This window comes from Pseudopodoces humilis, chromosome 9 (assembly GCF_049639895.1).
Source record: "Pseudopodoces humilis isolate 2021_Gansu_Grassland_sample_001 chromosome 9, ASM4963989v1, whole genome shotgun sequence".
Taxonomy (NCBI): domain Eukaryota; kingdom Metazoa; phylum Chordata; class Aves; order Passeriformes; family Paridae; genus Pseudopodoces; species Pseudopodoces humilis.
In genome coordinates this window covers 30,572,584-30,644,242 of record NC_142208.1, presented here as the reverse complement: position 1 = coordinate 30,644,242, position 71,659 = coordinate 30,572,584, and the positions used below count along the sequence as shown (strand labels likewise).

The 71,659-nt window shown below is 40.9% G+C and overlaps 1 protein-coding gene across 2 annotated transcripts; it reads left to right on the top strand.

Annotated features, from left to right (window-relative positions):
* The first annotated feature begins 16,530 nt into the window (after positions 1 to 16,530).
* CACUL1 (CDK2 associated cullin domain 1) lies at positions 16,531 to 59,177 on the top strand. 2 transcript variants are annotated; one of them, XM_005520785.3, is made up of 9 exons: positions 16,533 to 16,889; positions 22,989 to 23,115; positions 27,340 to 27,442; positions 36,221 to 36,316; positions 40,713 to 40,815; positions 51,433 to 51,522; positions 53,340 to 53,478; positions 55,570 to 55,613; positions 56,118 to 59,177. In XM_005520785.3, the coding sequence occupies exons 1-9, from the start codon at positions 16,631 to 16,633 to the stop codon at positions 56,156 to 56,158; spliced, it is 1,002 nt and encodes a 333-aa protein (XP_005520842.1). In that variant the 5' UTR covers positions 16,533 to 16,630; the 3' UTR covers positions 56,159 to 59,177. The 2 variants fall into 2 exon arrangements, with proteins under 2 accessions (XP_087916016.1, XP_005520842.1); XM_088059890.1 differs by lacking the exon at positions 36,221 to 36,316 and having other exon boundaries at positions 16,531 to 16,889.
* The last annotated feature ends 12,482 nt before the right edge of the window (positions 59,178 to 71,659 follow it).

Sequence of the window (71,659 nt, the reverse complement as noted above, 5' to 3'; positions counted from 1 at the left end):
CCATGGCATCACACGCTCAGGCAGAGACTTCAGGTTGGCCTAATTTAATCAAATATTCATGTTGTGGTTTTCCCAGCTTCGACTGGGAGAGCAGCTGACATCGATCACCAAAAGCCTTTGACAGAGATAATTGCCCTTGTTGAGCTTTGCTTCTATTTCAACATCCCCCTTGGCAGCATCTTTTCACACCTTCAGAGATGTGCACATTTGCTCCCTTTATTTGGTTCCAGGAGCTGCTGAAGTTCAGGTGTCTCTCAAGAGGCCTGTGCAGGCACATGTTGATTTGGACACAGAGCACATCCTCACAGAGCCAGAGTGCAGCATCCTTTGACAATTTTGATATGACGTGCATTAATATGTCATGGCATCTTTTGCACAGCTGACAAGTGTGGCAGTTTTTAAAAGCTAAAAAAGGCATTCATGAAATCCTGCATCATATTGCTGGCTCTCTGCTATCTCGTCAGTATTGTCTTCCCTTGTTATGCAGAATCAAATTGTGTGCCTGCAGAATTTGATAAACTCGAGCACTTCCCACATCTGCAACAGGCTAACTTGATTACAACACTTTAATTCTTCTTGGTATCAATGAACTCCATGCACAGTAAGATTAATTATTGCTGTCACTTTGTCAGCTCTGTAATAAGAAAATATAGATTCTGAATGACAGATGCAAATTTGTTGGGAAGAGTCAGTTTGCCTCACCTGCTCCCCAGGGAGGGAGAAAACCTGCAAAAGGTGAGCTGACCTGGGAAGGGATGTGCAGGCTGGAGCTGGGATTATCACCTGCTCTTAGATGTGCCTGTTAGTATCTAAACCAATCCCTGTCAGCCTACCAGAGCATCTCACAACTACATCTGCCCAGACAGCCTGATTTTATTTTCAAGTATGTGATGGTGAAGACGGAAACGAGGTGCTGCCAAATGTTTGTCTTCAGGAGACTGTGCTATGTATTTGCCTCTCTTTATAGTGATCTTCTCTGGTCAGAGTGGGTGTAAAATGCCACCAGATCAGAGCAGCAATGGTTTCCACCTGCTCTGTGCTGCTATAAATGAGTACCCAGGAAAGCTGGACTGAAAAGCTGCCTGCTGCTGCAGAGGTGACAGACATTGCTGTTATTTTTGCTTTGTTATTGTGTACTGCCACTCTCCTGAAGAAGCTATGTTGAGTTATAAATTGGTATTTAATACTCCATGTTCACACTGCTAGGAGGGACTCCAGTTCTCTTACTGAAAGGGTAATGCTGGAGCATCCAAAAGCTGCTCCAAGTAGTCCAGGGTGTGGAAGGCTCTGAATTAGGGAGTGGTGGCCACCTCTTTACCCTCCCAGCTTCATCCTTGGAAAAGGGAATGGAGCAGAGCTTGGAGTAGGGGAGAAATTGTACTCATTCTATGGGGTGAGTTTGGTGAAGTGAATCTTCTGGGAGTACAGCTGGGAAAGCACAGCCTGGTATTTCATGAGCTGAAGTGTGGTTTTTCTGAATGGATCTGGGCTTTCTGGCTTAGTGTCTCCTCATTTGCTGGGTCTGCTGCACCTGCACAGATTTGGACCAGATGATCATTGTAGGTCCCTTCCACCTGAAATGTTCTGTTCTGTTCCATATCAACGTAGCACTCAGGATCCTGTTTTATCTTGAAGCAACAGGGTGCTGCAGTCTTCCCTGCCCAATGACAGCAGCAGGAGAAATGATGCATTGTGCATAATTCCTGTTTCATTTCCTTAATACACAGTGCATCTATCACTGTGGTGGCAGCTGGGCCATTAAGGACTACCCAAGAGCTGCCTCCAATATATCACATACATGAAAGGATGATATTATGAGGACTTTAATGTCATATGATGATCCCTGAAATTGTTTGTCAGATTCCTGTTTTGGATTGGTCTGAGGCTAAAGCCCTGCTGCTGATGGCTGTGCCTGCCTTACAATGTAATTCACATTGTCCTTCTCTTCAGAGTTTACTACCTGAAGTCATGCGTTTAGGGAAAGTGAATGATGATAAACTACAGGAATATATTTAACCTTAACTGTTATTAAATGATAGCTCTTCTCACTGCTTCAGCTGTCAGTGATCAAATAGATACTTGCTAATGACTTCTGCTTTTAAATTATGTGTTGAAACTTCTGAAATTCGTCAGAGGCAGTCATGCTAACATTTTTATAGCAGTAAAAAAGGACAGCTAGGGTTGGAGGAGGGGAATAGGCACTTGCAAGTCGCTTAGCAGAACAACTCACTAAAACCCCACGTTCCTGCCCAAGAACTGTGCCTTGGGCCATGAACCCCAGAGCTCAAGGAGGGGTTTTAGTGAGCTGTGTCATTAGAATGAGCAGGAAGGACTGTCCTGTCACAAGATCAGTGCCAGCCAGGGTAACCTGAGGTCAGCACAAGCAGTTCCTTCGGTTTACAAGGGCTTTTTTCTCTTCCTGTACCTATGCAGCCTTTGAGCAGGGCACAGGGACTGGGTCAGCAGTGTCTCTCTGCTGCCTCCACTTTGAAGACAAATTGTCTTGTGAGGGGGACAGGCAAGACCTGAACTGGCAGCATTGCCCTGCTCGAGATACCAGGGCATTAGGTATGCTGAAGGACAGGGGTTAAAGCTTTCCTGGCATTCTTCAAATGCTTCATTGTATTTTGGCATTGATGACTCTCTTACAATCCAGTTTGTCTGCAAGCCCCAAAGCAAGTTGTCCATCCCTGGAGGTGGTATAGGAGAGCAGGAGATGGCACTTCTGCTGGGAGCTGACAATCCTGTGCAGTTGAGACCCTTACACAGGGTTTTTTGAAAGCTCACAGCCCTTATACATTACCTGAACTTTGGCCTCACTCTTACTCATTCATAAACCAGGAGCTAACAAACACCACTTGCACATTTTTTTTTCCTGTGCTTTTAAGGTTAGGTGGAAAGAAATGTCCTTCTGATGGTGGTGTTTATTCAAAAAATAGCATAATATTTTTGTTTCAAATAATTTGAATTATGCAAATCTACAAGCTGCCCTGTCCTTTGCTAAAATTGACAGCAGCAGATTTTGCAATGGGACTATCAGATGTAAACCCAGTAGAGAAAACCCTCATCTCATTTCTCCAAAGCTACAGAAGATTCATTTTCACTTTTGATTCAGGCTGGATTTGAATAGGTGACCTGTCTGAATGGGAAGGACTTTTCCAGTTGCTTCAATTGCTTACTTTACAGTAATTTTGATCTTGCTTCCTTTGATGTGTTTCTACTGCTAACCTTTTTTTTAATGGCACATAATTCAGTGTTTTTCTCAAATGCCTTGCCTTTGCTGAGAAGCACCTTGATACAAATCAGCCATTGTTGTATTAGGGAGAGGTTCAAAGCTATGCTTGATACTGCAGGGCAAGCTAATGGCTCAAAACCAGAATCACTACAAAGTGTAGGTGTCTTTTCTTTTTCATCCTTTTTTTTCCCCTCTCTGCTCAAAAAAATGGCACAAAATGTATTCTCAGTAGTCAAGCGTGCAGGAGGGGGAGGAGGTATTTATCACAGCAGCTTGAGTGCTGGAAAGGGACCATTTCAAAAGGACAGAGGATAAAAAGCCATGAATCAATATTGCTATGCGCCTTCTGCTGCTGTTTATTTGAATCCATTTGTTTTGCTGACATATTTCCCATGTGGCTGGAAATGCTATTTCCTTTGATAGCATCAGCAATTGATGTGTTGCGTTTGCTGTACAGCGAGGTGCATCACAGGCAAAGGGATGTCACTCTGCCTCTGCATTCAGAATAAAGGGCATGTTTCACCTTTATCTCCCAGCCCTGCCGCCCTGCCTGACGGGCTCTGGCTTCTTGCAGGGAATGAGCTGACAGATGGAGAACAAATTGCTGTTGACCAAGGGCACACCATTATTTTTGTTGCATGAGAGCTCTGGGATTCCGTGTGATACAAGTTCTCTTGCAATGAGGTCTGGCAGGTCTGCTGCTGACACTGGGCACCAGGCAGTGGAGGGGAGATGATCACTGGAGAGAACTTCTATGGTTTTAAAGCTGGAATGGACAACTGCATCAGAAGCCAGGGTGCTCTGCTGGGTGGTGATGCTTGTAAGAGCTTCCTTCATGACCACATTTCCTCCTGTTCCTTCCTCCCTTCCTATTGAAACACATCCCTTAAACCTAATATAGCTTTCCATTTACTGGTTGCAGTGGTGTAACAAATGGTGTATGTTTATTCAAAAGTTGTCTAAATCTATAAACTTAGAATGCAAAGAACTATAGAAGATGAAATATTTCACTAGGAACTGACTTGGTCACACTTTAAATAACAGAGAATTAATTTATCAGTATCAGCTTTGGACTGGTGTTTTAACAAACCCACAGCCCCTATGAGAACATGCAGACAGGTTTTGTTAAGCTGCAAACTAGCTTGATGTGTTGTGCAAAAGTAAGAGGAGAAAACTCCTATTTATCTGATTTCCTTTCAATGCATGTTCTGAGAAGATGACACTTCTGCTGAAAACTTCCCACTCAGGCAGTAGTAATTTTAATGAATGACATACCGTTTTATGTCAAAAAGGCATCTTGGTCCCTGTCATCGTTACTGGTGTATGGAAAAAACAATTATATTCTCTTTCAAATTCAGCGAGGGAAGAGCAGCTTTGCAATGAATCACAGAACTATTTATGTTTGCAGGGTGCACAGGGGAGAGTCGAGTGGCAGTAGAAAACACTTTCTGTTTTGCCTGATTTCAGTGACCTAGAAAAAGTGGTTTTTTTAGCCTCTCCATACTTACCAGAATATCCTTTTTTTTTTTTTGTTTTGTTTTGTTCTCAAAGCCTGGCACCTGCAGGAGGTGATTTCTGAGCTCTTTGAGCATTGGCTCAGTAAATGGGGAAGAGCACATCCTCTCTTTGTAAAAATGTGCAGTCTCCTATAGTTTTTCCTATTCAGGAGCTGCTCAAAGGGACATACCTTTCAAACATAATTCCTGCTATTCAGGAGGTGGTGCTGAACAAAGCTGAGGTTGGATACTGACCTCTTAAAGGGAATTCTTCCCTGTCCAACACAAAGCTGGTTGCAATCCAGCTCAGACTGGCTGCTGCTTCTGCTTTGTGAAAGATGAAGAAGCAGACACCAGCATAAAGGGACTTGAACTGCCATGAGCCATTTGCCATTTACCTGAGTCTTACTGTGCACATTCATGCAGGAATTGTGAATCTCTGTTTCCAGAGCAGTGAGGGTGTAGAAACACACAAATAACCTGGCACAGTGAGGTTCAGCTTCAGGAGATTTCTCCTTGTTGTTCAGATTGTTCCTTTTTTATCCTGTCCAACATCTGCTCAGTAAATTGTGCAGAGCAGAGATTTGCTGCCAGATTACTCCCTTCTCTGGTGCTTGGTACAGCAGAACCCTGGGACTGGGCATGTGTTTCCAAAAGTCTCCTACAACAGATGATAAATGGCCTGAGTGTTGTGGTCCCTTCTACCAGTGTTGTTCCTGCTGGGTCAGGCTAAATTCCACTAGGGCAGTGTGGAAAGTCAGAGAGACTTTCTGGCAAGTTGCAGAGAAGGAAGAGCTTGTGCACAGCAGCCTGGGTACACTGGGATCTTGTAATCAGCTTTCCTGAAAGGAAGGATGGGCTGAATGGCAAACAAAAGCTCTGGTACGTCGTTCTCCTGGATGCCCAGCACTGCCACCTGCCCAAAGTGCCTTTGCTTTGGATCTGTGCAGCCAAGTCTTACTTCTGGTAAAAGCAGAATATCGAGGGCAAGGTGGAGAGGGAAAAAGGGCTTGTCATGCCTGAGCTTTATCTCCACAGAGCCAGCACGTGTAGGGGTTTCACACCCTGACCTGTGAACCAAGAAAAGTTCCAGGAGCTCCTTACTTATCTGAGCTAAATGTCCCAGTCTGCTTGCAATGCAGGGTGTTTGGGAAAAGAACACGGAAGATTTCAGCATTTATTTAGGTGGAAATTTTGAATGTTTGAGTCTGAGGCAGCTTCTAATTTTATAAATTTAAAAATCACCAGCCGACTTGGCATCCAACCCATAGGTTAGCAGCTTTAGTTCATTGCAGTGAGTTGAAGTTTTGCAAGCTTTTCAAGAGAGTTCACAAACACACTGAATTCTAAGCTCTGAGTCTTGTGGATGTAGCATTTCTTAGCAGTATCTGAAGCGTGTTCTCCTAAACCATATTTGACAGGTGAATGCAAGAGAGAAAATGTGGTTCCAGTGTGAATATTGAAAGCAGATGCAGCAAACTGAGTTCAGTGGCTCAGAAGGGGGTAGCTGCTGCAAAGCTTGACATAGAAGATAAATTATGAGGTGCTATTTCTGGCCTCCGGCAAAAAGGAAGGTGGGTGATGGAAGATTGACTTGAAAACAATCACTTGAAATGATTTTGGAATTGTATGAGCTGGAGATGTGCGCGTTTCACTGATGAATGAGTTCAGAAGCTGACCTAATTCCCTTTATTATTGTCATATGGACTTTTCTTTCCCTGTTTCACTTACAGAACAAACATTTAAAGAGAGCTTAAAGTAATTTCTGTCTGTGAAAGTACCGCATATGACAGGCTGTTTGTAACCTTTTTTATTTAAGTTAGTTATTTAAGATTTCTAACTATTTAATTTGTTTTGTCTAATCCTGTTAGTTCCTCTACAGTGATTTATTTATTTTGGTTTTTGTGGGTTTCCTTTTGTTTGTTTTGTTTGGTTTTTTCCACATAGCTGTTTACTTCTTCCATTAAGCAGCAGATAAATGCTCACCTATAATATGGTAATTCTCATTGTACCTCATCAGAGAATGCATGAAGGAAAAGTCTATGAATGGTGGTTAGGTTCAGCTGAGACTTTTCTGTAACAGTAGAGTAGCCCCTTCTCTGCTTTTATTAATTATGCACTGCAGCAGTGAGTTTTGCAGCAAAATTTCCACATGCCTTAAGCCACACTCATGAATACACACAAAGAGAAGTAATATTATTGTTCCCCATCCCTTTTATTTACTGTAAATAAAGCTTATTTTGTTTCTATTTCCTCCTGCACCTTTTTTCCATTCACTGTGTTGTTCTGTAGCACCTCCACAATGATTTTGATCCTGCATGACATTTTCAGCTGATATATATCAAATAAATTGCAGCAATGAATTAAGCTATTTAAAATCTTAGTCCCTCTGTTCTAGACTTAAGCATATGTCAGATGGTGGTGTTTGGAATTAGGAATGCTATAGTGGCTCTGCTGCCACTGTAATTCAGCCAGCAAAAGTTGTCCTGGTAAAGATTTATGGCTTAGGAATTGTCTAACAGCAAAACAGAATGGTTTTGACCACATGAATATAAAAGAGTATTTTCCTTGAATTCTACCTGCTTTCACTTCAAGAGAGACATCTATGAAGCTAAGTGGATAGGTCTCTGATTTAGGAATAAAAACAGTGCTGGTGAATCAGTCTTGGAGCAGGGAAGGAGCAGCTTGCAAGAGGGTGTGGCAAGAGCAGAGAAACTGATTGACCTGAAGCATGATCTGCTAATGCTACTTATTACCGTGGAAAAACCAAAAAAACAGGACAAGATTAAATATTTTTGTGACATCAGAAGATGGCATTTAAAAGGTGCTTTAGTCCCAGACTCCTTAAAAAAAACTTCCTCCTGTATTCTTGTTTCCTGATAAGTTCTACCCGTTCTACAAATGGTTGACAGAGGCAAAAGTGTGAATTTAAAACATGGCACGTATAAAAAACCTCCTAGGAATGCTTTTACCTTTTTTTATCACTTTTCTGCTGATATGCTGACACGAACTCCACTTTTATTTTTTCTTTCATTCTGGCATGAAGTCAGAATTAGTCTTCAGTAATGCTCATCTATGCTCTTGCTAGTTCATTGGTTCCTTCTATTATGCAGTGTTATATGTGTCATTTGCATCTAAATTCCAGCAGTCTGTGGTGTACCTGGGACAAATCTGCTATTAGAAATAGAAAAATTGAAGCATAATTTTGAGGCTAAAAGGTTGTGGATTGGTTTACTCCCCTACTGTTGTACTACAGCAGCTGGTCAGGGATCAAGAGCTCACTGTGGTGGGGGCTGTGGAAGAGAAAGGCGATGTCTGTCCTTCCCAGAGCTCACTATCAGACAATTAATGAATGGATATAGACAGGGAGGGAGGCAGAAGGACACATGAGCCACTCTGAGTCAGAGGGCTGCAGCAAACCCACAGTCTAACACTTAAGGATGTTATTGACGTAATGTCACAGGAGAATTATAAGGATAATGAGGATAGTTTCACAGATACTTATAGCTGCCTGGGAAAAAGCACAAAGGTGCCTAAGTGAGTGTTTTAACAAGTGGGAGATAAGGGCTTTTATCCTGAATGGATTAGAGGACAGAGTTGGTTTCCTGACACTTAATGAAAGACAAGAACTGGATCATAAAGAACCTTGAAAATGAAGCTTCTCTTTGATGCAATGGAGAAGAGGGTCCAGAAACCCAAGAGGGGTCTGAGATGGTTTAGTAACATGGGGGGTTTGATGGATAAGGGGGGAACATAACCACCTCTGTTGAGGAGAAGTGAAAAAAAAAATAGGCCACTGTAACAGAGGGAAGAACCTGCTCGGGAGACCTGCACCTTTGGGGGATTAAGAGAGGGTGGGTGCTAAAATGCCACCTGCAGCAGTTTTCAAGAAAGCCCAGACCAGGGCAGCACCCAGGTGGGGTGATGGGACTGTGCCCAGGGAAAAGGAGGGAAGGAGATAAGGCTGTGAGTCTGGAGGGAGAGTTAAAGATGCCTTTGAGGTTTTTGATATGCTAAGGTTGTATTGCTGCCAGAAAGGAAGGGAGGAGAGAAAGTTAAGCCAGGGACACAAACACAGCATGGGCGGGGGAGGAGAGGCTGAAGGGAAGAAATAACTGAAGAAGTAGGAAGAAAATTAGAGAGTACTGAGCAAAGAAGCCAGACAAGACGAGATTGTGGGTGGTGAATGATGCCAGAGCTCTGGGCAGACTGAAGAGGATGAGGCTGAAGCCCTGATAGAAGAGTTTGATTAAGATAAGGTCGCTTGCTGTGCTAGGAAGAGCAGTAATCACCAGGGCTAGAGGCTGGCATTTGTGTGCCTTTGATCCTTGAATAGCAACACATAAAAATCCCTTGTATTTGTTATTTCTGTGTTTAACTTTGTCTCCAAAACCTCTTGCATGTGTGTAATTCCTTTCACCCTAAAGTATTTTACAGAGGGGACATTAGTTTGGCCAGCAGAGATTTTGGAGTGATCCAGAGAAGGTGTCAGTTCTGGACAATGCAGAATGGAAACTGGGAAGCTGCAGCAGGTCCCACAGAATACATGGGTGGACCTTCCTTTGAGAGTATTAAATTGAAAGCAGATGAAAAAACCTCTTTAAAAAAATTAAAAATGAAAAATAATTATCTTTAAAACCTTCCCCACTGTGACAGCTTGGGGAAAAAGTTTTAATGGACCAGTATAGCCCTGGAAATAAAACTGTCTGATTTTAAACTGAAGGCATGATGAATTCATGCATTATCTTCCAGCAGGAGGAACTATGGGTGCTATTTTTCCATTTCCTGAGAAAATACAAATGACAAAGAAGTGGATATCCAGTATCTGATAAAAACCAAAGACTGGGCACCCACTCTTTTGTTGCTGCTCTTTTGATGGCAGCTTACGCCAGCCCAGATAAGTGCTGTGCAAATTATTTTCCAGAATGCCTTAGATGTGAAAGCCAGTGAAAGATGTGATGAAGAAAGCTTTCCTGCTATCTGATTAAACTGTCCTAGAAAGGCCTGTTTTGGAACTAGCAAGAGAACTGTTGCTTGATACCTAAAAACTGTGCAAAGCAGTAACCAGTAGCAGGGCTTTGCATGGTAGGGCAGCAAAACATTGCTCTGTGAGGAAGGTGCTACTTGATCTCTCCTCCTTTATGTATGGTTTTCATTTGTGCAGAGATTCCTTCTCCCCACCCCAGGCTCCCTTCCCACATTTTCCCCTGAGAAATTCCATTGTCTATCAAAACTTCATTGGCTATCAAAACTATATTCTAAACCTTCCAGTAATCTGCTGCTCACTACTGCTGAGGATGTATCACACCCACAGAGCCATTATTCAAGCAAATCCCTGACTTACATTCTTACTATTTCTCAGTTTTCCTGCATTATTGCTCAGAAAACGTCTGCTCCTCTGTGTTCAGCCCTGAAGATGACTGGCTCCACCTCTAGGCCAATTACAGCTGGCTCTACAGGGTGAGAGCTGTTTATGCTCAGGTTTTTATTTTCATTTAGGAGAAATCAGACCAGAATGTTTTGTTACATAGATGGCTCTCAGTTACAGGCACATTTCTGTTGTTAAATTTACCTGCTTAAAGTCTAGGAGGATGTAAAGTTTTCACTCTATTCACTCTTATAATGAAAAACTCCCAAATATTTCCTAAACTTCATACATAAATATGTTAATAATGTCCCTTTAAAAAAAAGGTTTCTTACTACTGAGAGAATCCTATTGATATCAGGTAATATCAAAATATTTTTCAGTTTGTTTTTTTCTTTTTAAATGACAAAAGTTCTCATGCTTTTATACCCAACATATCTTTATATTTGCATTCTCAGCTAAAAAATTGGAAAGGGAAACATGGGTTTAAGACTAAAGCTCAAAAGTTATGGGAGATTCTCTGAAAATGTCACTTAATGCATATGCTAGTGTACCTTATTTTACTGGAATCAAAGTTTTTGTGGTCTCTCACATACTCTCTGAATACATTCTGAGAAAGAAATTAATGACAAAATAAACAAAATCTGCTCTGGGAAGTCTAGAGTTTGCTTTTTGCTTTTAGTCAAGAAGCACTTATTTGATAAATGGGTCGCTTTTAGAGATCTTACAAGAGATTGCACACACGAGTGGAGGCAGAGGCTCAGAAGATGATTACTGGGAGATAATGGAGCAAGTAAGATGAGAAAACATGATGAAACAGCAGAAAATTTACATGCTGTTTTGCTTCTTACTTTTGCATTAATAAAACCGAAGCTTTGGTGTTTATTTCCAAATACTGCCTGTTGCTGGATGTATCCACATGCTGGATGACCTTCCCATTCCTGTGGTCCCAGCTGTGGCAGCTAATGCCAGGCTGAGAATCAGCACTGGTGAAACAGCCTGGGCAGCTCCAGGTGCCTGGTTCTGTAAGAGACTGAGCACATTTTCAGAGTCCTTTCTGTTGCTTGCACTGGCCCAGTGTCATCCAGAGAAATGAGGCCCAAAAAACAGCCAAGATGAGGTTGCTACTGAATAGCAGGCAATATATTTTATTATTTAACATGAATGCCCTTTGATATTGGCTTATGGGGCAGAATAGTCTGGTCATGCCTGTAGTTAGAAGGAATAACCAGTATCACATGCCACAAATGAGCTTGCAGTGCAATTGCGCTTAAAGAATTGTGCTTTGTCTTGGTACAAGAGCAAAATATATGTCCTGTTTTATAGGGTGAAAACACCTCTCACCCTGCAGCTCTCAGGGCTGGGCTCAGGACACTGCTCTATGTGCCTGACTGATGTGACAGAGCATCCAGAGTGTGCTCAGGGTGACTCTGGCCCAGGGAACACGGCTGGGCAGGGCTGTCTTGTCTCCTGTTCCCATGGGCCAAATACTGAGCTGTTCTCATATGCAGGAACTCGGTGACTGAGACCTTGAGATAATCCTGTTAAATAATTTATGAGGGAGGAACATGTCAGGATTCGGCAGAGAAAGCTGACAGGACATACACAGCATAGGGCAGGTATGGAGTGAACCTTGAACTCTGAGCTTAAACAGAGCTTGTGGACAAAAGCGGCACTGCTTTTATGGGAATCTAGGTGAGGTTGGTCTTGTTAATTATGGCAAATTAGTGCACTCAGGGCCCTCACACCAGGCACAGATGATGCAGGGAATAGGACCACTAGAGGGGAAACTGGAACAATTTCAGTACATGTACTCCTGTAGTCATTGTGCTCTTAATACCTTGTTGGTGAGAGCATTCAGACAGAGGGAGAGGGGCTGGTTTGAAAATACATTTCCATTTTAAACATTTTCACACTCAGTTCTGGGTCCTGTCCTCTTTGTAAGGCTGAGAAGTAGCAATACAGCCTTGCTGAAGGACAAAAGCAGAGACACACTTGAGCCTTATGTAAAACTATTCCATGCAGCCAAAGGGGAAATTATCAAGCTGAGGTTTTGCGTATGCACCCAAGGGTGCCCGGAACAGACCATGGTGTGACTCTTTAGTTTGTTTCAGGAGAATATGATCTGATTTGATTCTGTATTTTTGTTCTGCCCTGCAAAGCAGCCATGTGGGACAGTACAGGGAAAGGGCAGACATCCCTGGACTACCCATGTTCAGCTTTGATCAGAGCTCACATCTACCCTGCTATTCCCTGGCTTTCCCTGGCTGTGTGCTTCTCTTCTCCACCAAAGGCACTCTGCTGGCACCTGGCAAGAGCATGTTCCTGCTGTCTTGGTGGGGATTAGCTGGAATTTCCTCTGTTCACAATAGAGCTTCTGCCTGTGGAAGATGGCAAGGATCATTTATTCCTCTTAAGGCAGGTGATTTCTGCTTGTGCTCTGATACCTTCTATTGAACTCAGAAATTGATAGTGATGGTAAAACATGTTAATAGCCTTTATTTCCTACAGAATTATCACATAAGCTGTGTTTTTCTGTTTGTTTTCCTCCTTGGGGAGGGACCAACTGAGACAATGTGATACAATAAGACAGGCTGTATATAGTCACTGCTCACAAATTACATGTAGTCAAGAGACACTAAGGATGGTCTCTCCATCCCATAACCGGCACATTTTCAAGAGAACTTTACACGGATCAGCTTGCCCAAAGTGGGAGCTGCTATTGAAAGAGGTGTGTCACAAATTGCCAGTCTGCAACAGGACTATCAGTTCCCTGTGCCTGAGCAAATCATCAATTGTCAAAATATGTCCCAAAAATAACGAGCACCTAAACCTCCTGTTAGGTTTATCTGCTCTCTGCCAGCACTCAGCAAGGGGCTGTCTTATCAAGCATTGAAAGAACTCTGTTGCACACTCCTCCTGACACACTGCTATTTAAGGCTCTGCCTAGCATTAAGTTTTCTTTCTTGTTGGCATTATTTTCTTCTTTTATTTGGTTTTTAGAACTGGAGCTATAAATCTAAAAAGCATTTCATGTGCTGTGTTAGGGCTTGATTGAAATCCCATTGAAATCAATGAAAGCTTTCCTACTGACTGCAGTGGAATTGGTGCTTGGGAAATCAGGAAGAAGTGTCCTTAAAATAAGAATTGTATCCATGTCATATTTATTACCAATAGCAAGAAATACACCAAAATATGCATGTCTTTTCCCAACATGCCTCATATGTCTTTTAACTGCTACCTCTATACACCCAGCTGGGACACAAGGTGCAGAAGCATCTCTTCTGGGCTACCTAATAATTCTGCTCTATAAACACAAATTGATGAGAAAAACAAAATTCCCTTATCTGATTGATACAAATGTTCATATAAAATTGAAATTACACAAGAGGAAACATCCAACAGGTGTCTGCTTCTGAGAACCTGGAAGGAAAAGCTTCCTTGTAGAGTCATTTCTGCAGAGTTCTGTGTAGAAAATATTTCTTTAATGCCTCACACTTTCCATGGATGGGTACTGTTAGGAAATCTTGATCTTCCCTTTTAATTTGTAGCAAAGCTTGTGGCTGTGACCTGGTTATCAAAAGTTGTGAGCCAAAAAAAAAAAAAAGAGAAAGGAGAAAAAAAAAAATATTATGAAGATGTAACAAACGCTTGCCATACTTGTCTGGGTAATTACATACAGATCCAGGAGACTGAAATGAAAGTGTGACATCTGCATGTTACTTTGTCATCGAAATTGCTGCAGTCTACTGATGAGCTAGTTACAATAGAGACAAGCCTCGAGTCTCCAGGGATGTTACAGAGACGTGAGGATCCTCAGGTCTTGTCAGAATTGCATTTTTATGTGGTATTCTCAGCTAACAGCGAAAATAATTATAGTTGTGGTATTTCAAAATGTAACTTTGCCAAGAAAGTATTTAAAGCCTGAGTCAAAATTTCACATGCTGACAAGGAAAAAAGGAAATGTTGCAGAGAAGTCCTCATGCAAAAACAAGTGCTGCTGCAGTGATGAACCATTTGATAGTGCCTTTATCAGCGTGCAGGCGTGTTTTGAATAGCGTGAGCCACGGATGACTGTTGCAGCTTGTAATTTGCCTTATGGGAGGCATGAAAGGGCTCCTTGTTTGATTGGTAAGATGAGCTGCCTCGTTGCACAAGGCAATGGAGGAGAAATGCTTGGTGAAGTATTTCCTAGGCTTTCTTGGATTCCTGCCACAGGGAAGTGCAGGGAGTGCAGTTACAGTGAATGGAAGGTTGTGAAAAGGAATTACAAGGGAATGTACCTTTAAAGATTGAGGCAAAAACCCCCAACCACCAAAGCAAAGCAAAGCCCCAGCTGTTCAGTGAATTACAGAGATGGCAACAGAAATAGGTGTGGGCAGCAAGAGAGTATGAAAGAGAAAAGAAGACATTTTAGAACTGAAAATGACAAGCAGAAATTCTAGAACTGAAAAATGCTGGGTTCGTCTTACTTTTCCACTGCTCCTAGATGTTAACATAAGCTCTTTTGAAATTAGTAAAACAAAGATAAAACTCTGCTGATAAGAGAAAGTTTCTGATTCCTCCTCAGGTCACGTTGTTTTTAAATACTGGCAAACAATCTGAGACCCACTCCTGAGATCAGCAAGAGCAGATGAGTGGGAGGCTACGCTGAAGTAGCTCTGAGGGTTGAGAACACAAACATGCCTTCCTTGAAGCAGCGAAGATATGCAAACTCCGTTTACTTTTCTTTGTGGTTATCAGAGAATCACAACACTTGCCTAAGCTGAAAATGGTTTGCTGCTTTAGCTTTCCAGCTCTAACATCCATTATAAATGACTCTACTGATACTTGCATTACACTGCACATGCAAATCACTAAACACAGATTGTAGCAGAGTGAACAAAAAATGTCCTGTCTGTTCTCTTTCCAGATGTGGCAAAGGTGTAGACAGAAACGAATCAGCAGCCAAAGCAGGACTGTGAATTTGCTGAACCTGTAATCTGAGATCTATGCATGATGTGCCAAATCAGCTTTTGGACTCTGAGACAAAATTGTGACTTGTTGGTGTTTACTAAGATGGAAAATGGAAATATCTGTTGGTTTGAGTGGAGCGTTGATGCTCAAGGTGTGATTTTACATCTAAGGAAAACACTCTTAGTTCAAAAATATACAAAGCTCCCCCATGCAACAGGGACAAACTGTTTTCATCAGTCACCTTTCCCAAAGCAACTTGAGATGGTTCCACAGTGCTGTGAAATCAGTGGCATCTTCTGCTTCTGTAAAACTGAACAACTTTGTTTCATGGTAAGATAAAACCTGGTGTTTCTACTCAGAAAAAAATGACATGTTTTTCACTTTTTTGAGACATTTTGGAAAGAAAGCAAGGCACCTTTGATTTTATCTGCATTTTTCACTTTATTTGTTCTGTTTTCCAAGCAAGATCAAAAACCCACACAGTGGAAATCTATTTTCAGTAAAAACCCACTACTCATTTCCACTCTTCCATCACAGTACCCAAGTGAAAATGAAAATAAAACTTAAAGCAAGTGTACTTGAAGGCAACTAGCAAGTATTATCACAGAATCACGGAATGTGAAGGGCTTAGAAGGGAGCTTAAGGACCATCTAGTCCCCACCTCTCTGCCATGGACAGGGACATCTTCCACTAGACCAGGTTGCTCAAGGCTCATCCAAAGCATCCCTCAACACTGCCAGGGATGGGGAATCCATGACTTCCGTGGGCAACCCCTTCCAGCGTCTCACCACACTCACAGTAAAGTATTTCTTCCTAACACCTGACCTAAATTTCCCCTTTCAATTTGTACTTAGCCATTACTCCTCGTCCTATAACTACAGTTCTTGATGAAGAGCATATTAAAAAACACTTTTTAATTGTTACATTGTTAATTGCAAGACAGGCGGGTTTATCATTATTTGCGCAGGTAATTCCCGCTGTGAGCAGGAGAATGGAAGGGAGCAGTGTTGTGCAGGCACCTCACAGCCCCGGAGCAGGTTGGGCTGGAAGGGACCCTAAGGATGCTTTGTTTCCAAAGTTTCGCCTTGCAGTGTCCCGGGCTGGTGTGGAAGAAAGGGGACAGGTTGTGACAGGCGACATCCCGATCCACGCTGGCTCCCTGTCCCTGAGAGCGCTCCCTTCCCGGCCGCCGCGCTCCCGCCAGGGGGCGCTGTGGGCACGGGGCCCGCTCCCCGCTCGGGCCCTGCCGGAGCCTCCCCGCTCCAGAGAAAAGCTCCCTGGCATGGGAGAACCGGGAATTGCCAACCCCGGGCGCGGTCGGGCACGGACCTCGCTCCGGCCGCGCCTCTTTCCGCGCCCCGCCAGTCGCTCCGCCCCGCAGGACTACATTCCCCAGCATGCCCCGCGGCGGTGCCGCGCGGCGTGGCTGTCGCGTTCCGCCCGGCGCGAAGTGTCGCGCGGCGCGGCCGGAGCTGGGCTGGGGCCCGGGCCGAGCCCGCCGAGCCCCGCCGGGCCTGAGGCGGCGGCGATGGGCGGCGGGCGCTGATCCCGCCCCGCTCCCGCAGCCAGGTGCCCGCCATGGAGGAGGAGAGCATGGAGGAGGAGGGCGGCGGCGAGGCCATGATGGACGACCAGAACCACAACAACTGGGGCGCGGGCGGCTACGGGCGGCACCTGCTCGGGGAGCGGCTGCTGCCGCCAGCCGGGCCGCCGCGCCCGGGGCCCGAGCACAACGGCGCGGGGCTGCGGGGCTGCGAGCCGGGGGCTGCCGCCGGCAGGGCGGGGGCGGCCGGGGCCATCGCCGCCATCAACATCAGCGCCTCGACCTCCAAGTTCCGTGAGTGACCCGGGCCCGGGCGCGGGGGGCCTCGCCTGCTGCAGTGAACTCGCTGCCCCCTTCCCTTCTGGGGCCGGGCTCGGCTCTCTCCTGCCCCGACGTGGCTCTCGCCTCGAGAGGCTTCTCGATGCGAAGTCAAACGGGTTAAGGCGCTTTGGAAAGCGAAAATAACCTTTCCTCGCACAGCGCCCCAACTTCTGCTTTGCTGTCAGGGTGGATGTGGCTGTAGACCTGGGAGAGTGAGCGTGGGCAGGGATCTCGCTGCTGCTTTTTCTGAAGCCTTTTAGCTCAGGTCGTACTTTTCTATAGACTTTGTCTCTCAGGCTGAAAAACGTAGAGATGAATTGGAGAAAATACCCTGTTTGGGATTGCTGGTGGCAGCTCTGGGCAGAGCCCTTGGACGGGACATTCTGTCCCGGAAGGGACAAGTGTCTGCAAAGGTCTGATGGGAGCGACAAAGGATTAATTTACCCAAGTTAACCCCAAAAATAGAATCACCACAGAATGGTTTGGGTTAGAAGGGACCTTAAAGACCATATTGTTCCCGGCCCCCTCCTTGAGCAGGGACACCTTCCTCCAGATCAGGTTGTTCAGAGCTCCATCCATCCTGCCATTGGGGGTTCCAAAATGGCTTTTGTGTGTAGCTTCTAACAAAAATGGCATTTTTTCCCTATTTTTTACTGAGCTAGGATCGAGGGAAGGAAAGATTTTTTGCCGTACATTTCAGCTCTGCTTTATTTTCTAAAAGTCACCCTTCTGGGCAAAATAGACCTTTTTTTCTTGTGTACCGTCAGAAAACTTGGATTTGGATAGTTAAAATCATTCCTGGGAGTGCAACTGTGTGATTGCCATGATAAAATTTTGATGGAAAATGCACTTTGTGTGTCCTCCTTGCTTTCCCCAGTGCTCTCTCACCTGTCCATGTCCAGAGGTGATCAAAAGCTCAAAGTTCAGGCTTCTGGATTTCTGTTTCTCGGGTAAGCCTGGGTTTTGTGGCACATGGCCACGGCTGGCTGCTTTGAAGTTAAGACTCCCAGGCTCTGTGAGCTCCCTGACACTTTGCCTCCCTTGCTTGTCGGGGCTCCAGGTACCTCGGGGTGGCTTCTAAACCCTCGAGACAGTTGAAATGAGATGTTGTTCGACCTTGCTAAACTAGACTCTTGAAGTCCTAGTCCAAACTTTCAGAATCTTAGTTTTTACTTCTGTTTCAGAATGAAAATGGTTTTCAAGCTGGATCTCCAGCAAGTGGGAAGGTGACTTTCCAGCTAATCCACAATTTATATCTGAGGGGAAGAAGCAACAGCAGCAGAGCATGATTTTGCTTAGGGTGGAGTTTTGGGGTTCTTGTTTTCACTTCTCCAGTGCTGATATCCCAACATAATATCTTACTGTTTTTTGTTGTTTTTTTTTTTTAATTATTTTCCTTCAAAAAAGGAAATTCATTAGAACTTTTCCACATCTTTGTGTTGGAGATAGTGGTAATGGTACATGTAAGTAGATGGAACAAGTCCAAAGAAGTATTGACTGAGAACTTAAAGGAGCTGAGTTGGGGTCCTGCTTGTTCTTATCCTGGCTCTGACAGAGGATCCCTTAATCACCTTTGTTTAATTTTCACACATAGGAAAAGGGAGAAAGGTTGCTTTGGATATAAATGTTCCTTAAGAGGGAATTAGGGTGTGCTGGATCCCTCCTGCCTGCTCTGTCCCAGTAATGGCAAGGAATGTGTGGAGATGTTTGCCAGTCCCAGGTTTAGTAGAAAAGTTGTCTGTTCTCTGCTGCATTAGGCAGTTCTGCAGTTGAATGTTGCCTTGCTTCATGATGCAGAGGCTGCCCTGGACAGTGTCCTTCCTGTCTTTCAAAGATGCTAAATCAAGTTCTCCTTCCTTGAGGTTTTGGTGAGACTGAGAGCTAAAATTAGAGTAATGCATAGTTCATTTAATAGTTCTTCTTTAATAGATTTTCTTCTACTTAAAGCAACTTAAGAAAAACTTTTATGTTGTAGTAAACTTAAAACTAAATATTTATGGCTGATCACCTTCAGTCATAGCTGTGGATTTATAAAGCAGCAGTGTTGTGAAAAGTGTTTTTCAAAGCTCATGAGAGAAAAGAAGACAAAGAACTTTTAGTACTTGAAGAAAAACTCTTCCATAATAATAATTGCAGCATAACTTGATTGTGCTGACCAATGAAGAGTTTCCATTTTGTTTCTTTCTGTTCAGGAAAGGGTGGTTATAAATGTTGTTGATGCCAGTGCCGTTGGGACAGGCAACATGTGGCTGTGTGCATCGGCATATCCATTAAATCTGCTACCTTCCCTGTTGCATAACATTGTTCAGTGCAGTGTGTGTGCATTGCTGCGTGGGCAAATGCTCTGATGAAGAGAAAGTTACTTTTACTAACCAGCCTTAATGCAGGCTGAGAAACAGGTTATAAAAATAGAATAGAATTGGAAGCAACCACGGGGCAAACTCATAAACTTGCTAATGTATGCTGGGATGTGTCAGGCAGGGGGGCAGAGCAAAATCTATTGTGAAAACAGGCACATGGGGGCTGAGAAAGAGGAAAGCACAGGACCACAGACTGTAGATGACTCTTGGACAGCTGCCTGAAGAGTTTGTACACTCTAGCAAAATATTGAGGATTGTAGGGTGCACTGCTAGTTGAGCAGTAAAGTTTTGTGTATCTCACTTGGTGAGATGAAATACAGCTTCTGAAAGATTCTTAGTTGCTTTCTTTCGTTTTTTTTTTTTGCCAGAATAAATGATAGATAACTGTCAGACTGATGTCTGCCTACTTGGCAGTAGGTTGGATCAGGCACCCTGCTCTGTCTCTTGCTTTTTAGCTACAGATTTGAAAAAGTGAGTGTAAGGTTTTATTACCAGTTCCATGAGGGATGTATACCTACTCTTGGTGGGTTGTGGGTTTTTTGGTTTGTTTTTTTTTTCCAATATCTTAGTGGGTTTTGCCATTCTTTTCATTAAAGTTGATGTCAAAGAATTTGGTTGCTTGAAGCAGACTGTGTTTCCATTTTGACTCTAATACTGATATATCTAGGTTATGATAGCTCATGCATATTCTTTTTTTCCTGAAATGGTTTCACTGCTGCATTTCACTCAAAGTTTTCCTTTTGAACTTTTTTTTGTACGGAAAAGCAGCAGTTGTTGCTCAGGCTTTACCTGTGAAGTCTTTAATAATTCTCTGGAAAATGCTGAATTCTATGGAAAATACTGACTTCTTTTGATTCCGTCAGACTGATTTCTCTCCCAGCCCCACCTCCCCAGCCTTGCTGGAGTTGGATAAAATCCTGCATTCTAGCATGCTTTCTTACAAAATATCAGTGTCACTTCCCAGAAACCAACTGAATTGCAGTTTGGGAGTGGAAGCTTTTGGGAAAATCCTTTTAAATCTTGAACACCTAATGAAGGGATAAGCATTTAAGCATGACATCCTAAAAAGAGGGAGAAATAAAAAATTAAAGGGCAATCTGTCTTTCCTTGCTAAGGATCTGTGTGATTCCTTCCTTGCTGGTCTCAACCTTGTTCTTGCAGTTTGTAGATGGAGGGTCTTTAGGCCACCCTTCACTTCTGTGTATGTAAGCACTGCCAGGAGAAAAAAGGATGTTAGTAACTTGTGATAGTTAATAAAATTTTAAAGTACTTTGTTTTCTATATTAGAAGAATAAAAACAGTGATTGTTCAGTTTGTAGTCTTGGACTTTTAGCTATGTAAATATTGTGGTTGGCTTAGTTTCAGAACCGAAGTGTGGAAATCAAATTACACAGTACTTGTGAGAGACTTGAATGAGAATTAAGCTTTTCTAGAATGTTACTGCGAATTTATCAGTAAATTTTCTATGCTGACTTTTCTATGTGAGTCTCACAGGGCTTTTTGTAAAAGTGTTTTGTCCTTTACCTGTGCAGCATGTCTAATGGGCTGACTTTCCTGTTTGCTGCTGCTTTTTTTTTTCCATATTGTAAAAAAAATAAAATAAAAAATTAACATCTCAACAGCATGTTAAAATGATTTTGCAGTGTTCGCAATTCTTACTTGACTATTTTCTTTCAAATTAATTTGGCTCATTTAATATGTTACACCAGATGTGGGTGTGATTATACATTGAAATCTTAAAGCAAGACTTGGTCTAATGTTTATGCTGACTTCAGCTTAATATTTTCTGTGGAACAGAGTGGTTCTGTGCAGGCCCATCTTTCTTGGGGTAACAAACTAAAAAACAAAAGCTCAGGTTTTGCTGTGGAGTGTAAGCAGGAATAGTAAAGGTGCTATGTGGAGCTGCTACTGAGATGTGCCTGGACTGTGGGGTCTGTGAGGGATTAGAACTCAAACAAGGCATTGCAAGGCAGGGAGTAAGGGCTGAGCTTACTGCCAGGGAGGTGCTGTGCTGTTACTGGCTGCATGGGTGCTTTTACATGGGGAAGCTGACTTCTTACCTGAAATCCTGGTGGTTGTGCAGCCAGCCCTGTGACCTTCACTCTCTTGTTAGCAAACAGTGATGTCCTTTCAGATTGCCTGCTGGGCTCTTGGGGCAGTGTCCTGCAGCACTTGGGGGGACCTGGTCACTGCTCAGACATTTTCAGGTTAACTAGATCTGATTCTGTAAAAGCTGTGAGGCAAGAGGGCACCAATGGCTGCAGCTGGATGAAGGATGCACTAGCATCTTTCTCTAAGCAAAGTTTCTGGCTGAAATACCCAAACATGACACACAAAGAAATCTGTAATACTTGCTCGTGCAGGTGGAGTTCCAGCATTTCCTTGTCTCACACCTCTCTTTATTCCATGTTCTCTTTACAATCTTCTTTTTTTTTCCTCATGATACTCATAACTGTTTTGCCAATTTCCTTAGAATTGTTCTTTATAATGCTGCCAAAAGTGACTCACCCAGCTCATTTCAACCCCTCATGAAAATACCTTTCAAAAATATTGCTTCTCAGAACCATCAGTGAATCTACATATAAATGTATATTTAAAATTCATCCCTAACCAAAATATTTATTTCCAGTGTTGTGTCTAAACTGGTCTGTGTGGGGTGAGAAGTATCTTTATTCCCTGTTCCATTTAGGCCAGACCCACATGTAGAGCTCAAATGAAGAAACTATTCTATATTTCCAAGGCTAGAAAGTTTTGACCCTTTTTTGTTTTGATTTATTTGATTTCATTGCTTGAATTCAAATAATAGATTTGATTGAGGTGCTGTTGGTTGCTGAGGGCTTTTTTGAGTGGGTGCTGTGAAGCTGTGATGGTGTTACAAGGCAACGAGGTAGTGCTGTGGCTACAGCCCTGAAGGGAGGGTGTGAACCTCTTGGAGCTGAGCCACGAGTGGTTGGTTCAGAAATCCTCCCTGAAAAGAGACAGATCCAAACCCTTCCGTGTCTGTGAAGGCACCCTGAGTCACTGGTGCAAGAGGGTGCAGTTGGGAAGCTCAGGAGGAAGATCAGGGAGCAGTGGGGAACGCTAATTTAAACACCTCCTATTCTTCCCTGTGGTGATCTTTATCTGGAAAAGGAGTGTAATTGTCCCTGCTAGAGGGGAACTGTAATACAGATTCAAAAAAGTTGCCTGGAAGCCTAACTGCAGTTGTAGGCAGAGGGAATTGCATCATCTTTTAGACCAAGGAAGCTGCTGGTCCCACCTGAGACTTATGGAATTAATCCATCTGCTGGGAAAGAATATTCAAAAACCTACTGGTCTTGGCCAGAGCTTGTTCTCCTGAATGTGAAGATGCCATGTTAATAATTGATTCTGAACTGCCACAGAGTTACATAATATATTAGTCTGAACTAATATTTTTATAAATTTTTATTATTCTAATTTCATGTTAGAACTCACAGGAGTTTGCTTTTCCATGTTACTTAGGCCCCAGAGAAATACTGAAGCACTGATTTGGCAGGTTTTCTGATTTGCTTTTTGTAAATACAAAGGTACAAGTTCAGTCTGGGCTTTAGTTTCAGATGAGGTTATTTTAGTGGAAGTGAGCTGTTCCCAGCTGGCCTGGTTATTGGTGTGATCTGAAATCACAGAGCATTCACTTGTTTCTGGTCTTTTAGGTGAAGTTACTAAATCTATTCTTGTCTTTTTCTTGCAGTAATGAATGTTATAACAATTGAAGACTATAAGAGCACATATTGGCCAAAGTTGGACAGTGCCATAGATCAGCTTTTAACTCAGAGTCCTGGTGACTACATCCCTATCTCCTATGAACAAATATACAGGTAAGGAAATACTTTAAATGCTACATAACTTACTTTCTTTTTTTCATTTCATTTATAAGGAAATGTTTATTTGATCTTGCTGTTTATGCATATGTCATATTTTGTACCTTTGAGGAGACAAATGGGAAAGTTATGTGAAATACAGTACTGTTTAAATGGCTAGAGGGAATAATAGGTACATGTGTTGACATACCATGTTAACAGGAATAAATGCTAAAGAATTAAAGTGCAGAAGTGTTGAAAACAGTAACATTAAAATAAACCCCATCACAGCTGCTTAGTGTAATGTACTAGGAAATGTATTAAAAACTCAACATCCTTTTCTCCAAAGAGATTGGCATGGTAGGCAGGTGATTTAATGTGTCAAAAGGCTTCTTTATGATATCTAATAGGAACCAATTTGGTGTGGTTAATGTGCAGAAGGAAATAGAAGCACCTGGTGCCAAGGTCCTTTGATGTAAATTGTCATTTGTGTTTTGCCTCAGGTGTTTTGGTGTGTTCTCCCCTTGGCCAGTTCCAGACAGTTTGAAGGACACTCCTTTGTATCTCCATTCCTGTCTGGAGAAAGCTTGGGCCTTAGAGCTGCAGTTTGGTTTAAAAGGGATCCAGTCACGAAACAGAACTGCCCTTCAGGCTAAACTAGTGCTCAGTACCGGGGATGGTGCAGAGTTTGCTTCCCCATCACACTACTACTCCAAACCAAGAGACCTGGCAGTTTCTTAAGAGATGAACTAAAATGGAGATTCTTGGTCTGTAGATGGGGCAGGTATTCAGGGTGTTGGTGAATAGGATGGAAAGTGGGTGACTCCTGCTGGATTTACTGGCCAAGATTCCATTAAAACGCCTGTCCCTTGCCAGCAGCACAACTGTAGCACTGCTGTCTTGGTTGTTTTCACAAGTGTTGCCCTCTGTGGAATAATGCTGCCAGCTTCAGTCACTGATGGCTGTTTTTAGAGACTTTCAGCTCTGTTGTCTCATGCCCACTTACTCTTAGCCACTTTGTTTCTGCAGTTTAAAACTTTGGATTAGGAAAGCAGAAAAAAGAAAGGCAGGTGTTTAGTTTTGTCCCTTAGTTTCTGTTGAAAACTTACTCTTTCCTCTCCAAACTTTTGGAACTGCTTTTATCAGGACTCAGATATCAGTGATCATGTGAATAAATAATTGATATGGTTGTTTGAATTAAGAGAGCCAGCTTTAGTGGAAGTAACCAGAATCCTTTCCCAGCTTGAAATCTCCAATGTGCAAGAAGTCTGTAGTAAGACATCTCTCAAAAGTCATCTCTGATAAAGAGTAGGTGTGCAAACTTAATGGTTTAATTATACCTAGTTATGGTTTGCAGATAACTGGAGTTCATCCTTTTCATCTTTTACTCTTCAAAGTTTTATTTACTGAAGGAATATTTGGTTTTGAGTTTCTCCTGGATAACACATGTACATCTGGGTCACTTGGTGCAGGACTGTAATGATGCATGGATATCTGCTGAATGTATTTTGCTATTACCAAAGCTAAATATTTTCCATAGTTTAGTGTAACTGGTAAAGCTGGTGTGTCAGTTTTCTTTTAAAAATCATGTCTGTGGTTGTAATTACTCTGCTACAGCCTTTTCCAACCAGGAGATTGATTTTATTTTTTTAAAATAGTTTTAGACTTTTATTGACAATCTGGACAAGATAGTTTGACAAGGGAAGGATAATTGATAATTAAAGCAAGGGTGTTTGCTTGGAGTATTTTTGAGAGTCTGTAGCAGACCTGGAATTTAGATCTTCTTTGCTACTTTAGTCTGAAAAATTTCCGTTTTCTTGAAGTGGTTCAAAGAGCTACACATTTTTTCTTTCTTTACAGTGAAACTGGCGTGAAAATACAGTAGTATTTTTGGTCATCTTTACGCTGACTAAAGGAATCAAGTTTTCCATAATGAAAACTGAAAATACATTATGAGATACCCAAATAGTTGGGTATTTTCTATATTTGACATGCTCAGTGATAGCTGATAGCTGTAGGTGTTTACTCCCCAGGGATGAGATCTGGGAGACAACTTCCAAGGTGTGTATGCAGATGTTTACCATGGACCAGTTTATCTGTAAGGTATCAAAGTGTCATTAGTGCCTGTTTTCAACTGCCAGTCCAAATCCTGCCTGTGCATAGTCACTTCCAGTTATAAAAGGGTTGGATAAATTGGCAAGAGATGTGAAGGAAGGTTTGAGATGAGGAAAACATGAGCAGCTAAGTTGTACTTCTGGCAGCCTCCATTGCCTCCTAGGTATAGTTTTCTGTTCCTCAGGACAACTTAGAGAGCTTGGATATTCATCCACTGCTTACCCTTTTAATGTCCTTTTTGGGATTTCCTGTTCCTAATGTGTTTGGTTATATTAAAGAACTAACAAGCTTGTGACTTCTTTTGGGTAATATCAGGGCAAGGATGAGTCACAGAATTAGCTCACAATCAGGAACTGAAAACAGGATCTCAAAATGGGGAAGGAACATCTAAATAGAAGTGTTCAAATAAAATGTAAACACACCCAATGCGTACATGGGAAAACTGGTGTTTGACTACAGAGTGTGTTGCAGAAATAGTGGCAGCAATAGTATGTGTAACACTAAGGAGAAGTGTACTTTAAAATCCAGTTTAGTTGCATACAAATAAGGCAGTCAGGTGTGGAAGTGTCTGTGAACTGGTTAGCTGTGGAGCAGACAAATGTGTGGGAGCAAGCAAATGTGTGGCCATTTGCTGTGGTTACCCAGCTGGCTGATTTTCTAAGAGATCACAAAAATCAGTCTCCCTTTTCTTAGCAGTGTTTCTCTATTTGATCTAAACCAAGCTGATATGTTTGCTCTTAGCAAAAAGCATTGTACCAAAATATCTTCTGCAGTTGCTTGTTTCAATATAGGATCTGCTATTGGTAGACTTGATATGAAAAAAAATGACCTTGATTGCTAGTATTTAAATAATATCAAACTACAGATACTCAATTATTTTTAAAATACAATAATATGAGAGGTGTAGGGTCTCTTTTAGTTTTAAGAAATGACATGGTTCACCAAATAAGCAGACTTTTGCCATCTTTGTAGTTTGCCTGTTTTTGTACCATCTTCTCAGCAGAAAATTGGAAAGTGATAGTTCCCCTACAGAGATACAGTGTTGCTGTCCCATAGCTTTGGGCTTTTGGGGCCATTTAAAGCCTACAGAATTCAGGGCTGGCATCTGGATCTCCCTGGAAATCGGTTGTTTGCTCATGTCCTAGGAGCAGTCTCTGGCCTAAATTGCTCACTGTCACAGTTCTTGGTACAGAGGAGTGGAGAGGGGAGCAGAATAGAGATGTGACTTGGCCGAGATACCAGGTGAAGTCTCCCTGGTAGACCCCTCCCTGAGGCCTCTTGGATTTGGCAGCTAAATTTCAAAATGCTGACTGAGGACTAAAAGCTGCTTGGTACAGATGAATGTTGGTGTTAGTCCTGACAGTGATGGTTACTTGAATAACATCTTGCTGAAAGTAATCCATGTATTTGTTTTACAACTGCTGTAAATATGTCTTCAATGAGTAGCCTTGTTTTTGGATGTTATATTGCAGTATGAGAGCGATAAAGTGTTCTTAAGAATCAAAGGTTGCACTGAAGACCAGAGTTAACACAGCAAAGCTACAGAATGCATAATTAGTTCTATTGCTCTTTTTCTGCATCTTTCCTTATTATGAAAGTGCAGAATTTTCTTAGAATTTAAGTAAAAAAGAATGGAGAAGCGTGCTTGGGTCTGTAATTTTAGAACTTTTGCCATTTCTTTTTAATGCTGCCATGGTTTTGATGCAACTTCAATGATACTTGTCAGCATTCCCCTTCTTGTAGTAAGGGTTTTGCCTTAGAATATTCATAGAATTGTTAAACCTGCTTATTTTAATGGAGACTTCATTCACATAGGAGAGACAAAAGCCAGAAGTAGGAAGGTACTGTTAACAGAATTGTCCTGGCTGTTTTGAAGTGCACTGTTAAGAGAACTCATTGTAAGTTAAAATGAAGTTGGGGAGGGGGAATGGGATGGACACCCTGGAGCCTCCAGGGGAGCCTGCTGGAGCTCATTCCAAGCTTAGGACTATATTTAAAAGTTCAACAATCATTCACTCAACTCTGTTATCCTCTAAATTGAAACTTGAACAAAATGTTTTGAAGTCTGTTACTGTTCATTGCAAACTGTTGTAAGTTCATTGTTTGTTCCTATATTTGTTTCTGCAGTTGTGTGTATAAGTGTGTATGCCAGCAGCATTCGGAACAGATGTATAGTGACCTAATAAAAAAGATAACTAACCACTTAGAGAGAGTCTCAAAGGAGCTGCAGGTAAGAAGCTGCACAATCTAATTCTCTCTTTCCTGGGATCTGTGATTATATCAGAGCAGTATGTAGGTGGCCCATGGAGGGGATTGCTATTAAGACTGATTTACATTAACTTAGAAAGTTATCAACTACTTCACTCACTAATGGGCTGTCAGACAGAAAACCAACTGTGAGATCCAAAGGTTTGGCACTGCCAGACCTTGAAGATCTCAACCATGTGGAGAGCAGTGGCTAAACCTGAACATATGGTACAGAATGAAAGAATGGAGAATGGGAAATCTTAAGTATAATCTGGGATGTAAATACTTCAGTCAATCATGATCTAAGCACATGAAATAAATGTCTGCCATTCCTGTGTAAGTGTGTATAAACTGTTTATAGTTCTTGTGCACAAGAAGCAACACAAAAGGGAAAATCTAAAGAAAGAATTTAAGCAAATTAAATATAGATTGTGAAGTATAAGTGAAGAATTACTGCACATAGAGTTCTGTTACACCTTATTCTGCATTTTTCTTGCCTATCTGTAGATGTCAGTGGTTTACAGCAGTCCTAATATGTAGAGTTTGTATATCCCTATCCTTCTCTGCATCTTACTTGTGCATCCATGATTGTTTTCATGTGTGTTCCTTGTTGAACATTCCTTTTAGACTAGAAACTCCAGATATGTTCTTGAAATTGTCATGGTTGTAGCAGCACCACCGCTTGATTTTTCCCTGCAGCTTTTTTCACTTCTGTAACTGATGTTTGAGTTCTGTACTGATTTGCAGTGTATGAAGTAGAGGAGACAGATACAAAGAAACCCTAAACTGCAGCAGCTTCTTCAGTGCTTCTAACACATTGATAACTAATTTTTGTCAGCCCAAAACAGTCTTAATGCTTTAACTGCATAAGGTGTTTCTGGCTAAATGTGCATTCCCAAAATATATAGCACTGTGATCTCTCTGATGTCCTTTTTGTTGCACTGTTTTCCTCTTGTGGCTTTCCTTATAAAGAAAAATAACCACCCAGCATTTAATAGGCATGGTATTTGCTAGGTTCTTTCTTCTTTTCTCTTTTATGTTCTCTTTATTCCTCATGGAGTGACAGCCTCAGTGTTCTGTAAAAATTGCTTGGAGCTGGTGAACATAGTATTTAAAATAAAGCCTTCCCTTGGTTCTGCTGAGCTGGTGCAGCCTGCACTTTTTTCTTCTGTGTGAGAACTATGAATAATTTTAGCTATACAGGTTTGGCCAGTTCTTCTGATATATCCCATGGTAATACACTGCTTTAGTTTGATTTGAATTTGGGAATAACCTAAATTCTTTACTCCGTGCTAATTTTTGAGTCTTTTCTCTTAAGTCCCAAAACTGAGGTAGCTGATTTTAAAGTTTGCTTTAGCACATATGAGCCTAAATACTTCTGCCTAAAAACAGGGCTGCCTTCTGAACATCAGCTTGTTGAAAGAATAATTGAGACAATTATTTAATGCAATCTTTGCCTTGCAAAAGCTTCCTTATGTAGGTTAGACACACCTGTAATATAACACGATAGCATCTTTGAGTGCATTATGTGAGTTTTGTGTGACGTGTGAACATGACTTGGCTTTTGGATGACAAATGGATCTTTTTGAGCTGCTGGAAGTAAAACTCTCACATGCCTCAAAAAATTGTTCTATAAAGAAACTGTTTTAGCTGTGGATTGTGAAATTTATTCTTAAGAAATTACTACAATATCTTTAATTATCCTGATACTTCTTTGATCTTAATACATTTTGATGACATTCAGTTACTCGGGATTTATGTGGAAAATGCAGTTTTAGATCTTTACCTAGCAACAATAGCAAATTACTTTGTAAATGTTGGTTGCTTGGAAGTTTCTGGTTCCCACAGGCAAACAATGAAAAAAACCTATATATGTGAATTCTTTTAATGCACAGTTTGTGGTGTTTTGCTTTCTGACATAATCTCATTCACCTGCCAACAACATTTAAGAGTTCTGTTTATTTGGCAAGCTATGACTTGATGCAAGTTGTTGGTTTTTAGTAATAAAAGTAGCCTAGTAGAAGCAGGAATGTTGGTATATGTAAGAAAACAGATGGTTATGGAGACTGAAATGGCAGACAAATGCAGTATCTTTCTCTGTACAGGCCAGCACTTTCTTTGCGTAGCAGTGTAACAGTTCAATGGCAAGTGGGCTGCAGAATGTCTGCATGTAACCAACATGCCAGAGCAAGCTGTCTCCTACAGGAACCACTCATCAACAGCCAAACCAGTAAAACCCAGATACCAAAAAGTAAAAGTGGGAGCACCTCAGGGGACTAGTCAGACTTGCTCTTGCCTGGATTTAGTCTTAATGGAGTTTGGTTTCTCTCTTTGGGGCATTCACTGTAGAAACTCCCTATATATATTTATTTCCCCCATCCCTGTGTGTGTAGCCCTGTGCTTGCTTGAGCAGCTGGCCACAGCTGGAGTCAGCAGAGTAATGGACACTCATGTGTCCTGAGCTGGACACTGTGCTGGGACACTTAGAACAAACCCTGGTCATTCTGTGTAACTTCTGCTTTTCCAGACTGCAGGACAGCTTGTGTGGTGTTGGTGTTTGTTGCCCTGTGCATTCCCAAAGGTTTGTTTCAGCTTTTCAGCTAAGAGAGCTACTTTCAGTGTTGGCAGAGGCCACAGGAAAATGTGTCTGGGCTGGTGTATTTCTGCATGTTGGACATTGGGTGCAAAGCAGTGAGCCCTGCTTGCTGAGTAATGGTGCGTTTAGATGAGATGAAATGCTTGTCATCAGGCTGATATGGGGCCTCCTGTATGCCAAGCCATTTCCAGCTCCCTCATTACTGTATCTGTCATTTAATGATCCTCTCTTCAGACTGCTTTAGAGAGACTCACAGCAAGGATTGCTTTCCTTTCCTGCAGCTGATGTCTGACCAGCTTCTCTGCATTGTTTAAGACAGAGTTTTACCATGTAGACTTTTGGTAATTGAGAATTCAGTGTCCATAATTGCTGAATTGATTGGAATTTTGGATTTTGTCAGCTTAGAAAAAATAAAGTGTCGCTACAGAAAACACACATTAACTTTTTTCCTGTTGTCTTGAGGTCTGTGAAGCCTGTAGCATGCAGATGATTTTTCTAAGATGCTTTGTTTGGAAACATTTCACTGGTAATGGACATGGTTCATTATGTTGTGGTTTAAAATAATGTCAGCTGTTTTTGTGGGTAATTGCTGAGTCATTCAGATGTATGAGGTAGGGTGGATACACAAACATATGCTTTCAAATTAAATACATCTCTTTAAAATGAGTGAACCTGTATTTGCGTTGGGCACTAGTGTTTCTGGCTTAATTTATTATTATTCACTCTGATAAAGTAATTTAAAATCAAGCACTTTACTCATTGCATATCTCTATAGCAAAAAATGCTGGAAAAAAAGCATCGATGGTCAGAATGTGTTGTGGCTTTGAGCTGGCTTGTTACAGATGTAGCTTTTTTGTGCAGGTGCAGTGCAATATTTTCCTTTCAGTTAGAATAAACTCAGTGCTTCCTTTGTGAACTGATCGAGAGCTGAAAACCATTTATTTGTCATGTTGCACCTTTTTTTTATCTAGAGGAGAGAGAAAAAGGGATCTGTTGTTTTCTGTTTGTGGTGGGGTTTTTTATGATGATGAATTATATTTTTTATAATGAACATGACTGCACTGAGGAGTTGCTGGTGTTGGTGGATAATTTGCATGTCTGCTGTTTGACCTCCAGGACCTGCAGGTTTATGTAGTCTTTGTTGTGCAATGCCAGAAAGGTTTCCTGCCTGATATTAATCGTTACAACTTCTCAGCCTTTTGTCTTGTCAGCTCTCAAACCAGTCAGTGCAGTGTATGAAAGTATTGTCCCACTTGCTGTGTCCTTGGGAGAATGTGTATGGGAGCCAGGTGTCCTGAAGGAGGGCTTTAAGGTGCTCAAAGAACCCCTGGCAAAGGTATCAGCAAAAGCAGCTTTAGTATTAAAGTGGATTTATTGCTGTGAATTCCACTGAACTCAGTCAGATCCTATGGATGATTTGAACTCAGATGGTAGAAACCAGAAATGTTATAAATGTTTGTATCTTTGTGTGTGGACATCAAAAAGATGGCTTTGGACTTGAAGTAGTAGGGGTGACCATATTGCCTGAATTGCCATTAAAATGACACAGACATCTGCAAGTTAAGCTGATAGGAGCATTCTTGCCTGCAGCTTGTTGGAAAGGCTTGTAGTCCTGCAGCTCTGCAGACCTTGTTGCAGTTACAGATACAAGTAAATACAGCACAAATTATTATGTATTTAATAGATAGAAAAGCTTCTGAAGATTTCTCACTGCTACACGGTTTTGATGGTCTTTAGATACAATGTCTTACTGTTTTACAAGCCTGTAGAATGGGAATGAAACACTTGCTAACCTGCTGTAAGACAGTTACATGAGAAAATGTCATGAAGCTTTGAATAGTTTGGAGTGCAGGCTTGACAAGGAAGACACAGCCTTTGAATCAGTTGTGCTTTGGCTTGATGTCTGTTTTTTGTAAAATGTTTTAATAATACCAATGTCTAGTGAGGTAGACCTGGGCATCACATACATTGCAAGGCAAGGTAAACAAATTATATTTTCTTGAGAAAGAACAAAGAGTGGTTTAGAAGATTCAGACCTCTTACATGAATAACAGGTTAATTTGTGTAGTCGTAGCCATTCTCCCTTTTCACTTGGCAGGTGTGGGAGGGATGCTGCAGCATATGTGCTGGCATTTTGGCAGGGAGCATATTCCCAGGATAATGGAGCTGCCCATTCACCATAGGAATATAAGCTCTACTACACGTACTGCTGGTTGTGCCAAATGACTCTTCATAAACAGATTAACTTTGTGTTCCTCAAGCACAGAACTGTTGTCTCTGTTTCTTTTTTATGAGCCCTTTCTGAGTTGTTTTGGGCCAGCATCTGCCTTCTGATATCATATGTTCAGTTTAAGAATGATACTGAGACTGGTTTTCAAGCAGAAAAAACCTAGATCTTTCTCAGATAAATAGTTTCTTGTCCACAAGTGTGTTGAAATGCTTAGATATTAGATTTCAAATAAGGGAAGGGTAAGTTAGTATGCAGGATCTCCAGCTGCTTGTTTTGACTGTGTCTTGTATGTCATCCTTTCTCAAATGTGTTTTCTTATTACTTCTCATTTCTGTTGATGCTGAGATGACCACTGTGTAAGGAGACAAAATTGTGTCTTTTTAACATCAGCTTTTAAACAGCACTCATGGGATTTTATTCTAAGAAGCAGTTGACTCACAGCCAAGCTGAAGATGTTAAGCAAATGCAACTGCATCAGAGTTTGGGAAATCCAATCAAACATTCAATGCTTCTGTGGACAGACACACAATACAATTGTTGCTGGAAAACTGTTCTTAACCCTACAAGTGGTAGATAAGAGTGAATGTAGGAGAGGGTTTAAACTGTCTGCCTGTGTCGGGTGTTTTAAAAAAACCCCAAACAATCCAAAAAGCCAACAAACTTACATAAAAACTATCCCTAACCCCCTGAATTGCCAATATGATAGGATTCAGGATGAGAAGTGAAGGAATGAGGGATCCTCTTCTTTCCTGGAAAACCTTAGGCTAGGAGTGTGTATTTTGTATTTTTGAGTAATTTCTGTAATACACCCCTCAGGTAAAATAGGAGTGGATTTAAAAATTTTTAATAGTTGCTAGGGAATTGTAAGAAGTAAATGTCATGCTTAATTCTGCCCCTCCCCTTGTAAATTAACCAGCAGAATGTATATGTTCTCTTTTTCTGGACTAGGACCAGGAGTAAAAAGTGTCAGCCAAAACAGTTTTTTGGGTTTTTTTCTTTTAATAGCTGCATCTGAATAAGTGTAGATTTTAAATGCAAGTTGGGCTCTATTGATGGCAACTTAATATAAAAATTTTAGCAGCTTCTGTTCACTCATGAGTTTGTTGCAATGTGCTGCTTTTTAGCTTACAAAATTCAAGGCATTATATAAAACTATTCCAGCTCCAGTTACTGTCCTGTAAATGTGAATATAGGGATGTGGAGAAGAGTCCTGTGCTGAAGCAAATAATTGATTTCAGTCTGCCAGTTTGGAGCAGCCATACAGTAACACTGTGATGAACAGAAAACAGATGGTTCTGTTTTCCCCACACAGATTACAGTAATTCATAGATGAGCTGTGAAAATACTATTGTTGATTTCTCTTTGGCTTGGTAACTTACTACTTGGTGGTTTACAAGTCAAGCTTTAGTTGAGCAGAGTTTGATTGTCAAGCTTGCTCTTTTTTTTTGTTGTCTATCACTATTAATGTCTTGGCTGTTGAGGCTTGACATGAAACGCTATCAGGAGAATAAAATTGAAAACTGACATTTCATGCTGATAAAGCAGACAACACCATAATTTCTTCATTGCAGAAGTTAAAACCAAGGCTTGATTTTTGCCTGACACTAGTGAGGCACTTCCTCTGAAGCCATTAGGACCTCTCTTAGCATTCTTTGTCTTTATCCAGAGCAGTTGTTTTCCACTTGATAGCAAGGTGAGGCGGTGGTTGACAGCTCCCTGGTATCCTTCCATTAAAGGGCTCTTGAGGTCATTCTCAGGAGCCAGCTGGGTGTGCAGATGTTGTGCCCTCAGAAACAGCCTCCCTTACTGTGACAGGCTTTGGGAGCTGAGCTAGCAGAGTTCTCATCTGCAGCGGGGAAAATAGACATCAGTGCTTATATCCCCTGTCAAAAGTGTGGCAGACTGGCTGCATGCATTGCCTGGGATTAAATCTCCACTGCCCAGACAGCTTCTGTCTGTGTTTTTTCTTGTTGGCTTTATTGTTGTTGTTTTGTTTTTTTAATAAAAATGGCAAGTTATCAATGAGAGAAGAGTGGTGCCCTGTGTCAGGCTATGCTCTCCTTTTGTCTGACGTGTTCTTTCATTTTCCTTTTTCTTTAATCTTAGAAGCTGTATTCAAATCAGAGGGTATAACCATATTTAAAGTTGAGGTTGAAAAGGAGTGAAGCAGGAATACATACTGCTTAGAATGCGGATTTCATTGCATGTTATTTGCAACAAATTGTATATGTAGCTATATATGAAAGGGAGTCCTTGGAGCTCATTGCCACTTTTATACGTTGTTGGTATTTTGAACTGAAATTTGTTTGGCCACCCCTGAGAGCTGCATTTGCAATAAGATGAAAACATTATGATCAAAATGAGGAATAACCATATATAGCCTTTGGCAACTTGCATATGGAATAACACTCTTTCTTCCTTTGCCAGTATTGCTTTCCTTTCTGAACTGTCTGCTCTGTATCGGTGTTTACTGTGAAAATTACCCACGTGTTCATTAAGAGTATTAAGAAGGGAAGAAAAAAAATCTATTTTAAAGGAGGAAAAAAAAGGTCATAAATTTAGAATATTTAATAGAGCAAAATATCAACATAAAATTTAACTTTTCTCTTAGGGCTGCTGGTGAATGCCCATCAAAGGCTGAAAAATGTTTGTGAAGATAACTAAGTGTTCATAAGGTGGTTGAGGTGCAGCTAAGCATTGAGTGTTTCTCATGCCACAGATGCTTTGGCTTTAGGAAAATCTTTGAACTTGTTTTCTTGCAAGGTCCCAGTTATTGCTGTATTCTCCATCTTTTGGCTTGGTGCTGTCAGAGGGGAAAACAGTGCAGGGGAAGAGAAGTTTTGCTTCTCATTAGCAAGCAACACTTTGCCCTTGGGTGTATATAGGTGTATCTGTATATGTGAGCAGTAGCAACTCAGGCAGCCACCCACCCCTCTGGAGAGATCAAAGCAGGGGTTGGGCCAGAGGTAGGGCAGTGAAAGGGGGAGGATTTGGGTAGAGAAGTGGATAGTGGAGGAAGACTTTGCTGTAGCTCCACTTCCAGCTGTGGGTGTCCAAGTGCACTTCTGGATGCTCCTGTGCAGCTCCCCTGCAGGCCTCCAAATGGATATTGTAACAGAAACAGTGCTCAGTGCTTCCCATTCCTCTGGTTCTCTTCTCCATTTAACTTCACCTGCTGCTGAACAGATATTTTAAGCTTCCTTATCCCCTTCTTTGGGAAATAGGGTATTGTAGCCAGAAAATAGCACATTTGGGTTTTGTGTAGCCAAGTTTAGGCTGGGGCTGCAGGGGGGTGCCATGAGCTGGAGCACAGCTGGAGATTTCCACAGGCCAGACCTGGAGCATGAGACCTGAATGCAGAACTCTCTCTGAAGATGTTGCTTCTTTGTGAAGCTGAACCCCCTGACCACTTGCCTTGCCTGAGGTGACCCAGCAGTAACTTAGAAAGGTTTTCTGTGGAGGATAGTGTTTCCTGGAGCTGGAACGTGTGCCACTCACCAGCTCAGCTGCAAAGCAGCAGCTTTATGCCACCCTGCCCTGGTGGAGTGAAAGCTCGGGGGGGTGGGAGCACACACTGCAGCACTTGTGCAGATTTGGTTATGGATTCTAGGCATGACAGCTGGTGCTTTCAAAACAAACCTCTGGTCTTTAAAAGGTGTTTTTATTTGCATATGCTAAATGTCAGCTTGTTATAGGCTCACTGTATTTCTGACTGAATGGACCTTGTGCTGGGCACTGATGTGTAGTCCTAGGCAAAACCTAGTTACTGAAGGGAGGTAGAGCAGAAACTCTGGAATGATGTGTGGCTTGCTTTGTGTGGACCTAGTGCATCAAATCCTTTGTAGTTGTTTGAGTTTGCTATGAAAGCATAGCCCATGCTGTTCCAGATCTTTCTCTTGTTCAAATTACAACCTGACTTTTACGGTTTCTTGCAGGCCAGCCCTCCAGATCTCTATATTGAAAGATTTAACGTAGCTCTTGGACAGTATATGGGAGCATTGCAGAGCATTGTGCCTCTTTTCATATATATGGTAAGTTTTAGAAAATTATTTTCAAATAAATATGTCCATACACAAGATGCTGACTGAAAGTGAAAAGAATAAAATGCAGCTATAATGATTTCTGACATGTAAAACTTACGATTCATGCCTAGTTTTGGTGCCTGCCTAACAATACTAATCAAATTGTATGGGGAGAGGAAGGGGCAGCCATGCTTCTTAAATGCAGAGTTTTGCAGTTGCTGCCCTAATACTTCTTTTCTGGGAGTGGGGAGAATGGTTTTGATTTTAAAAGGAAAGTGGCCATCTCAAATAGTTCATTATTTATGCCTTTTTGAACAGAGATAATTTATTGACTTGTTAAGTTTTGGCTTCTTAGTTTGGGCAGGTTGTGGACATGATTATTTTTTGCTTTCAAATAGTACAGATTCAGAAAAGACAGGAAGAAATTTGTCTTGGAAATGTCTTTATCATTTAATAAAGCAAGTCAGAGTGTTGGATGGATGAAAGAAAAATAATGTTCATAGCACTGTCAGGTGTACTTGGAATGCTTCAGAAACCAATAATTTGCATCTTTTTTGTCGAAGTACCAAAACTTGCACTGCTTTTTTTTTTGCTGATAATGAATAACTTAAGCTTGAAATTTGTCCATCTCAGAGAACCTGTACTTGTTTTGGCATCACTTAGGAATGAAAAAAAAAATAAATAACAAAAGCATTAAATAAGCCTCAAACTCTGAAGAGTTTTTCACATTGATAGTTTCAGAGTTTGGGAAGCAGTAGCCTTTAGGAGGCTCTTCTGTGTCTCAGTGAATTTAGGTAACTTACTACCATATTTTGGCATTAAGTTACCATACAGATATGTTGATTAAAGAGGAATTTGCCTTTCTTGAACGTGGTATCTTCTGATCTACCTTTTTACCTGGTTCTATTACCTGTTAGTTCCTCTTGCTGCCAAAAGCGATGCTGACTTGGCTCAGCTGTACAGCTGGTTTATAAGGCTAATGGCAAATTAGCTGTCATACTTTTTCACTGAAATAATTTCTGTGTTGTGCATGATGTGGGAAATATATCTAGAGAAGTCAGAGTGAAGAAACGTGTTTCTTAGTTTTTTCTGTATGCATTTGGAAGTATTTCTGTGTACAGGTACTCTTACAATCTTACATACATACATAGTGTCTAATCAAGTTTTCTCATACGGCAGCAACAGTTTCCTCTGTTCGGTCCAAAAGTACAATGGAAAAACAACTGCAAGAGGTGAAAGCCTAATTACAGTTTAAATTACAGCTTTGCAGTTACTTTAATGGGTACTTTTCAAAGCATTTTGAAGTGGTCAAAGTTGTTAAACTCTGCCTTTATGTCAGGGGTGATGAGGCTTTCCGTTTCAGTGATTGCTTTAATCGGGGGTTTCCAAGGCTGTTGAGTTGCTCTTGAGGACTTTGTTCTGTAAGGATAATTATATTGCTGCGTAGGAAAACTTTTAATAAGCATTTAAATATTTTTAAAATCAACGAAGCTGAGGAAAAACTAAAGCTTTTATGTAGAGCTGGAATATGGCATAATATTTTGTCTTCGTCTTAGTCCTGTGTGTCTTAAAAGCAGCAGCAGCACTTTTCTTTCCTGGTATATACCAAAGCAGGAAAGGTGATTTTTTACCCTCTGTGTGTTTCCAAGTTTATCAGGAGGGGTGGCTGAGAGGACTGACCCTGCAACTGAGGGAGTTTTCTTTTTCCTCCTTTTGCTGGGAGGACTTTGTTTTTTCACATGGTGATGGATTTTTTTTCAGTCTTAGGCTGCTGCAGCAGATTTGTCAGAAAAGTATGGAGGCCAAAAGACCCTCTGAGATTCCCTGGGTTTAGGCTTCTTTAGAAGTTCAGGGATATAACTGAAGGTAAAGGAAATTAAACTGGAAGTCAGCTTCATACACAGTGCTTTGCTCCTAGCAGAAAGCTATTTTGTAAATTTAAGTGAGATTATTCTGTGTGCTTATAGATTGTACATATCAGTGTGCTACACACATGAATGAAAAAATATTTCCATTTGAATAAAAAATAAAATTTAGATAATATATTTTTCTTATAGAAGCTCATTTTTTTCATTTTACTTTGAGATATAACTGAAAATCTGTTATTTTATCACATTATATGAGCCTAACATTTGTGAGCACTGTGGTTTTGGGATAGTTGAAATTTTTTCATTGCCTCCAAAATATTGTTATCCCTACTGGGTAGGGATTGTATTGCACTTTGTTTCTTATCAGCTAGAGGGCATTTTGTGTGTGTCTGTGTACACAAATATATGTATGATGTGATAAGTGCACCTATATACTGTGTTTTCTTCTTTCAAGTACTTATTGATCTCCTCTTAATATTAACTGATTTTTATCTTTTAATATTTGTCAGATTGCTTTATTGTAAGGTTTGTAGAATTAATGTTTGTATCATATCTGACTTTCTCAGTTACTCACATCTGCTTACCTTTTATGTGTCAGTTAGGCCTTTATGTGACTTGAGACATTTTTCAAGAAATACTGGCCCAGCCTAGGTAGTGACAAGTTATACAGAAAATCTTCCTGATGTACCCCTAACAAGAATGGGGGAGGTGACAGCTCTTCTGCTCCTTTCAGCACTGTGGATTGGAAATAAAGTGCTACAGTTAGATGCTTTTTCATTGTCTATTTAAGCTCACACATCGTTTTGGAAATATGTTTCCAAGTGAGCAAATGTGAAGAGTATTTTGCATTTCTTCTGTATTTGTACTGTCTTGTAACTGCTGGGAGGGTTTTGTTGCTTTTCTAGTAGTGAAATTACTGGAATTAAAAGTTTAGGCTTTCCAGCCCCTGAGCAAAATGAGGCATCATAATTTGCACATCTTGTGCAAACTGGTTTGGGAAAATGTTCTGGTGCAAGGCTGTACTGTGGTGTGTAGCTTAACAATTCCTCAGAATGTATCCTTAGTTGCTATGGGTTTCTGTTGCAATGGCAGTTCACCATTGACCAAAACCATTACCAATAAGTTAGTCTGTTTCTAATTAGGGTATCCATGTGCAGAGCCTTTCCCTCAATCTCTGTTTCACAGGCCCAGGTGGGGGAAACAACTGAGTCCTAGTCCTTGAAAAATCTCTACAAACAGGATAAATTCAGGGTATCAGAGGGAACGACCAGCAGCAAGTTTAGCAAATTAAAAAAAAAAATAAAAATATCTTCTTAAGGCTGCTGTCCAACACTGCAGCAAACTCAAGGTATACTAGGGGCATACCTCAGATTGCCTTTTTTCTATCAGGTTCAATCTTTATTAAAGGGAAATAACTGCTGGTGAATATTCTTTCAAAAGTTTGAGGGGTTTCTGTCTGGACAGATTGTTATGGTGTGTTTGTAGTTTTGAAAATGGCCAAGAGAATGGGTTTCACACAAAAACAGGAAGATTGCTCTGTGTTCTGAATTGTTCTGGTTTTGCTAAATGCTTTAAAGAATAGGAGAAAAACTTGATTTAAAGTGTGGAAAAACCTTCCTCCCTTAAGATATCCCTTCTTCTAGTAAATCTCTCAGGTAAGTGTTCCTATGGATTATTTTTTGTTAGATTATCTGTTTAACTCTTCTGCACCATTTGTCCAAATTAGTTAATTCAGCTGTTCTACTTCCAAATTAGCTTTTTAATGGTAGGAGATTTATCTTGAAGCAATTTTTTCCCCCACAGCTTTTAAAACACTTCTATGAGTAAGACACAGAAAGGAAATCTTGCTGTTAATTGCAGGAAATGGAGCATTGGTACCAAATAGTACATTAGGTATTGGGCCCTCAAGGAAGTCATGAATAGAATTATCTTTGAATTTCCCTCAAAGAGATGAGTTCTTTATTAATGCTGAATTGGTCAAAGTAATGGAATCCTAAAAATTTTAATGTTGCTCGCTTTTGTGTAGTTTTGTATATATCTTATTTCCACAACTGATTCATTGTGAGTAGCTGTCCCCTGAGACTGTCAATGAACCACAGAAGTGGATAGTTGTGCTGATGTTTTATTGTTGTATCCCATCTATTTTAATGGCTTAATTGCTTTTAGTCATTGGAAAAATACATTCTTTCATTACAAAGATGATGTCCAGCTGTATTTTAGTGTTAAGAGAACTTTAAAAATTTCTAGGAGTTCTTAAATGAAGTGTTTTGTATACAAGCTCTCCAGTCTGGATTGTTATGGAGGTACATCTGTAGATAGAGAAAACAAAATAAATATGTATGGCTGTATGTAAGTAGGTTTGTCATCTATGCATTTTTGTTGTATAGGAATGTTCTATATAGTTTAAATGCAGTCACCAAGGTGAAATATTCTACAGCTTCAATATTCTGAACTGTTTTTATTCAGGGAGAAAAAATAAGTTTACTTTATTTGCTATTATGAGAAACAAACTTGAAAACTTCTGTCTTATTTTCCAGAATAAATTTTACATAGAAACCAAGCTAAACAGAGACTTAAAAGATGACCTTATAAAGCTGTTTACGGAACATGTTGCAGAAAAGCACATTTACAACCTAATGCGTAAGTAAAGCTGTTGAATTTTTCTTATAATGGAAGCCTGGAGAGAGATCTTTTCAGATGCTGTGGAAATCCACAGCAAACTGAGATAAAATGCCAAATATTAGTGAACTTCAGTACAAATGCCTTTGAGGCATGAGGAAATGTGACACACTTCAGCTTAATTTTTTCAGAAATCTGACTTTGTATGAAGTAATGCTTTGCTTGAGATCAGGGGGAACCGATATTTATTTTCCCTTATGATTATGGCAGAATGAATGTTTCATTGTTCTGTTGTTTATGTTGTTACTTTTCAATTTCATTATCAAAATATTGACAGGTGTCATTAAGACCGTGGTGTGGTCAGAGAGCTGTGATACCTCTGGGGTTATTGTCATGATGTGCTCGAGTTCTGCTGTAGGCGGTGAACTGCAGAATGCTGTCAGCACTTTCTCTCTTAGGTTAATGGGTTAATGCAAATATAATGTGCTTCAAGTGATACCCACAGGAGCACTGAACGGGAAGTGTGACTCCTGTGGTGAACCACAGTGTCTGTGTGAAACCTGCCAGCTCTGAGAGTGTTTGTGTGAGCACAGGGACCTTGCTGCTGGCCCCTCAGAAGAGCAGCTCGCAAAGCATTAGAGCAGTGGGAGTGGAGTTCATTGCTCCTTTAGTCTTTGCTTGGGTAGCAATGCCCTGCTCTTTGCAGGCAAGGGCTGGGGAAAGCAGCTTTGCTGTTGCTTCAGGCTCCCTGAGAGGTGGCTTCCTGGGAGAGGGGTGGGTAAAACAGCGTGACTTCAAGGTCAGGGAGCCTGGTACACTACAGGGATGGGAGATCATTAGCTCTGATGAAGTTCTTGCCATCTGGACTAGCGTCACTAAGAGCAGATCACATCACCTTTAAAATAGCAGAACAATGAGAAATACCCAGCCATGGGCCTGATGTTTTATTTTATGCCAAAGAGAGTTACTGGTATGAAACCTGGTAAGATGATTACTGCAACAAGATCATGGAAAATTTGGCTGATATTGCCTTAAAATGTTTGCATTTTTCAGGCAAGGATTTTTTTTTTTCCAGTGGCAAAGCAAAGGTTTAACAATGACTAAACCTCTGATATAAGCGATGTCAGATGTGTTGTTGCTAAGTAATTAATTTTCTGCAGTGATAATAGCAGCTTCAAATAGAAATGGCAGATGAACTGTTGAAAAGAAAAGACCTGTGGCATTGTGTGTGTGTGTGGAATCAGAAATACTTTTCCCTGGCTCTGTTAATTGCAGAAGTAAAATAAAATAAAATAAATAAAGGTAAGCCGTATGTGTTGCTATGTATGAAGTCTCTTGTGTAATGAGCAAGAGGTTCATTTCCTTGTGTTCATTTCAGTCTGACCATCAGTTTATTAAAGCTAACTTATTTGGGTTTTATCTCCCTTCTGAGTAAGATGATAAATACTGACAAGCATTAACTCCTAGCTGTGATCTGATTTAATTAAATCTTCGATAAGAGGATCTATAAATTGAGTTAAAGTATGCCTAAGTAAAATTTTAAACTTACTAACAGGTTTTTGGGAAAGAATTGAAGATGCGTAGCACATGATGTAGTATCACAGATGTGCTGAAAAACTTCTATTATTGTATTTTTTTCTGCCTTTCTCAGCTGTTTTTTCTAGCTTCCTGAAATTTAAACCAAAATAGATGAGTAGTACCTTCCTTTTTGGAAGTGTAAGGGCTCTATGAAAACAGAATGCAATTGGTGTTTGTTATTTACTTTGCTTTCCAATGTACCAGTGTATGGTGCTCTTTGCTGATATTTGATACAGAGTTGGTATATTGTGAGGGGAAAAAAGTACAGATACGAATGGGGGTACTTTGGAAATTAAAGTCAAGGAAGTTGTGATTTGTATGAAAAATGGAGTCCTGGGGCTGTTTTGGTTAAAGAGATGCTGCAACTGCCACTTCAGTGAGAGGAAGCATGCCTTTACTCTGGAAAAAAAAAAAAAAAAACAAGTTACAAAACTGATTTAATCCATTTGTGATCTAGACTTGGATGGTCAGAGTAGCATCTGCTCTCGCTCCTGAAATTTGTTGCTATGCTTGTACAAAGTGGGTTTTGTTTATAGTACCTTGTCATTGTCTCAGAGCCTGGAAGCTCTGAGAGCTCACATTTCTGTTTGAAGCAGTGTTCAGGAAGGACTCTAAGTACATTTCTGGTTCATTTGATTTTTGAACAAGTTCTTGCTCCACTTCAGAAAGACAGGGGAGAGAAGCCAGAAGAGCAGTCCAACCCTGATCTCTTCCTTGGCATTTGATCTTGCTGAGGCTCCCCCAGTCTGAGTCCCCTCATTCCTTTCTGGCTGCTGGGAGACAGGAAGGTGCAAGATCATCACTTGTCTTTGTGGTGGGAGCACTTCCCTGAGCACTTAGTTGCAAAAATTTGACTGATCAAGGTGTCAATTCATTATTTGCAGAGGAAATATTGCCTAAGTGAACATTTCTTGGACATTCTTTTCCTGTACTAATGCCAGTTTGGTTCCAATTCGGGTTTGATAGATTAATTAATTTTTTTTTTTTTTTTTGAAAAGCACTTCACTATCTGGAGCACTTCTCATTAGTTAAAGTAAATACATAATAAAAACCCACAATACACAGACACATGAACACAGCTGTTTGTGAAACACTTTTGCACTCACACATTTATCAAGTCAGTGCAACTCAAATTAGAGTGGGTACATTTGAACTAAGTGAATATAACCTGCTTATTTTCCTTACAAAGCCAGAGCTGGCTCTTGCTGATAAGACTGGTGCATTCAATGGCTTGGGAGAAGTTACTGTGTGCAGAACTGCTTAACTGAATGTAACAAGCAAAGATACAGCATCTTATTTACAGGCAGATTCAGAAATTAGTGTGGGAGGGGGAGAAGATACAGATAATATCCCCATGTCACTAGGGAAGGGTGGTGGAGAATGTTGTCTTTGTTCCTGCTACAGTCCTCCATGAGGTGACTTGTAAGCAGAAAAACTCAGGAATAGGTTTATTTTCTTCTTATGTAGCCACTGTCTCTTCTGATAGTCCTGCAGTGCAATCTCCATGCCTGTGTATTCTCATCTAGAAAAATGGCAATTACTGCGTGGCAGTGAATAGCAGCTCCTGAAACTCTCTATTTCTGGTACTTGCAGTTGGTAAAATTAAGTGGCAGAGTATTTGCAAGTAACTGCCACTCTTCTCATTTGGGATATTGGATATCACTGTTTTGAGTTCAAGAAGTGTTTTTCACTCTTGAAAGAGCAATCTGCTGGTACAGGTCATTCAGTACAAGTTGGTTCTTCCCAAAAAAAATCTGGCCGCACTTTTGTGCAGTAGGTACTCAACTGGGAAGTCAGGTGAACTTTATCAGAGGGAAAATAGCTTTGTGCAGCACTTCTGATTTTGTTCTTGGAGTAATTGCAGAAGTAGCCACTGAAGCCTCAGCACACAGAGTGGTTACTGTGTGTGGTTTCTAAAGGCATGTAGGCAGTTGTTAAATGTAAGTCTTTATGTCAGTGCCTGTCTGAGTTCAGAGATAAAACCCAGTGTAAAAATACATCAAATATGTTTGCCAAAGTAGAAGTTTTTCTCATGTTTTCCAAGAAAAAGTTCTTTGAAAAAAGTCAGGAGGAGGGAGACCACTCACAGCCTAATTCATTATGTTTTCAGTTTCTAGTTAGTTACAGAGGAAATATTTTCTCTGAAGGTTTTTACATATGACAGGTTTGGATCAAGGTCACTTGGATTCAGATGAGGGGAAGAGATCTTGTTGTTCCATTTTCTTTATTTTTTTGTTGGAAGTGTATTAAAGTTCAATAGAAGGGCTGTTTATATTGGAAAAGGTTTTTCCTTTATAAAAACAGGAAAGATATTTCCAACGCGTTGCTGCTTTCTAAAAAGTACCAGAAAAGCTAACTGGAACATTGGAAAAGGTTACTAACAGCTCTTTAACAATGAGGTTGTCCAGCTTTTTGATTCAGCAGGTAGAAATGTAATGCAAAATTGTAGAGAATGAATCTATTTCTATGTGTTAGAGGTTGATGAATGTAGCAGGGAGGATGTTCCCTGTGCAGGGATTGTCCTGTTGTGCAGTGCCTCAGCAGGAGTGTTTGTTGCTCTGCGGGCACCCAGCCCTGTGTATTTAGCAGCTGTGTTTTGCTGTGCTGACCTCCCAAAGCCTGTTGATGTCAGTGAAGCAAGGGACTCCCCTCATCTCTTTGGCTGTGTGCTGCTTTGACAAAATGCCTTTCATTAATAAATGCCATATCCAGCTTTTGCTGGTGAATACAGAACTCTGAGAGGAGCACTACAAAAGGCTGAGGGAAGGAGTGTGATTGATGCCAAGTTCATGGCCTGACTCTACAGCTACAACAGAGACCACAGGGGTCTGTTTTGATGTGTGTTGGGCTTTTTTATTCACTCCCCATGTCTCACCCTTTGGCACAGACAGACAAGAAAAAGATAGATTGAATTGACATTCACCCTGTTTGAGGTGGTGTTTCTTCCCTCCCCCTCAATTTTGACATCTGTCTCAAACAATCTGCACATGAGAAGCTGCCTGTTACTGCCTTGATGCACCAACTGCAGAGAAAATACCCAGACAAGGGGAGAAAACAATCTCATGGTTTCTCAGCTTCTTGTAGAGAGCATTGCCCACAGCCTTTCTGTATGCTGCTGACACTGAAGAAGTTGTTCTTTGTGCTTCTCATTTCCATGTCACATCTAATGACTGTGTTTCGTAAAGAAAATTATATTCTCCTTGAGTGTCTGTCCTGAGTTGGTTTTGTCATTTATAAGTTTGGTGCAGCAGAACCACAGGCTTTTATCTGAAAGCTTTGGGCCCTGTAGGAAGAGCTGAGGGTCTCATTGTATAGTTTAGGCTACGTCTGCATTAATAAGTGGGGTGGTGTAAAGGGAGCAGAATATGAAATGCCTCCATGTTGGTGTTGAGAACCCAGTGCTGACCTTCCCCTGCTTTTGGAGAATTTTAGTTCCCACTTGTTCTTGTCTGCTCCTTTGGACAAAGTGCCAGGAGTAGCAGTTTGAGCACATTTGGTTTAATCTGGTCCAAAGGAATTAAAGTAATATGCTCCAAGGCAGCTCTGTCATACCAACCTAGGAGCAGCAGAGTGGGGATGATCAGTGAATTTGCTTCAAAATCACATTTCTAATCTGAACTAAAGCTTTACTATAGGAACTGCCTTCAAGAGTTCAAAATCATTATTCTTTTTGGTTTGGGATCCAGAGTGACTACTGTGATGACAGAAGCAGTGTGCTTTAAAAGTGTCTTTTTTGATTACTGAGGCCCTTTCCTTCTGTAATAATTGGATGTTACTCAGCCTCTAGACACTGCTTTTCTTCCTCCTAAAACTGAGAAGTTAGTATGAGAAGAAAATCTGCACAACTCTACTCTGCCACATTCATAAACTATATTTCTTGCTTTTTAAATTTAAGAATGAGACAGAAAAAAGGAGAGATTTCTTTAAAGAAGTATTAAGAAAGGCAGAATTACTGGTCTGCTGAGTGACTCTGTCCTTAGATTTAGCATATGTGTCAGGATAGGTAAAATGAAATGAGATTTCTTCCTCAGGGCCTTAAAAATTAAGAAAGGTATCAGAGCATTAGGAGAAAATACCAGTTAATTCCAGTGTGTTTGTGCCAGACTAAACCATGGTGTTTTCTGTTGGAGTTCCTCTGAAATAAAAAACTAATGTAGTCTTTTCCCCAGATATAAAGCTGTCGAGGTTCCAGCTTTTGACAGTAACTGATTGAGGGGGGTGGGGCACGAGGATTCTGTAGCATAAAAAAGTCCTTTTTTTGAGATGTTGGGAAGGGATACACTTATTCTAAAGTTCTTAATTAAAAATAATTCTAAAATAATTTTATGCATCTACAGGATTGTGAATTTCAGTATTTAATTTCTAGTTTATTTTATGTTGGCAAGTAGTTGAATCACTTTAAGTTTCCAATTCTGACCTTCTAAACAAAGTTCTCATTCTTCTCCTTCCTGTTTTCCTTCCAAATATTGATAGACACAGATAACTGATAGTGAAAATCAACTGCAGTATTGTTCCACTTCTTTTCCAGCCCATGGAGAGTGTGCTGGGATGCTGCTATTGCAGGAAAGTCAACCATTCCTTCAAAACTCTTGTCACATTAATGTCACCCTTTTCTTAGACCTCAGCAGACACCTTTACTCTCTCCAGGTCTAACTAAGAGATATTTTGTAGCTGTTTAATGTTTCTCTGCAGATCTGATGGAATAACCAATATTTACATGCTCAGCAGTTTAAGGGGGCTAATAATATATCACTAATCAATAATATCACTAATACTGAAATCACAGCTGTAATTTGACAGCTAAGGACTAAGTAATTGTGTTGTAACAATACTGGATGGAAGCAGTCTGGGTTGTTACCAAGTATTGTAGAACACGTTCAAATCCTTTAAATAACAATTTATATGTAAATTTTGTCTCTGAACTAAACCTTTCATGAAAGAACTCTAGGCCATTTTAAAAAGTTGCAGTTACCTTTCTTATTTTCCTTGTTTCATGTTGATTAACTTGCAGCACCTCAAATTAAGTTGGAAAATGCAGTCTCAGGTAATGACCACCATGGTTAATCTGGCTCCTTGGCAAAGAAATAGGAATAATAGTCCAATTTCAATAAGACCTCATAAAATTTTAAATGTGAAAATACCACCCTGTTTTCCAATTATACTAATCCAGAAGCATATATCTCTACATTTATAGCTTTGTTTTTAATATTTATTCTTTTTGCAGCACTGAATATTTTCCATGTGATTAAGACTCAGAATTTTTATTTTGTAGCATTTTTACTATGTACTTAATAAAGCTTTTGGTCTGTGTAATGAATATTTTAAAGGTATGCTGGGGCTTTATTAAATGCCTAGTGGGAAACGCATAATAAAAAAAATGTATTTTTTTTTCTGATCTACATTTTAATTCATTGCAAACTTGTAAAGAATTTAAGGTAAAATTTTATTTTTAAAGGAAGACAAAGCCCCAGGATCATGAGGAGTTTGATATAACTGCAAATGTGAGGGTTAAGCCAAAGAGAAAGTCAGTTTTCATTCAAAAGCTTTTGAAGTTCTAGATCAGTAATTAACATGGAGGAACTGTAGTGGAGAGTAAAGAAGTAAAGAGGTAATATATGATCAGACTTCATCAGACAATTTAATAATAAAATACATAGCAGGTAAAAACCCAACAAACCAAAATTGCCAAACAACAACACTAAAAAACAAACACAAAAACCTGACCAAGGTGCAGAAAACCACAACCCAAAATGGCAACAACAAAAACTTCCAGCTGCATTTTGGCTGCCAGCTGTGGCAATTCCCTCCCTGTTTAATTGCTGTTGGCATCGGGGTTCAATCCAGTGCTTTGCATGGACTGGGATAAAGGAACCATCTTACCATCTTCAAGGTGATCGGGATTTTATCCCAGTGAAGTGGAAAGGTTTGTGTGGTCAGATGGACCCAGAATAATTTGGCTGAGGGAAAGGTAATTTATCCCACTGCAGATTTGATTCCATGGGATTTGCACATCCTCCCAAGAGGCAGAAATGCTGTGCACTTATGTAAGGGCTCAATTCCCTGGAAGTATTGAAGTTGTAACTCTGCACAATAATACAGACATTGCATACATAATGGAATTAAGTCCTAAAAAGCACAGTTTGTACAGCAGGACAAAGATCTCCAGCATCTGTTTTATGTTAAGCAATGTGTTCTGCTGCTGTTGGAGACTGAAGAGCAGCAGCTGAGTAATGCCTTGGTGTGGAAGTTCTTGGGGTTGCTTTTAGTGGGAATATGGTTTCTAATTTTTTTAAAGTGTATTGCAGAGTAGTTACAACTTTGAACACATCTGCCTAAGTCATACTTAGGTATGATTTGTTAAATTAGCTTACTTTGTAGTTCCGTTAAATTACTCCAGAGGGGGAAAAAAGCCCTTGTACTAACATGCAAAAGTTTTACTGTTGTGCCAGAAAAGTTACATTTTCCCTAAGTAAGATCTATTTTCAAATGAATGTTAAAGGATAGAAAAAGCTTTTTAGAACAGCTAAACCCTAGGTTTTGCAAATCAGTCTTGTTATGAACAAGTGAATTTGAACTTGTTAAGATATCATCTGCTACTCATGGAATTACTGGGCTCCTGGATCTTGTCCAAAGTGCCCCACTGTAATTAGGAAATAGCTTAAATGTTCATCCAGAGGCAGGGTTCTCCTTGCACAGTGCTACTGTGCAGTATTGGGGTAGCTTGATTACTGCAGAGTATCTGAAGTTGCAGGTTCATAACTCACTCCAATAGTGTTCATTCACTGTTCCTCAAAATTCATTGAGGCCATTTTGGGTGTTGTGTTCAAGAATATTTCAAAGCATTTTCTATCTCTCTGCATGTAATACTTTCATCATGGGAACCCACACTTCTTTTCTTTGATTCTGCCAGGAGTTATTTTCAGGACTCTTTACAGGTTAATTAACTTGTTCTCATGTTAGTTGCTTAGTCTGTAGAATGTGGTGTTAATTCATGAGCATTGTGGAGGTGGTCAGATGGTGTCATGGTGTCATTACCACTCATTCAGCTGAGGTTCAGTTTTATTTTGCCTCTCCCTCCTTTATCTTTGTAAATGCTGCAGGTGCAGTTCTGGGAGTGGGTAGAAGGAGTCTGTGTAATTTCTGTGTTGTAGACTCTCACTAATTATTCTAATAAAGCAAGAGTCAAAGGCTTAGTATTTGTTACTCTTTTGTAAGATTATAAAATAACAACAGAGATAATTTCAGCATGTCTTGCAGAGCTGTTTCTATTCTTTGAGCCTCTCAAGAAGTAATACAGGATTGAATGAATGTCTTTGTTTGATTGCACAACTGAAGATGAATTTGTGTGTGAAGAGGTTTTTACACCTTAGTTTCCAGCTTTGTTTTTAAATTTACATTGAGATCTCTTGGTTCTATCAAGAGAGTTTGTTTGCTGTTAGGGAAATTGTTCTGAAAACACAAATCCTACAGCAGTGCTGTTCATTTTTCAAGGCTTGATGTCCAGCTTTTGGACAAGCTGGGTTAGTTCATACTGTATGGTTTATTGAACAGGATATTCTTTAATTTTCTTTATTGAGAATCAGGAAATATATGCCATTACTTTGTTATCTTGTTGAGCATAATACTGTCATGCTTGTATTTATTGGCTGTAAATCAGGAGTGAATGATTTAAATGTGCATTGTAGCAGGTGATGTGTGCATTTGCAGAAAGCAAGATAAAAAATGTTACTTTCTGAAGCTGCAATAAAGTAATGAAGATTTTTTGTTTTAAATAATTTTTTTGTGTAACTTAATGTCTAGAAGAACAAATTCACTGTTCTTTGGATACTTTGCAAATCTCTTGGTGATGCTTAGGCTGAAGTGGCCAGAATAATTAAAGATATAAATATTTGTATATGCACACACATTGTTTGGATTGTGCATTACTGTCACATTATAAAGCACTATGTCCATTTTAATTCTGTGCTTTCCAACTTCCCTGGCTGCCAAGAGGCTCTTTGACAAATCTTTAAGAAGGGGACTGTAAATATGTCATTACAGGACAAATCACAGTCTCTCACACTCTCAAGGCTTCAGCTGAAATGAGCAAGCACTTTTAAGATGGCTCTTTGCAAAACAAATTAATCTACAGCAATTAAATATAACAACTTTGATTACTTGAAGGTTACAAGAAAGTACTTTGTTTTAATTTCCCTGTGATACAGCTTCAGAAAGAGAAGACAAAACATGCTACTGAAGATTTTTCTTTCTATTTAAGTATTCTAGTGGAGATGCTCTGAAGCTTAAAAAAGCTGAGCTTCTCCAGTGTAAGGCCAAGAGATGTGTAGTAGAGGTAGAATTATAAGAAACATTTCTCCTCCTGTGGTGGGCATAGAAGGATGCTCAACTTCTTGGTAAAGAAGTTAAAATCAAGAGTCAGCAATTGGTTCACACCTTAATTTCTTTCGTCTGTGTGTATTTCTGTAATTCAGATGTATGTGCCAAGCTCATGCAAATACAAATAAGGATTAAAACCTTACATCACAACATAAACAGTAAATGTGCTATTGGCCAGTTTTTCCTCAAGAGGAAGGTGCAAGTATTAACTTGTGTTTAAAGGAACAACTTTTATTCTTTAGGGTTTACAATTTTTGCACTACACATGCGTAGACTTTCAGTCCATCCTTAGTTTTGTGTGCAGGATTCTAAATGCTGTAAAGTAAGATTTGTGGATCTTCAGGTGTTTAACACACTTGGCATGAATTTGCTTCAGTTCTGTGTCTGAATACTTAAAGCCATCACCTGAGTGGTTTTGCCGAACATCTGCTACCTCCAATGAATGAAAAATAAGTTATTACACATTCTCACTATACATAATTTGAGTAGGATACTTCTGTCTAAAGGTGATGTTTTATTACTCTTGAGAATAAGTTGAAATCAGATATGTGGCTGCTTTTTTTGGGGACATCAGGTGCCAAAAAAAGCACAATTACTGTATTTTTTTTATTTAAAAAAAATCTATGTATAAGAGCCTGTATTTCTTGGATGGAAAAGTTGCTGATTGTGTTAATTTTATTTCAGCTTTACTTTTGGAAGCTCAGTCAACACCGTTTCAAATAACTCCTTCAACCATGGCAAATATTGTGAAAGGCCTGTATACACTACGACCAGGTAAAAAGGAAAAAATGTTTCTACTGATCTCATCTTGTGCTTTTCATTTTTTTGCCAGAATGTGTCTACTCTCTAGCTAATGCCCAGTTAACAATCAAAGTGTGTTGTGTTTGTGCCTTGTACAGCTCAGTTCCACCCTGGGTCTTGTTGCCTGTCACCTGGGCAAGGTACCATGTGAACACCAAATACTTCTTATAAAAACAGCAACCCAGTCCTCTGTTCTGGAGGCAAGGAAGAGATCCATTCCTTCTCTGCAGAAATAAGAAGGATGTTAATGAGGCAATCATGGTAGAAATTTGGAAGTACTGAAATGGTAAAAGTTGTATTGAGAGTCACTTGTCAAACAACAGGTGTTTGGCCTGAGGTGAATGATTGTTTCTTTATGAAGCCATTGTTTTGTTGGTATTATTTCATGGAAGAGCTTAATTTAACTTGTGAATGTGACATCTTATGCAACAACAGTTATATTAAAGGAAAATGGTGTTGCAGATTTTAATCAGTTTTGTATGAGAATCTTCAAAGTTTTGGAGAACTGAGGAGAGCCTTACCCTGTGCTTGAGAACTTCTTAGAAACAAGAAGTGTTCAAAATATCCATAAATAAATGGTACCTGTTCCACTTCCTTTTACAGTCCTGACAGTTTCTTACTGTGGCGTGCCTGAGAGAAGGATTGTGCCTGAGCTTCAGTCTGTTTTTGCAATCCCCATTTATGGAAATAGAAATGAGAATGGGAATCCTTTACAAAAAGCTTTAGTGCAATATTTAGCAAGTGTACAAACCAGGAGTGTAGTGGACTCTACATGTACAAAATGCACTTTCTGTAAGCAAAGATTATATTTACATCAGCAAAATTAACATACTTCTATCAATTATAAGGCAATGCTAATTTCAGTTCTAGAAAGTGTTCGGGACCAAAGATAGGAAGGATGTATACATAAGTATAAAAGTATTACTGTTTTGAAAGCAATTCAGGGTGGTTGTTCCTTGACCACACTTCATACTGTAGGTGATAGACTTGTGATTTCAGCTTTCCATTTCAGATGATCCCTGTCTTACTGTCCACAGCACAGACACTGCTTTGGGTTGCTACCATGGCACTAACCAGATTTTGAGTCCTAACAGCTGTCAGACTTCCAAATGTTGCCAGAGAAGAAAGACTCTCTTTTAATCCTAGCTCAGTACTGGGGCCAGTCCTTTTAAAGACCTCTATCACTGATCTGGATGAGGGGGTCGAGTGCTCCCTCAGTCAGTTTGGAGGACTGTGAGGGGTTGGAGGACTAATGAACACTAAAGAAGCATATATCTAAGCTTTGGAAGACCGATGAGAGAAATGAATGAATTCTTTTGAAATGGGGGTGGAGGAGCAGGGTTGGATGATGATACTACTGTGTTTTTTACAAGTAAGGCTCAGGGGAGAGAAGGGTACATTTTGGGGATAAATTTCCTGGAGTAAAATGTTACAATCATTATCTGATTATCCAAGTGAGTTTGTTGATCATTAGTTGCCTGTCCTTAGGAGTGTCCAGGGACTCAACAGGTCCTGTGAGATGTAGCAAGAACTGAATTTCAATTTGATGATGAGGTTGAGAAAAATAGTAATTTTTCTATCTACACGTAAACATCTGATTTCAAAAGTCTCATTATTTGTTGCACTTTAAGGCATGGATTCTGTGGATTTGGGAATTTTCCTTTTTCCTTTATTTTTTTTAATTTAAGATCCTATCATGTATTAAAAATAAAGTTACATTTGTCAAACAGTAACATTTTCACAAAATATCTCTTCCATATATTTTGTTATTGCTTTCTGTCTTCTTACAGAATGGGTACAGATGGCACCAGCTTTATTTTCTAAATTCATCCCAAATATACTACCCCCTGCTGTGGAATCTGAGCTTCAGGAATATGCTGCTCAAGACCAGAAACTTCAAAGAGAGCTTATTCAGAATGGATTTACTAGGTAATAATTATTAATCTTTAGTAGTGATTGTGCAGGACAGTGCTGAAATGGTAAAAATGGATGCACCTAAAAATACTGAAGAAATAATTTAAGAATTAATTAAGAACCTTCACAACTCAGTATTTGAAATATGGCCTTATTTTCAATGTCTTTTGAGCACTAACAGCCCTGCAGATGGTACCCAAACAGTAGATGATTGTAAGGCTTGAAATGTTTTGAACAGGTTTCTTGCAGTTCATGCATCTCTGGGTTTTGGTTGTGCTTCTACTGCATGATCATGCTCCTGTTCAACTTCAACCTTTACTTTGGCTGTTTATTTTCTATAAGCTCTCTTTTACTCGTGGTGCTTCTGAAAATGTCAGTTTTCTCCTTACTCCACTTTCAAAGCTATTTATACAAGCAAGGTGTTTATTTTAAATAGATGTTTCCCATCTGAATATTAAATTGAGGAGAGGGAAAAGGAAGAGGAACAAACAGTAAAAGACACAGGAGAAAATGTTCATACTGTAACTTGTTGCCTCTGGGCAGTGCCTTTTGCTGTGTGCTGTTCTATTTTTCTGCCAGTCAAAGGCACAGCACTTTTCACCATTTCTGCAGTACTCTGACAAGCTAAGATCAGGCTGGGGAACTGCTCTACTCTCAAGAGGTTCATTTCTTCATAAAGAGAAAACATCTTCATTTTTCCTGTTACCTGTGCAGTGCTGAGAGTCTGGCCCTGTAGTGTGAACACCTACTAGATGTGGATATGTTTAATGTTGAGTGCATTTCTAGGTTTCATGACCTGTGGTTTTCCTCAAAGGTCATCTCTCTCTTCAAAGCCTGGTAAATTATTTAGCTTCAGAGCTCTACTGGTGACCCAAATGCAAATGACGTGGTGCAGACTCTTCCTTGTAAAGGCTGTCTGTTGAGGAAAAGAATTTTTTGAGAGATAAGCATAAAAATAAAATCATAAGAGCTGGGGCTGAGAAAAGCAATTCATTTGGCTCAAGAAATAAAAGTGTGAGACTTTGTAACTGAGTAGGCATATTATGCTGACAAAAGAATGTAATGTACAGAACAAAACAAAAAAGGGAACAATTTGGTGTTGTCAAACTTTCAATCTTACTAATTCTGTAGGTGGCTGATAATAGTTCTGCTTAAAGTGCATTTCACCAGTTTCACACTGCTTGGAGAACTTAACATTACATTTCAAGTACTAATGATTATATCCACAAAACCAACTGGTTTATTGAGATGCACTTTGCCTTGCAATGGTCTGTGTCCCTCCCCAGCCTTTCATAGTCTGTCCTCCTTACAGAACCAGCCAAAGAACTTCACAGCCAAGTCTCTCATTTTCAGGTAACTAAAGAAAACCATCTTTCCAACCAGTTGGTTTTGTGGATTTAGACTGTTAGTACTTGAAAAGTCACATTTAGTTCTCTAAGCAGTGTGAAACTGGTGAAATGCACTTGTAAGCAGAACTATTATCAGCCACCTACAGAATTAGTAAGATTGAAAGCAATAACCATGAAGAACACAGCACAGTGAGGTGTATTCAGCAGCAGTAATTGCACATCAGCTTCTAGTTGAAGAACAACAGCTTATCAACACCATTAAGTGCTAAAATCTTCTGCTTAAAGAGCAAATGCTGTCAGCTCAGATTTACTTAGAGTCTGTAAGATTCAGGAGCATCTTTCCAGACTGACAGATGCAGAGATTTTTTACATAGTTCTATAAAGTTTGGTTGAGGAATTCAAAGTGAGGAAAACAATGCTTTAACTGCATGTGAGCATTTTTCCTCATCTTCATTTTGTAAAAGATTATCCTATGAGATCAAGCCTACTGTCTGTAGCAAAAGGATGAGGTAATTAAATCTGTGAAATACAGCTTACGGTTTTGGTAAATTGACGTTCCTGCAGTAGTAGTATTATTTCTATGTTTGTATTTTTTGCCTAAATTTCTAGAAGCTGCTGATTGTGCTGAGGTATTTCACTGTTGTTTTGAAGATCACAGAATGGTTTGGGTTGGTAGGGACCTTTGAAGTTCCAGAGGAGCAGGGACATCTTTAATTGAGGTTATCATGAAAACACTTTTCTTTGCCTTTTCCTGCAGAGGTGACCAGTCACGCAAGAGAGCTGGAGAAGAGTTAACTTACAGTAAGTACAGATCCAGCCCTGCCCTCCAGCAGGCTCCAGCCCCTCACAGCTTGGGGATTCAGGTCCTGGTGGACTTCTGGGTTCTCTGGGTGGGGAGGTGTCAGGAGCATCTCCACATGTAGCAGATGTCTGCAATGTAGTCTTTACTGTGCCAAGAAATAATACAAACTGCTTAGATGTAGAGCTGTTGGGGAATGGTGTCTGTTCTGGTACAGTTGTGAACTTCTGCTCATTTTATGATTTTATGGCCCTCTTCCCACCAAGTTTCCTCATGTGCTTTCAGCTGAGTATGCTCACTTTATTGCCTACCATAAAATGTTACACAGTTTTATGATGAACTCTTATTACAGGCTGAAATGACTGAATGGACATTTATGTGGTGCATCAGCTTCTGTTTACACGGAGAATGTTTTGTAGACACTGCTGTGTTTTGGGGGAACGGTGGCAAGGGACATCATATGGAAGTTTAATAAGAGGATTTCTTAACTTTTCCTATAATTTCAGATGGCTCATCAGCTTGTGCAAGCTCCAGGGGATACAGATAGTGAATATACTGGATCAGCTTCTATTCCTAGCCAGAACAGACACTGGAGGAGCACAGGTATTATCTGGAGCCTCCTTTGGCAACTGCTGATACTCAAGCTCTGACACAAACTATGCCTCAAAGAAGAGTTTTGGACTTTCTTCTTTATATATTAAAATGTCAGTTGCTGCTACAGTTGAGATGACTTTGAAAGACACAATTCCTTGGTCTGGCCTATCAACAAGTTCTTCTGCAGCCTTTGTGAGGAATGCACCTTGAAAAACAATCCTTTCAAAGTGGAAACGGGCAGCCAAAATCAGCAGCTTCCTAAAGCATTAGAATGGAAGAATCCTTTTTGCACTCTTTTCTTATTAAGGACATTCTTAAAACTAGCTAACACGTCAGTGTATTAGATTTTAAACTTCAAGTTATTTTCTGGAGCTTCTACTCAAATAATAAGAATAAAGTTTCATTATTTTGCAGTATTTGTTTGTTAGTTTAAAACCTGTCACCTTTCAAGAGTTGGTCCCCTATAAATGTATCTTCTGTCAGGGAGTTTTGAATTCCAGATTTTTTCTTTTATCTCTTTTTTTTTTACTTGATATTTTGAAATCTGTTTTCCTATGTGTTTGTACTCTGTGCCTTCAGCTTGTGCACTTTGCGACTTTATAGACCATATTTTGTTACTGCAAAATGTGTTCTTGAGGAAAAACTTGATGTGAACAAACATGCTGCAAAGTTGCAAACTTTTCTCTTGCATTAATGGGAAGTGAAAATAAGGAGGAAGGAAGAGAAGTTGAACCTATCATGATCACTAATAGTGACTTAGAAGTTTGTCCCCATTTATTTTTCATGTGTATTCATGTTTAATGCAGGGACCAACTCTTGTAGAATCCCCCTCACTGACTTTTTCATTGGCCTCAGGAGTTGGACTGGATGACCCTTGTCCTTTCCAACTCAGACTGTTCTGTGATTCTATGATTCCATAATTGTGATAGATGGAGATGAGAATTCCAGACTGAACAAAATACCAGGATGTGGTTTATGTTGTGCTCTGTAAAAATGTGGGCAAAACTCTCCAGTCTGGTAGTTCTGCAAAGTGCATCTCCATCAGCACGAGATTTGCACTGGGCTGAACAACGGTACCTGTCCAGCATCACTCTGGGGCTCCTGTGCCATTTCTCCTGCTGGGGGATGCCACGGGGCTGTGTGACAGTAGACAGAGTCAGAATCAGGGATTTCAGGAGTGATATAAAGTGTGCCTGTGCCCATCTGCCTCCTGCCTCCAGTCCTGTGTCCTGGAGATCCAGCTGAGCCCATTGCCACGGGATCTGGGGCTAGGGGCTGAGTCTGCTCATTGTGATGTGGGTTAATCAACAGTATGGCTAAAGCAGCTCTTTCATGAGGGGAGAAGCATACTTGAAAAAGCAGTTTGATTACAGGGTTTGGGTTTTTTTTCATTACCATGGATTTATTTTTTATCTCCTTTAGTTATGAAGAGAAATAGGTTGGTAATATAAAAGAAAAATCTTTCTGAAGTGAAATAGAAGTTTGTTCAGTTTTGATTGGCACAACTGTTATGCCTGTTTTAAAAAAAACAACACAAAATACCAACATAACTCCTTTTATGCTTGTATGGGTTCATTACAAAATGCAAGAAAAAAAAATAATAAAAAAAAAAAATGCGGCAGGGACAAAGTTTCTTTTTGTTTTGTATCCAGGCTTTATGTCAGTGGATTTAATTCCATCAGTGTCTCCTCAGCCACTTTGGCAATGTGGTTTGGTTGGACGGTAGGGGAGGAAGAATGAATTTGACACTGCTGGGATTGACAGATTCAAATATTATTTCCCTATGTCTTTTTTTGCATATTTGCAAAGCCTGTTTAATTTTGAGGAATTGTTTCTTTTTAAATTAAGACCTAACGCGTCAGTGCTTTGTGTTTAATGCAGAGCGATGCCAGCAGTCTGAACTCGTCCCCAGCAGTGTAAACCAAGCCACTCTGAGAGGGAATTTTCAGGTGTTGGTAGTGTCTGCTTCAACTTTGCTACCAGTTACTTAAATTGGAGCAGAATTAGATAAAATCAGGGGGTTTAAAATTTTTGTTGAAATGTGCTGTGGAGAATTAATGAAGGCTAATAGGGAACAAAAATTATTTGCCAGCTTCCAAGTTTTTAAAGTTTTGGCTTTAAACAAAAAATAAAACCTCTGATAGTGTCCTTAGCTTTAAATATCACTGTCTGCTGAAATGGCAATATTCTTGAGTTAAGAATAGATGCATTAACCTAATTTGGTTAAAGTTTGTTTACAATTTCATTACCATCCTGGTTCACACAGTACAGTAACCAAGCTCTGTCATCTTTGTCAAGTGATCACAGTTTTTCTCTGTTCTTAAAGTGGTTTTACTGGTTCAGGTTTGTAAATAACATGTAGTGCTTCATGTCTGAGGCAAGGGTTTAACATTCCTTTTCCATTGCATTATGTTTGGGACACAAACTCCCAGAGAGACAATTCCATCAAAAGGTAAAGCATTCCCGTCAGTGTGGTTCACTGTGTATGCACTGAGTAGGGCTTGGGTGCTTCTAGTCCTGTGTAGCATTGTCACCACTGGCCCCCATGCCTGAGGAATCTGTTTGTCAAGCACTGTATTATGTTGTAAATTTGGCATTACAATTCCTGTATGTTTTGGCATTATTTACATAATGCTGAAATGTTGTTTATCTGTTGAAGACATCATTGTGACTGAGCATGGAACAAAATACAGGATACTATACTAAATTATTTTGTTTCTCTGTAAACTTGCGTTTTACTTACAGTCAAACTAACTCAGCCAACTTGAGCATTGGTACTGTAAAACCACAATTACCAACAGCATGATCCTAACTTCAATATTTAATTTAACCAAATAACTTGTGGTGAATCTGTTGCATCTGTAGCTTACTCTGTTAAGCAGTAAAGTTGGTTATACAATGGGTGTCCTCTTTATGTTGCACTGGTTCTATAGCCAAGCTTGCTACATTAAAATATTTTTAGATTAATTTCATTTCTTTATTTGAGAAGTTGAAATATTGAAATTCAGCGTGCTGACTAATGGTTGGCAGTTGTTAATACATGGTTCAGATGGTCTTTGGCACAAATGATGGGGTGGGAGGGTCTAACCAAGTAAGTACCCAACTCTTCTTCAGCTGCATCTCCTTCCTGCAGTTGTTGGGGAAATGTTTACAGATTAATGCATTGAAGAAGGTTTTGCCTCCTGTAATTTGACAGAAATATGATCAGCCAGGCTCATCCCTTTTAATTTGTCCCTGACATGATTATTTACTTTCTGAAAATTAAGAAAACCAAACAAAACCCCCAAGAACTACAAAGGGCATGTTTTGAGTGACTGAAAAATGTTTCTCATGTGCACTGTGACAACCCTAGTGAAAGGAGTGTTCTGTAGAACTATAGAATAAAAAACAACCGCTTGAATTTGACTCCTGTCATCAACCCAGCTCCAGCAAGAGAAAAAACAAAGAACTTTGTGGGTTTTTTTGATTTATTTGTTTGGGTTTTGGTTTCTTTGTTGGGTTTTTTTTGTGTGTGTGATGCATTGACATGCACAAGGTATCCAGAGGGCGCCTAGTTCAGCTCACAGTGTGGGTAGGATCAGTTGACTGCAACCATCCTGGATTTTATCTGGGATAAATGAGGATCTTTTTGGTAGCTTGCAAACTTCAGGTATTGGTAATTATGGCAAGCATGAACCAGGTGTGGACTTACTCTGCCAGGTGTTATTCCAGTAGCTACAAGCCATGGGAATTTACTTTGTAAATTTAGTACAAGTCAGTCTGGTACTGGCCTAACAAGATATTTTTATGTCCCTAATGCCTGTTAAGAGGAAAAGGCTGGAAAAAGGCTGGAAAATCTAAATTTCATCCTTGTAGCACTGAAATAGTGTGGCTTTGAATGGGGACCAAAGTCACCTGTGAGGGGAAGTTGTCCCCTGTCTATCAGGATTGACAGAAAATCAGCATTACTGCATGAGCAGAACAGGACAAACTAGCTGAAAACTCCTTGACAAAGCACTTTGTGCTTTGCTAGAGAGAGTGAGGGAAAGGATTAAACCAATGTATCTTGATCTAACTGGAGTGACTTGTTAAGGGGATTCCAAAATTCCACAGACAATGAGTACTCAGAAATCCCTTCTGGCTGTCTCTGGAATGCTCCAGATACACTTGGTTAATTTTCTTCCTTCTGAGCTTCTGCTCTCTGACCTAATTAGCACAGACCAGCAATGTTGACTCGCCTAATGATGACAACAGAATGGATTTAGTAATAGCACTTATTGCCTCATTAGTACTGTTTTTCAATTAGTCCTTCCTTAAGAAAAACTACTCCAGTTTCTGTGATGACCTGGGTCAGCACTGGATTCTGTTTGAGAGCAGCAGGTAATTTATTTGTTATTACTCATGGTTTGGAGTGTTTGCCATCTGTCAGTGAACTGGATGGTTTTGTACAGAGAAGAGTTCATAAATTAATATCTCAGGATGGTTGGTAGGTGCTGCCCTGTGGATGAGGTGCATTGCCAGGATGAGAGCTCCTGGTCAAGGAGGGATAGGTGGGGGTCTGCAGGCTCTGCTGAGGTGGTCCCTGGGGTAAGGGTCACACTGCTGTCCTGTGGGAACATCCAGTGACCATGGAGTGAATTGCACTGCCAGCAAACATCCCAAACGCCTCCACAGTCACTGGGGGAGAGCTCTGTGTGACTGTAAACTCACCTCTTGCCTCCAGAGGCAGGTTGGCTGAACAGTGACATTCAGCCCGTTTGAAACAGGTCAGGGCTTGAAAACTAAGGATTATCCCTGACTCAAATTCCCTGTGTGCTCAATGTGAAACAAATGATTTCTCCAGCAGGTACCACGCATCACTACATGGATGTGCTTCCAGATTTCTGGTTTGGGGTCTCAGTTATTGGCCATGGGCTGCTGGTATTTGAACCCACCTCGTGGAAGGAGCTGGAAGCAGAACTGGGCAAACCAGACCAGTCCTACGTGTGCAAGAGCAGAAGGGAAACAGGCCTGTTTGGTTCTTTCTCTTCATTGCTTCTGTGCTAAGTCTTTATTGAGCAGGCACCTGCTGTTCCCAGTTGCTTGGACAGCCTCAGTTGTTTCAGGTCCACAGTTTGGATGTCTGTTGGAATGGATCTGAGGCAGAATTCCATCCAAGCTGTAGAATAATAATTTCCCTTAAAATGCAGAGATGCGTCATACCTGGTGATTATCTACTTGTTTTGGAAATAATCTCATTATCCTGTTCCCTCAGTTACTACTTCTGAATGCACATTCAGTGAAATGTGCTTTCCAGTTGTGGCTCCAATCTTCTGCAGAGAATGCCATGGTTACTGGTGTGCAGGGCAGAGACACCCATAAAGTGAAATCCTGCTTCCATACTTCTGTTTCCTCTTTCCCTCTGGGAATGTGACTTGGAATGAAAAACTGCATCTTCAGTTCATTTGTGTTCTGGCATAATTATGTTTTTTTATTTATTTTTTAATAATTCCCAGCATTGAATTTGCCTTTTCTTACTAACTGCTGTGTATCAAGCTAACCCTTAGAGCTGTCTTTTAGAGTGCCAAGATGCCATCTGTGGGTTTTAGCAGCTCCTCCTTGTGAAAGCAGAATTAGGATCACATTTTCCCAGTGCATCACTTTGTAAGTCACTGCAATCAGATGTGGTCTGGAGCTCTCACCCCCTTGCTGAGTGAAATGAAGTCCTGTAGCTCTTCAAAGCCAATATTCTGCACTTCCCTGGGTGATTCCATGTGAGCTTCACATTTCACTGTTCACCTCCTTGTCAGATTATTGTGAGCACAGCAATGAGCTGGACCCCAGTGCTGTGGGCATGTGGTGGTGACCTCTTTCTGTTAGCAGCACAGTCAGCTCCTGCCGTGGCAATTTCTTCATGTGGAAAAGCTCCTGCATTGTAGGAATTGCTGGGCAGGCCTAAGGGTCTGAACTCTCACATCACAGGTGACAAAAGTTAGGTGGAAATTTGTGGTGTCACGCTCTGACCCTGCTGATTAATTGGGTAAAAGGAAACAAGACAAATTTTAGCATAATATTTCATCTACTCTATTTAGCAAAGAGTTTCTCCAAATCTGCTGCAAACTCTCTGAACTTGGACTGAAAAGCTTATAACTTGCCAGGTCCTCTTGTCATCTTGCCAGCACAGCTGCTCATCCTGAGAGAATCTCTGGGCACCTGAAGGTCCAAACTGAGCAGAGGAGAGTGAGCAGAGCAGTGCAGCAGCCTCAGCGGGTCTGGCTGAGGTTTCACATCCACAGCTGCTGCTGTTTCATCTACAGGGCACTTCAGTGCCTCATCAACACATTTGCTTCTCTGATTGTTACTTTAAAATAAGCCACAGTCAGTGATCTGCAGATGTCAGGAGTCACCTTTGAGGCACATTTACCAAAGCCACCGGGCTCCTCCTGAGCTATATCATCTCTGGGCTCTTGTCAGTCCAAATCCTGCCTTCCTGGGCAAATCCTTCCAAATCCTGGGTGGGATGGGCATGGAAGGGCTGTGTTCAGCTGTGCAGGGGCTGGCTGCAGTGGTCCCCAAGTCCTCAGGCCTGCAGACAGGTTTTTAATTACAGGGTAATGACAGTGTGTGTAGCCCAGGGCTAACCTTCAGGGGTGGGAGGTGGTTTGCCTAATAAATGGGGAAACAAAAGATTATCCTTTGCTCTGCATTTATGTGAGCAGATAAAAAAGGCTTTAAGAGAGTAGGTTAGATATTAAAAAGAAATTATTTACTCAGGGTAGCAAAGCACTGGCATAGGGTGACCAGCCAAGCTGTGGCTGCCCCTGGATCCCTGGAAGTGTGCAAGGCTGGATTGGACAGAGCTGGGAGCGCCTGGGACAGGGGAAGGTGTCCCTGCCATGGCAGGGGTGGCACTGGATGAGCTTTCAGGTCCCTCCCAACCCAAAGCAGGCTGTGATTCTATGAAAACACCACTCTGCCATGGCCTCTGGGAAAGAAATGAGGAGAAAGCTGAACCAGGCTGGGCAAACTACAGAACCATTGTCCTGCCAGGGCAGCAGTGACTGCTCCTGGCTGGTCGGGGGCATTTTTCCACATGTTCCAAAGTTTAGAGCTATGTGCTGATAAAAGTGTTCCAAGGAGAGCAGGATTGCTCAGCCTGGCTGGGAGCTGAGGGGGGCAGGATGTCCTTGTGCCACCAAATGGTGCTTGTGCTTCCTTTTGGCCATTCCCAGGGTAGGAAAAACCACCCTTAAACTGATTTAGCTGCTTTGCAGCCAATCATTGGTTGTATACAAAGTATTTCAAGAGCTCTATTGATTTTTAAAGCATCATGAAAACATTATACATTTGAAGTTAGTTCCTAGGGGAGCTAATTTAACTTTCTGCTGGTTTGCATCCTCAGAGTGACTTTGTTCAAGATTGCTTTAGTCTGATGAATTCTTCTTCTGCTGAGCAAAACAAATGCTTTGACGATTATTATATTATTCTCTTTGTTTGTGGGCTAAATATGCCCAGGAAAAAGCCCAACATGTCTGGCTGCTTTTAATTGAACCATTATTTGATTTTTCATCAATCAAATTAAGACTAATAAACTGAATTTAAAGCAAAAGAAGGATATTCATACAGAAGAAATAATTATTCTCTTGGCTAGATAAATTTCAAACAACAGGCTTGGCCCTCAATATTAATCTCTGAGAATTTTCAGAATCATAAAGGGCTAACAAAAAAAGTCCTGGGTCATGACAACTCAGGAGCAGAATGGTGGGAGCACTTCACCACTTTGAGGAGCTTATCTTTGACCACAAACCAAGACTGTGCAAAACTTGTGTGTGCCCCAATAGGCACAATTTCAGTATTTTTAGCTTCTGCATTGTGTCGCCTGAGTTGTGTCAGAAATTTGTAACTTTTCATGTGGTTTTCAAATATTGTCTCTATTTCAGCTATCCAGTGTCTTCTGGCTGGGTGATGCTGGACACCTTCAAATCCTCATGTTCCCCCCTAGCCCAGGGCACAGTCTGGACTGCTCAGTGTCTCTAAGAGCAGATGCTTGGAGGAGAAAGGCTGGGACAGGACAAGACTGCTTAGTTAAGGAAGAACAGCAGCGCACCTCGACAGTCTCTTTGTCTCTTTCTGAGGAGAAACATCATGACCTGAATCCCTCCTGGTTTAGTGACCCTGATCTGTGCTTCTGGCTGTCCAAATGTGCTCTGGAGAGCCTTTACACCATGTTAGAGCTGTCTGCATCCTTTCCCCTCCGAGCTCCTGTGCTGGAGTGCTGCTCTGGAGTGAGCTGCTGCAGCTGGGTGAGGCTGCAGCTGTCAAGGCAGCTTTAATCTCTCTCCTGTGTGGATGATGTACTGGCAATCCTTGAGCAATGTTGCATTTTAATTCCCCATAATGGTTATTTGCAAAATGGATGAAAATATTGACAGCTTGATATTTCAAAACAGATTGAAATCTTAGGTACTTCTAGCGTCAACATAATTGCTTTCTCGGGAATGGGGGAATTAATTTAAATATATTTAAATTTTCTACCAGCAGTTCTAGTCTGTTATTCTCTAGGTGTTGCTCTGCTGTCAGTCAGGTTCTCCTGATTTGTAGGTTCCAACATTGTATGATTTTCTTTTGCTGTCACTTTTTTGCAGCCTGCTTCAATATGTATGAAGTTGCAGATGTGTTCTCTCTGGTTTTATTCTCAAGTCATACAAACCTGTCGCTTTTTCTGCCTTTGACTCAGAGCTGTCAGAAAGGCTTATTCCCACTTGGTGGAAAATTCCTGGAAGTTGAAGAGATAAAAACACCCAACTTTCAGTAATCTGCCTGATTAATGAAAGACACCTAGGGGGGCTCTTTGGGGACATCTATGTGCTGAAGATGGGTGTGTCTGTTCAGCTGGCAGTGCTGGCCATTGCTTCAGCGTGTCACAGGTTTGTTTCACCTCAGAGTAACCTCTTGTCCATGTTTTAATAAGAAAATATGCTTTAAGTTCCTCTAAACCATAAAACAAAACTGTCACCACAAAACAAAGTGGTTGTAAGGAAAACAGTGAAACGAGGTGACAAAAACCAGTGGTGCAGACACAGACTGAAGTTCTGCCCCTGCTGAACTCGGCAGGGACTTCCCTGCAAAATACCAAACACTGTGGTTTTGAGCTGAGATGTTTGTGCAGGGAAGTGCTCAGACATGTGGCTACATCCAGTCTTGCACAAGGAAGGAAACAGCACTCAGCTGTTCTTTAGATTACACCCAAACCAAACAGGGATGTTGTGTCAACTGGGACATGTGAAGGATCCACACAGAGTCTGGTTAGACAATGAATTACACAATTCATTAGAGTCTGCTGAGATCTGTGATCTCAGAGAGTTCACTGCAGATCATTTCCTTCTCCAAGAAATGGTAATGTGACGTGGTGTGGACTCAGTTTGCCTGCAGTGTTTTCTGAGCCTCGGTGGTGGAAGGGTGGAAAGGCTTTCGTTGAGGAAATGGCTCTGCTCACAGCTCTTGAGGGATGGCAGTGCCAAACCAGCTAAAGAAAATACACCTGTGGCCACACAAGTGGTCAGCCTGTGATGTCTGCCAAACACAGATTGCCTGGTGCTCCTTGAGCCATTCCTCAGCCTCCCCTAGCCAATGTGGGGCTGCTGAGGAGTTCCTGAGGTAAATGTCCAATTGCTTTGGGCAGAAGAGGTAAAATTCATCCCATCTTGTCCAGTCTGTAAGTGCATGGATAAATGATGGATGGATGGATAGATAGATAGATAGATAGATAGATAGATAGATAGATAGATAGATAGATAGATAGATAGATCTCTCCACCAGATAACAGAGCAGCCTGGCCTCTGGGTAAATATAGGGAAAACTGTGGGTTCCAGTAGCAACACAATGTTACACAAAACACCACTAGAAAGACCAGGACTTCCCTACTCGATTATTCCAGAAGGATTTTTTGCAAGGGACTGTCAGAGCAGTAACTTGTGTGAGGAAAAGCAGGTATAGTTATTTGGGTTCCTTTCAAAGTTGTAATTATGTCCTAATTGTAAGTGCTGAATGCTTTTTTGAATTGTTCACAAATTGCATTACCCTAGCATTAACATTAATTTTGATGTTAGTGAATAACTGTGCTTTGTGGAGGTCATCGAGTTACACCAGGAGAAATCTCATTTTAAGGGAAGGGAACCTTGTGGCTGGAACAAAAAGGATTCTTATGATAATGCCATAAAGTTACATATCAGAACTCACTGGGGGTTTCCCCACAGAGGAAATCCGCATTTCCTGGTGCTGGAAGACACAAAACCAGGCAAGGGAGAGGATTTTGCTGGGTGCCCTCCCTGAACCAGCTTCCTGCAGGATCATGTGGACACCAGCTCGTGGCTCTTGGAAGTATCAGTGCTGATATCAGTGGTAAAGAAGACCCCTTAATGGCTAAAAAAAATCTCATTTTCAGGCTCCTGAGGGGTTCCTCCATTTTTGGTGGCCATGACCATGGTTACCCTGCTGAACAGGGAGGTAACAGCTGAGTGATACCAGGGACAGCCCATGGGGTGGCTGCTGCTCCAAGGCCTCCGTGCAAATGCATCCTCTGCCATCCCAAAATTACTCACAAGGGTAAGAGCAGAGTTTTATCTCTGTGGTAGGTCAAGGTATTTTATGACTGAAAGGCAGCAAGATAAAGATTTGTTCTGCAGGCATCTTTTCACAAAAAAAACCCAAAACGTTAATCCTTCAATTCCCTCCTGTATAAGATTTTTTTTTTACATGTGTCTGCCTTGGTAACCACTCACAGGAACTTGAAAACTTTCTAGTTGGATGGTTAGAAATTAAGCTCAGAAATTAATTTTAGAGAATTTAGAGATTTGATTTTCAGGAAGCCACTTTTAATGTGGCTATTTTTTTTTAATGTGGATATTTATTTTTAATTTTATTTTTAATGAATCGATTATTTTGAATTCGTTTTACCAACTCTCACGACATGTTGCTCTCTTGAGATGAAAAGGTGGTGTAAAATGACTTGCTGCAAAATCCTGGCCTCAGTAAACTTAATGTTCTTGATTGGAAAAAATCAAAACCAGAGCAACAGAGCCTAAAGGCTTTTTCATTTGCATTCAGAAGTTCTTGATTGATTGGTTTCTAAGGGATTACCCAGCATGAGATGGCATCTGTGCTCCAGTTTTGTTCATGAAATGGTGTAGTTTTTATCTAAATTCCTGAAACCAAAGGTGTTTATAAAACACATAGCATTTCTGTTATTGATAAATGCACTGTTTTAGACCTTTAGCTGTGATCTTGCACGAGCAGAGGCAGATGAGAGTCAGCAGACAGACATTTGTTTGATCAAAGACCCTCTGAGCACCGCAGCGAAAACGCAGCGTGATTTCACCTGCTATTGAGCAGTGCCCAAGTGTGTACCTGGAGTGACAGCTTCAATAAACATAGCCAGGAACCAAGGGCCATGGAGTTCTTTGAGATTCAGAAACCTGTTGGTCTGCTTTAGAGATTTTACCCTGAGCAGTCATTAGGAATTTCCATGGACTGTCTCTGGGGCAAGCATTGTTCCAGTTTGGTGTTCCTTATTTTGTAGTGCTGACTACGAATTCTTCCTTTTTATTTTGGGCATTTATTTAGTATTAACAAACTTCCTGGTCCCATGCCTCTCACTAAAGATGTTCTTTAAAAAAGTGACACAAATTACTGTTGGTTTCCCATTGGCCGTGAATTCACTTTTCATTAGGAAATGCCTCAAAAGCAGCGCTTGCTTTAATCAGCTCTTGTCTGGTTGTTTGGAAAGGCTTGCAAGGTTGACTGGCTTTCTCAACTTGATCTGTGCTCACACTAATGAGGTATCAGGCTAATGAGACCACTGCCATTACAATTACCAGCTTATTAAATCCTAATTAGGGAGCCAATGCTGCCGGGTGCTGAGTGCTGGCTGTAAGCAGCTGGATGTTTTCCTGTGCCCATTTTTGATCTCCAGTTGAAAGCAGCACTTGAGGAGCATTGAGGCTCCCTGCTCACGTATCAGCTCTGTTTCAGTGCTAACAGGGTAATTGACTCTAATGATGCTGGCTGGTGTGTAATGGTCAGAGCTGCCTTTCCCTCCCCCGAGCAGCCCAGCATCCACGGCATTGTTAAATGGGCTGTGATTCACATGGCAGAAGGCTGCAGGATGCCGAAGGACAATATTTCCTATATAATGTTCTGTGGCAGGTTGTTTTCTGCACATTCATGCACCGGTGAAAGGAGTTTGCAACTTTATTGTTCATCAGTGCCAATTAAATGCAAACTCAATGTTATCCAGACATGCTTCCTCCTGAATAAACAACTCAATTCTGTCCTCCCGAGGCTGGAGCATTTTAAATGCAGTGTCTCTTTTGGAATCTAATTTCCACCTGACCTTCCCCCTGCTCTGCTCTGCTATGAGCTGAGCAGGCAGTGTCAGTACAAGTGCAGGGCACTTTCCAGAAGTGCATTAACACAGCATCTCTCTTGCCTGCCAAGAGCTGGCTTTTTGCTGTTGTTTCTGCCAGGGCAAGATTGTATGAGTTCTTCTCGATTTTCATCTCGTGGAGATGGAGTTTTAGGCTCACCTTTGCCAGCCTGTGGAGTTCTGCAAGGCTTTGCAGGATACCCTTCAGCTGAGCCTGACGCAGTGGCTGCTCCCAGGTTTGGAGAGGTCTGGACTGTGCTCGATTCTCACCCCTCAACCCCCAATTCTGATCTTAGGGAGTGCCTTAAAACTGAAACATGAAGGTACAAATGCAGCTTGCAACACATCCTCTGACTTAAAGCCAGGTGAATTCCTCCAGGTCTGCTAAGACTCCAGACATGTTCTCTGTGGAAACCCCAGATGGCACAGAACCCACATCCTGCTTTTTGCTGCTGCTTTTAGTGAGTATTGGTCAATTTGTTGTCCTGGGAGGAAAATGCTCACTTACATCTCCATCCCATTTCTCATTAGCAGCCCTGCTAATGAAATCCCAGTAATGATGTGGACTGCTAACCTGGCCTGGAAGGTTTCAGGGATGGTCTCCTGCTGGGTACTTGAGTAAAGGCACCAGGAGAAAAACTGGGCTTAAAGTACTCCAGCTTAGTCCTAATGATCCTGTATGCTTGGCTAAGAGCTTCCCTTTTGTCTCTTCTGGCTTTTGAAGGAGACTGATCCAAAAAGAAGCAATTCTGAATCTGGGATGCCAGCCCCACATGCCAGCCTGTCCTTACCTTGCTCCATGAGGAAAATCACCCCAAAATAGAAGCTTTTGAGCTGTGAGACATCAGTTGATTAAAAGGGTATTTTCTAGTTTTTCAGGCAGGCAGATGATCAGCAGATGATGTGGGTTTTGTCTGCTTTGCTCCTAAACACCCTTCTCCGAGCACCCTGTGTATGAAATGGGCTGAGCACTAAATGAACAAAGTGATTCTGGCAGGACAAGGGCATGAAATTGTTATCAGCTCTGCTTGGGGATGTCACGGCTGTCAGGTCTGCAGCTGCTGGCACAGATGTGGTTGATTACCTGGGCAGTGCTGGCTCTGCTCCCCACCAGGAGCTCAGCCCTTCAATTATGTGAAATTTGGCCATTCCTCACACAGCTCCTCTGCCACCATCCCAACACTTCCTTTCCGTGCTGTCTCTAAGGCTCATCAGCTTCTTACACTCTCATCTATCACACCCAGCCATTTCTGGTGTCACATCCAGAAGATTTTTTTACATATTCCCCACTTTCCTTAATCCTGGGCAAGGTTCTCATAGCAGTCACCCAGAGGACACAAAGACACAGGTGTGATGAAGCCTTCTGCTGCCACAAGTGAACAAAACAAGTTCCTTTTCAGTGTAGAGAGAAGCAACACCCCGTCCCTAGAGCTTTTCATGGCAGCTTTGTGGGTCACTGTGGGAATTTGAACTTCTGCAGGAGAAGCAAAAGTAAAACCTTTAACAAAAAGGCCACAAGAAAGAAGATTATAATGTTTGTGTCCTGAGTGCTCTTGTCCATCCAGGAGTTTTAAAGAAATGTCTGGTATCCTCCAACACGGCCCTGGCTTTAGTAATTAGACCCAGAAGAAATGATCAGCTGGATTTTGAAGCCTTCAGCCTCACAGAGACATGTGCTTTTTGTGTTGCTCTGAATCCCAGAGAAAAACTGAGAGTCAGCGTTAGGAACTGCACAAACCTCCGGAAGATGTGGATCTGTGATATCAATCTCTTAATTACAGCAGCTAAATTTCCTGAAACCTTTATTCTTAGACATAACTTCATTGAAAGATCCTGGTTGCAATTAACCTTTAAATGCTCAGGCAATTGCAAGGACTGCTGAATCCCTTAATGCATTAAGAGATTAGGGATGCCTTTTGAAGGCAGGAATTCAGTTTCTGGGCTGTCTGGGAATGGGTCATTTCCATTGTCTCTGCTCTATTTAGATTTTTTTTGCTGTACACAGCTCCTTTGTTCTTATTCATTTCCCCCAGGTCTGCAGTGTCACACCTTCATCTGTGCCCTCGGGCTGCTGCTGCAGCCAAGGTAAAACCATCTAAAATCATTCATACCTGGCTGCTGTTCAGGGCAGGCTTCAGGAAAATCTGTGGGCTATTTGCAGCTTGGCATCTTGCTCTGGCTTGTTCAGGATTACAGTTCACCAAAATAAATGTTCCTAAAGTTCTGCAATTTTCCAGCAATTTGACTACAACAGTGTATTTGTGTAATACTGTTTCTTCCTGGCTAGGGTATTCTGTTCAAGCCATAAATTGGAAGCAGGAGTCACTGGAGGTACCTGTTGCTGTGTGAATGGCAGGCATTGGCTTTTACACCTCTCTGTGCATCTATTCAAGTGGAAAACAATAATTTTCACTATCTTGCACATAAGATATGAAATTTAATTTACCAGCAGAATCACTCTGAGGTGATTGATTCTGGGACCAGGGAAAAAATGTGATTTTGCTGCGTGTTTAGTAAGTTGGTAGCTCTGATTTACAGATCCTTAACAGGCTTTCTGAATGAAGGAAAATTTTTCATGTTGGTGGTGGAGATGCCTCTGGGATAACAAAGCAGACAGAGAAAAGAGTAATGAGAACTCGGAGTGATTGATAACTGCAGGAATTTTGATCAGATTAAGGCAATTACTGATGGGATCATGGTCATTAGTACTTTGATTTTAATACTGAGATGAATTGTTAGAAAGCAGAGAAGTGTGCTGAGATGAACAGGAACCATTCAGTATTTATTTTTTTGCTGGTTTTATTTATTTATTTGTTTTTTATTGCTGATCATGATGCAAACTGGATGGCAAAACAAGCTGGTAGATGTGGGGGAGTGAGCAGGGAAGCAGTGTGTGGGAGCAGGAGGGGATGTGGTGCCTGTGCATGCTGCTGTGGGACTCAGGAGAGGCTGAGTGTGGCCAGAATAGAACCAGACACAAGAAAACGACCTGGCAGCAAGGGCCAAGCAGACCTGCCTGATTGTCTGATGGAAATACTGACGTGATTGGAGCAAAGCTAAAGCCTTGGAGGT

Excerpts from the sequence above, each read along its gene's own strand:
- CACUL1 (XM_005520785.3), top strand. The coding sequence starts at position 16,631 with ATGGAGGAGGAGAGCATGGAGGAGGAGGGCGGCGGCGAGGCCATGATG. Across the intron at positions 16,890-22,988 it reads CGCCTCGACCTCCAAGTTCC|TAATGAATGTTATAACAATT; the intron begins GTGAGTGACCCG and ends TTTTTCTTGCAG. Across the intron at positions 51,523-53,339 it reads CCTGTATACACTACGACCAG|AATGGGTACAGATGGCACCA; the intron begins GTAAAAAGGAAA and ends GTCTTCTTACAG.